The following is a 59,423-nucleotide window of genomic DNA, read 5'->3' as shown; positions in this document are numbered from 1 at the left end:
TTAATATTAAAATATTTTTTGTAATGAGAATTTTATTTTTAATTACAAAAAAATGTAAAAAAAAATATATTAAAGAGTATGGAGTGAATGCTTGAAATGGTTTTTCGCTTTTTGCCGAACATTTTGACTAATTCTCAAGGCAGTTTCCTCAATTCATTCATCACACCGGTGTTCATCCATGAGTTGTATGTTTTATTTTATTATAATCCCCAAGACATTCCCCCTTTGAGACATTAGACATATTATATATATACATAGTACTAAATCTATGGCTTATTTTACATAATCTTCCATCTAAAATTTATGGCAATCAAAGTAATCACAGGAGTTAGGAGTACGTACAGGTTTTCCAATACCAGGTCTTCTAATTTCTCCCTAAAAACGCATTAATTTGCTGCAAATATTTTGATTGTCTTATAAAACCTAACATAAAACAAATTATGAAACTCAAACTTTTGTTGCTCCTTTTTAATTGATTTTTCTAACTGCAATAATTTTCCGCCAAAAAATTCTATATACATATCAAATATAGATTTTGGCAAATGTAGTATGATTGTTTAGCGTCTGTTTAAAATGTTGACAATTTACATACATAATATATGCATGCTTACAATTTTTTCTTTTTCAATTTATCCCTAATGGGAAAGGCAAAAAACTTTAGTCCATACAGCCGGCATGCTTACAATTTAATTGTGACATACGAAGAAATTATCTACACTATTACGGCCATCTTTAATTGTCACTTGCATATTGCGTTATAATTTTGGTCGCCGTGCGTAACTAATAGGCATATTATATTGTTTTGTAAGATTATGTTCACTGATTATGCGTTAGGTAAGATTAGACAAAAATGAATGCTCGACCTTCGAAGGTTTTCGAGGTAAATATAAATTAGCTTGATCGTTATTTATTATGTATATATATATTATATGGACGTTTTGACATTGACAGCTGAAATCATCGCCTTTACTCCGACATATATATATATATATATGAGGATTCTGGTATTATCAGTACTACCTGAAAGATTCACTGTAGTAATAATACATTCATAAAAAATTATATTATATATTTTTTTGTTTATATATACGTCCCTTAAGTTTAAAAACTATACAGAGAGACTAACTATAAGAACACTAATACAGAGTGCATCACAAAATTAAAATGCAATAGTTATAAATCAACGCTCAGCAAACTAGATTTAGTCCAAATTATCCAGTTTTAGGGAAGTTCGAACCTACACTTCTATTTGTCAATTGTATAAAGGATTTTGACATTTGGGAAAGTTCAGACTTATCCCGTATCTTAACCTAAATCCCAAACAGCACTTATAGTCGAAGCCCTTCGTGGTGAAGCTTTAGCGTAAGTTGGTGTAACGAGAAAACTCTGTAAAACTCAGTATTTCCCTGATTTAAACTCCGAAACAGTAAAAATAGGATAGAATAATGTACTTCCTCATATCTCGTTTCTCATATACCTTGATTAGACGCTCTTAATTAACCTCATGCAAAAGTTTTGTAGTACATATAAGTAGCTATCCGATACCTTCCGACCTACACGAGTTTATAATAATTTGCATAAGAATTTACTATAATGAATATAATAATGGCATTTCTTTGGTCACTTTAATTATACATGTACAACAGTATAAGATGGTATTTAGAAAGTCAATTGGTGCACAGTCGAAGCTTGAACCTCAGAGGTTTAAAATTAAAGCCAACATTTAAATATTTCCGTATAATTCCGCTACGGAGTATAATTTGTCACATTCTAAATTTAAAAGACATTGCTGTACAGTGTACACCCTTTACGCTTTATTACACTTTATTTTTAGATCAAGGTTAGTATTATAAATTAGTTTGTCGCGTAACTCGCCCTTCTTAGTAAGTCTAGCATGACAACAATTAAATTGCGCTCAAACCGCAATTTTTTTATCTACAGATAATTCTGTTAATATATATTTACATAATTATACAGTAATTAAAATTTTCTTAACCTACAAAGTAGTAATAAATTATTTAAAAGACGCCGCGCTCAACGACAATATACGCCGCCCTCTTGCCTCCGTCAATGTTCCAATTTTGGAGCCAACAGGCATCGCAAGTGACAATGGCAAGCAGCCGGATGAGATGTTGCTGATCCCTTGGAAACTGGGACGAAGTATGGGATGCTAATTGTGTGGACACGTTTTCCCCGTCTCTCATCCTTCGTACAATAAATGGGGCGGCCGCAGAGAAGACGGAAAATCATAAATCTTTCCTCGAACTTCGATTTTGTTCCCTTTGAGTAGAGGCTCCTGGGGTTCAAGTGCACAAAGGCTTATTAAAAAAAAAATATGAGCTGTCACGGGACGCCTGGCAGATGTGAAACATCGACATTATTTTGTAAAAGTAATATGCAGAAAATAATAGATTGTGATAGGAACTAAATATGTCATAATGATAAAACAAAATATGACGATTTTTTTTTCCAGATAACGATGACTATTTGTTGAATAAACATTATTTTCATTAAATACTTTTTAATGTGAAATTTACTACTGCATTTAGACTGTATATCATATAGTGAAGGGAAATATCGCAAAAGACCCGACTACGTGTCAGGAATAGTAAGCTAATCACTATTCTTTTATAGAAACAATTTCTTCATCTGTTTTATTATTTACTCTTTATAGAGACTTTTCTTTCCCTACTACAAAATCACACAATGAATGTTACTTCCGCATAAGTAAACAAAACATAGTTATATTTTATTTCAATTACTCATGCTTATAAATTAGTGTTGATCCGGCAACGTTTGCCGGATCAGTTTTGCCATGTAAGAGTGTATTATTTCCAGGAAACATTTTTTAGTTCAATAAAAATAAAGGGTTGTGTAATCTTGTATGCTGTATCATATTTTTTTTTGTTTAAAAAATGATAAAAGTTAGGGTTGGAATCGTTAATATTTAGGGGAATGAAAAGTAGATGTTGTCCGATTCGCAGACCTAGCCGAATTTCACGAAAATCGGTCGAGCCATTTCGGAGGAGTATAATTACAAACACCGTGACACGAGAATTTTATATAGTAGATTCATCACACAAGTGTCCAGTTTGTGTTTCCACCACATCAATTCCTTTTTTATTTAAGATTGTGTATACAATAAATATATGTATATATTTGAAAAAATGATAGCTAGTATACTATGTTTGTTCTAACGTGGCGCATTTATTATAAATAATAGCTTAGTTACGAGTCAAGGGCTTATTTCCATGACTCCTGAAACTTTGAGGGCTTGGGAAAGCTTTTTACTTATAACTTCCGATATTGGAATATCCCTAATAAGGGTCCCTCGTAACGGAAGGTCAAAATATATTGCCACAAAAGGATTTCATAACATCTACCTAAATGACGTTTGTATATTTAGAATTTAAGATTATTTGTATTGATTATTTAAGTAATACCCCTCGTTCAATCTGCAATTTGAGAAAACAATGTTCTCGACAAAATGTTCAATAATATTTAGTAAAAACTATGGAATATAAGGCATTATAAAACTTTCTTATCGGCAATAAGTATGTTTAAATAATGGTAGATAGTACCGGTGACCCAACTGGCGCTTACCTAGTTCAACGAATAAATATCGCAACAGCGAGAAAATGCTGCCAGCGTTAAAGGTACTTACACAAAAAAGGTACAACAGGAAACAAACATTTTAATTTTTTTATTATTGTATTATCTGGGTTAAGAAAACTGTAAACACTGTATATTTGATTAATAATAAAATATAATCTAAATATATATAGTATAATCATTATATTATTTAATAAAAACATAACAATAATTTGTTTACTAGTTGAAAGATTTATTTGTTGAACATTAAAACCTTCTTGTACATAATTATATCGAACAATTTATGCATTTATTAACAATATAATTCCCTCTTACGGCCTAATATCGAATAACTTGTTCAATACGATTATTATATACAATCTAGGTCAGAGAAGTCATTGTTTAAAGTGAATTGAACTTAGTATATGTTCCTGTTATTCTTACGATGTTAGTTGTCTCTGTGGATCAGTTATATAATTAATACGTAATATATATATATATATATATATATAAATTCTAAGATTTTTCTTAATTACAACATAGGTGTTGACTTTGTATTAAGGTTTAAGTATCATTAGTAAGTAGATTTACTGCAATTTATCATTCTCTTCTTGTCAGCAAAAGTAAGCAAACGTCTCAAAAATTAACGTATTATTTTTTTGTAGGAATCCTTGAAAATGCATTTCGTTTCAAGCAAGTTATATGTGGGATAATATGTGTAAATAATTACTGTTGACGTAATCACCAAAATGAGAAAATCAAAGAAAGTATTATAACCCCCGATAGTGCTAATGTGATACTTGAACGACCCCTTTTAAATAACATTGCGTAAAAGGAAGGTGGCATTCCAATTCGTTAGGGTCAATGCAAAGATCACTTTCATTTGTCGCGCAAGACCTTTAGTAAATTCATAAGAAATACATAAATGAGATTTTAATGACAACACTGATTTCAACCATGTTGTTATGAGCAAGTAAGGCAACAATAATATAGTTTTAACCACTTTAAGATGGAAGAAGAACGCAACTAGGCGAGTAAAAGCTGCCAGTATTTAATACTGTGCCTCAAGCCGTTAATGTTATCTTATATATAAAATTCTTGTGTCAGGGGGTTAGTAACCGAACTCCTTCGAAACGGCTCGACCGATTCTGATGAAAATTTGTGAGCGTATTGGGTAGGTCATCCCCCTAAATGTTAAGGGTGGTCCACCCCTAAATTTTTTTATTTATTTTTTAGACAAAATTTTTCGTTTTTATTTTTTTACGATACACCATACAAAAATACATGCAACCCTATATGAACCCTATGTGTTCTATAAAATTGTATTACATCACTTCTCTGTATTCTCAATAGTTTCTGCAGCGAATTAAATTGAGGGGTTTTTATCAGTCTTTTTCACACCTTGGGCAGTGGTGTTATGATAGTATATCATACCTGGCTGACTATATGCCCCGCAAAATTCGTACTAAGTTGCTAAGCTGCGCCGGGGTCTGTTCAGTTTTTCGGAATGAAAACTATATAGGTATTTGTGAATTTTCCTGTATATTGGACCTCAGAAGTCATATTTTTTAAGACACTAATAAAAAAAGAGATTTTAGAGGAGTGAAAAAAAGGGTTGTGTGTATTATTGTGAACGATATGCCCACAAAAGTGACAGTGACACTGAAATCAGACGAGTAATTTCAAAGGAATTTAATTGCAAACACCGTGACACGAGAATTTTATATGTCAGATTTCATACATAACTATTACTTATTTGAAATTTTCAACAGCTTAACCTTATCAAGGATAATGGAGGGTTCTAATGGTGAATGACTTTCGCAAATCGTTCCAGTAGTTTGCGAGCTATTCGACACAAAATAACCTTTCGGGTTGGATCTTATATTCAATACCTTGATTGTGATTAAACTGAGTGTGTAGGAGTCTCGGGGGACCTTGATTCGAAAACCTCCGTGAGATTTGGAGTAATTTTTGCTGCTTAAGTTGTAGTTTAAAATAAATTAAATATTTAAAATTTTTTTCGAAATTTTGTGCAATATTAGAAATTTGTAAACAATCCGCCATTGTAAACTTTTCTATTTACCTTGAATTTGCTTATTCAGACCCCTAGATAGGGTCTCGGGGGCCTTGATTTGAACACTTCCGTGACATTTGGAGTCATTTATGGTATCTGAGTTGTAATTTACACTAATTAAATATTTAAAAACACTTTTTGATGTTTTGTGCAACAGTACAAATTTGTAAACAATCCGCCATTTTAACTTTCGAACTTTTCTATTGGTTATCCAATTAATACTTTTCTATTGGTTACTCTATTTGGTTATCTATTGGTTTTCTAGATTTACTAGAGATGTGACATTTTGCATAAAATTAATCGATTGTTTTTAGTATGAAAAATCGATGATAATAAAGAATTGTTTTTTTTTATTCCTACTACACTAAAGCTAATTACTAAAAATCGATGATAATAAAGAATTATTTTTTTATTCCTACAGCTTATAAAGCTAATTTTTACTACAATAAAGTGTTTACTTTATTTTCTAAATTTTATATTCAAAAATCAGAGCACCCCACTATCCACGTGGTCCGGTCTTGTCTGTTGGCTTTTACCGGCAGCTTTTGTTGGCTTTTTTTAAGAACAGGCATTTCATGCCTGTCCTTTGGCACGTAGCGGGTGGGGGCTGCTCTTCCTTCGCGCCGGAGCCGTTCAAAAGCCGAATTGTTATATAGTTCGGCTAGGTTAGGTTGGTATATTAATATTTAATTTAAATAACTGTTCAAAAAATGAATTATTATCTGGTTCAGTTAGGTTAAGTTAGTATATTAATATTTAATTTAAATAATAATGGAAAGTGGAAGATTTTCATCGAATATTTAAATCGCGCTCTAAATTCGACTTTTTAAAAATCGATATTTTTTACATCCCTATTCATTTTTTAAACGCAATCGGCCATTTCGAATTTGGATTTTGCCAGAAGAGTGTGTTAGTGTTACAGTACGGATTAGCCGTTAAAAATCCGCTACTTTTTACATTTCTTTTGTTTTTTTGTGAATGTGCGTTATTTTATTTGCATTTTTTTGAAACTTGGTGAACTATGCTTGGTAAACGACCGGCTTATGTGGATGACTTTGAGGACGATGGGTCCGGTTAATGTTAGGTATATATGTTTTGGTTTTTTTTATTTTTTTATTGAAATAACTGTTTCTGGTGCTTGAAATTGGTTGGGGGTGATAAGTAGACCCTCCACCCTCCCTCCCCCCCTCTCCCCTCCCCCTCTGACCTCAAAATCGAGGTACTGAATTGTAAACTTTACCCAACCTTTCCTCTTTATATTATTAGTATAGATAACGTATTACATAGTTATGTTATAAAAAGTGTCTGACGTCATTTGACGATACACTTTTGTTTATAGTATAAAAATAAATATAAAATATATGGTGATAATAATGGAATGAACAAATGAATTTTCAGAACAAACTTTAACATTAAATGATAATATAACACTAAATAAATATAAATGCAACAATAAAGATATTATCAATACCAATTACACAAAACATTTCGCGGTTGATATAATTTGAATTGTAAACGTCTCGAATTCTCGAAATAAATTTACAATTTTGTTTAAGGTAGTAAATATGAGTTCAAGGTTAATGCTATATATATACAATATACGGCTATATTAAGCTGAAGAATTTGTTTGGTTGTTGGATGCGCTAATATCGGATAAAAAGCTCACGCTAAAACCTAATTAAAGCGAGTGAAAGCATAGTATGTAATAATTAGAAACTTAACTGTTTTTTCATCAAATCGTAAATATCCCCCTGAAAACTTATTCACAGTTATTAATCAATGCTCGACTTATTCAAAACTTATTTAACTATGACTTTTAAATAATAATAATATTTAAAGAAGGTGCACACAACTTTTACACGCACAAACAAAACACTATAGCGAATTTACCGGCCAACTTGACTTTATAACCTTTCATTTTATAAGTCAACTACATACAGGCCAATAATGTGGCCTTGTTTACAGTACCATGTGAGAGAAAGAGCCTTAGGCCACAATCCATAGCCTTTAAAACAGCAAATCTGGGTTATGCTTACACAATATTTTAAGAAAACAGATCGGTATTTATTATGGGTGGAAAAATAATGAGACCTTTTATGTCTGAACTTCAGAGTTCAGAATCTGTTTTGACATGATAACTTCTCATTCTAATGGGTGACCAGTCTTCTGTGCCTTACACACGCCGTCATTTTTGAGTCGTAGATTAAAAAGATTGTTGGGAAGTCTTGCCCGCTCGACGCCTATTCCTTGCAACTTGTTGGAAATGTAAATTTATAATCTTTTGTGTTGACGTTTATAATTACTTGTTTACATAGATGAATAAAGTTAGTTTGAGATTGAGTTTACTCACGATGTTTTTTTTCACCATCCGAGTGTCAAATAAGCAAATATACAGAGAGGCCATTGGTTTGCTGGGGTTGGATAAGAGTCGCATGCTCAAACTAGGCGAGCACTGCTCTCATCCCATGAATGAATAAGCAACTCTTTAACTGACGACGTCTTTTTGGCTTAAGACGTGCCGATTTACTCTCTCTCTCTCTTTATTCTCTTTCTTTCTAGCATGAGATGGTAAACAGTCTTGTACTATCAGTGTTCGAAGGCACAGGCTTTACTTAATTATATTGAGCAGTGTTGGCCTAGCCCTAAGTCCTAAAGTCGAAGGTTCGATCCCTGGCTGCGCTCCAATGGATTCACATTTTATGTGTGCATTTAACATTCGCTCGAACGGTGAAGGAAAATATCGTGATGAAACCAGATTGACTTAGACCCAAAAAGTCGAAGGCCTGCGTCTGGCACAGGAAGCTGATCACCTAATTTTCTATAAGTTTGACAAATGATCATGAAAAAAGATTCAGAAATCTGAGGCCCAGACCTAAAACGGTTGTAGCGACATTGATTTTTATTTTTCTTGACTATATGTTTATTGCCAGTTTTTCTCTTCCATTCTACGCACTTGTTTTGAGAACTGGCAGTAAATGTAAAATTAGAAGCATTTAATGAATATTTCTTTTTTGACGTTCAGAAGTGTACATTATTTTACTTACATGACTAAATGATTTTTTATTTGAAATTGTATAATAATGTAATTGAATACCTTCGCTACAACAAGAACGGGTATCGGTATGTTCTGTCATAAGAGGGCTTATAAACACTGCTTCATAATTCTATACCTAAATGTCAGCAGGCCGAGGCGGTTTACATGGTGTGGTTAGGTGAGTAACCAATTGGAGCAATTCTTTGAACGCCATACTAATACCTGTACATAATATATACATAAAAAATAATAGTGTCTACCCTACATAATAATGATTTCATAAGTGTAAACTTCTCACCATAGAAACACTATTCCCTATACACTATTGCTCAAAGATCCTCAAATATCATTTTGTCACGTTTTCCATTTCTTATCATACGTCCAGAGATTCAATGCCATTACAGTTTTAAATATTCAAATATTTTTACGAAAACAGGATCTGTGTGAATCTTTTTATACGTATTTTGACAATCAAAACATTTCTTTGAAATGCTTGTTTTAATTACTTAATAAATGTGTGATGATATTTATTTTATAATTTTTTTTATTTTTTATAATTGATTTTTTTTTTTAATTAAGTATCCGACACTTTTCATAACATAATATATAAACGTTATCTATATTCATATTATAAAGAGGAAAGATTTGACTGTTTGTAATCAATGGGCTCCTAAACTATTAGACTCATTTGAAAAAATCTTTCACTATTAGACCCCTCCCGGATGAACTTAATCTATAGAATTTAGAATATTTCAAGAAACAAAATAAAATCGTTATGTCTCACCGTGAAATTACGACAGTGCAGCCCATAAGGCCAATGAAAAATGTTTAATTGTGTCTGCGACGGAAACTATTAAAAATAAAGTGATGTATACATACATTATTAGAAGCCATAAATATTTTCAAGTCTGATGTATTAAAATACCTATATATTTACCATGGACTGAAAGTGAATATCAAGGATTAATTTAATTACTAAAGTAAATGAATATCTTAGTTAAATGAAACAATGTTTATCTATGGAACCGGAAACAAAATTTTCGTTCTATTAACCGCGTAAATTGAATTTCTAATAGACAATAGAACGCCATATCCTTACGCTACTTTGAAACGGAAATTACAGGTGACATTGGTAAATACTGTTTACACTTTGTATAGTCTACGTAATAATTAATGTATATGTTTTCTATATAGTTTAGAATTGAGTTTACGAAATGGGCGCTCATGAAACATAACAATTACAGAATTATAATTTTTTTTTGTATTTTTTCTGAGCAAGTGTTAATTATGTCGCGAAAAAGGTTCAACGACCTCAGGTTTGGGTGTCACGCACATAAGCCACACACACACACACACACAACATTGCATGGCACATAGTTTGCGATACTTAAATAAATATATCGTACATTTATAACGATATATTACACCAAGCAGATATTTTTCGAATATGCAATTTTTTGTAAATTTAAGAAAAATATTATAAAGAAATTGATTAGTAAGAAATAGATTATTATTAATGTAACTTGCAAAAAATCTCTTTTTTTAGAATTCGATATTTTAGAATTTGTTAATTTGGCTAAAGTAAGCTAGTAAAGTAAAGCTAAACTATTTAATTGTTTTTTTTTTGTGTTTTTATTCTTGTCGATGAGGGTTGCGGGGTCGGGGATTAAGAAAAGATTATGTTTTGTGTAAATAAATATAAGTATAAGGGGAGTTTATATAGTATGTTTATTTAATAAAATACAATAATATAAAGATTTTAATTAATATATAAATTCAGTTGACATTTTCCTAAGTCTCCTTTACGTTCAAATTCCTAAAAACCTTAACTCGCATATAACACAAACTTATATAATAGTATTCGTTGGTCATTAGATTATTTCTAGATAAGTTTTCATAAACCGCTTCCATAAACCTTTTATTACAACGATGTACGCACAAAATTATTTAACCATGATACAATTTTCTCCACTGTCGTATAATTTTATTGAACTGTCATTGAATGACGTTAAACAAAGTGGCAATGTAATCTGTGCTAGAACATAAAATTGATTACACAACAGTCAATCACAAAAGGCATAATATTTGAGTGACGATCAATACGTTAAAATGGTATTTCTGTCTTGTTTATGCTTTTTCTAGTGCAACTTTGTTCCATGGATAGATGAAATATAGTTTATGGGATTCTGTGTCAAGCTATACCATTAGACATTGAGTATGTTTTCCGCTTGTCAAAAAATCGGTTGTCTGTAAAGTCGGTTTACTGATGATAGTTGAACGTGACGTCATAGGAAAATACTGATGGAATGGTTATTTTTTTTCAAAAGAAAATTTTAATTTTATTTCTTGGATAGATATTTTGTATCGGTATAGAGAAGGAGGTAAATGAAAATCATAATTTAATTTTCAATTCAAATGTGAATCCATCCAGGTGCCATCAACACTTTAAAGTTCTTTTTAAAAATAACTAGCGGATCCGACAGACGTTGTCCTGTCTACACGTCTTTAATTTCAAAATTTCAATTTTTAATAAGCCATTTTGATGAAAATTATTATTCAAATGTTATGACAATATCTAACGATCCAGCACATGGTCACACACGATATAACACAATGATAACAAATTTTTTTTTAAGTTTCGGGACAGACTAAAATTAAAATTCGAATTATATTTAAAATTTGACACTGCGATGGTAGCGCCGTCTGTCGGATCCAATGTAAAACATTCCAAAATCAACAACAACTAATAAATTGAAAATTAATTAAAAAAACATTGTCCAGCGGACAAAATTGTGAAAAAAACACTGAAAATGAATTTTAATTTTATAATTATTTTTAAAAAATTTAATGTCCACAACATAACAGATCATATTTAATAATGTCTTCGCCCTTTTGCAAACGTAACTCTCCGTACTGTGCGTGCAGTACTCCATGTTTCCTATGCTTACGATGCCATGCCACTCGAGCGTGATATGAAAACAAAACAAACATAAATTATTTAGATTTAGTAATAACGAACCCTTAACCAATAACTTCACCTAAATATTATGAGAATCAATCCTCCTCAAACTTAATGAATCCGATTAAATTCATATTTTGAAAGGACGCTATTAATGATTGGCGAATAGAATATTAAATTAGTCCGTAGATATATCTGACTAGAGAAGGTTTTTAAGTCGTCTCCTGCGAACTTTTATAATACAGTATTGTATTATTAACAAAGGGTATTTTTAATCCAAGAAGTGTATATTTTAATAATTATAACCAAAATATACCCGCGAAAATGATGTCAAATCTATTAACAATGTCAAGGAAAATGTCAAGCCATCCATTTTTATTTTGTATTTGCTATCAGCAACACCAACGCAACGAGATAAACAAAATAGCGATCAAAGATAACAACTTTACCTTAGACAGTCAGATTTCGGTTGATTACAGTAAAAAAACATGTAAACCTTTAAAATTATTTAACTTGACCATTTACGTAAAGTTAACAATGCACCACGAAGGATCTTGGATCACTCTTTTTAATCGAAAAACTTGGCGATTAAAAAGAGTGGCGGAGAGTTTATTGCCAGTTCTTCTCTTCCGTTCTACGCCCTTGATTTGAGAACTGGCAGTATTTGTGAAATTAGAAGCATTTAATGTATATTTCTTTTTTGACGTTCATAAGTGTACATTATGTTACCTATATGAATAAATGAATGTTGACTTTTGACTTTGATCAAGACTTAAAAAGTAAGTCCTAAAAAGTAGAATTCAAACAAGACTATTTTTGATATACGCAAAAAATTTCGCTTATTTGATGAGATGATCCTATTTATCACATGTTTTAGCCTTCCGTATGTTAAAAAGCTTTCCCTTCTAATTTCACAACTTAACAATATATAGTAGAACGTCAGGCTTTATTGACACGCAGTTAGTACTCAAAGTTCCGTGTTACGTCAGAATATAACGTTCTCTAAGCTTGGCCATAGTTTATATCGATGCTTATAATTCTCTATAAGTCTATTTTATAATTTTCACTACAATGGGATATGCATTTCCGTCATAATCTGGTATCACAAAAGCAGATGCTTATTTCCAACATTAAAAAAAACAACAAGAGTGTGCAAAGTCGGGACAGGCCGTAGTATATAAACAACGTTTCGACTTTCCGTGTTAATGAGAATTTTAAATTTAGTAAAGGTATCCACTTCACTAAATTTTTTTTAAATGTTATCCATATTTATTGTTAGTGACTATCAATTATACTATTTAAGTGGTTTTAAATTTAATTAATTTAGTTATATGTTTAAAAGAACGACATTCTTTAGACACAAAAGATTTGGCAGACATATAAATACTTAAAATTATGTTTATTAGACATAATCTGCCATAAGAATATTTGATTCTTTTAGTTATAGCATTTGTTATATTTAATAACACGAGATTACTCCGAGAATAAGTGTTTATATAAAAATGATAAGCATTTATTACATGGCAACATTATGACGTAATAAATGTAATAATTTCGGCGAGACAAAATCTTTTCTCCGACAGTGTTAAAATTACACATTTTTGTCGCATATTGGAAGCAAAAATATCTTTATTGTGTCTAATATAGCAGCTTTCGTGTCTGCATTTTAAGTATCATGTGAAAATATCGTTCTCAATTTGTTTTGTGTACGAGACAACGGTGTTTGAAGGCCGATAGTAATCGGAAAATATTCCACTCTCGCACGAGAAAAAAGCTCGATACGCAGACGATAAGTGAGTTGGATAATCGTTACCGAGGACCTAACTCAAACGTCAAACTAAATAAAGTATATCATACACAACTTTAAATCGCTCATAGGCTATTAAGAGTAAAAAGGTTCCATGCTACAAATTCAGACAGGACATGTTTCGCACATTTTGCCAACTGCAATTGCAGCTCATCAAAAAGTCTTTCGCAGATAAACGTGATAAATGTAATTTTTAGATGTGTAGGGAATCATTTTATGACAAAGAAATTTTTTTTATCAAACAATTAAGAAAATATTCATGTAAAGACAAACTTACTACTGAGCAAACAAAATATGGTCACTGTGTGCATAGTACCTACTCCCTTTTGATATACCATATTATTAATGCCACATATGTATTTAGTTATCAGTTTCTTTTTTTAATGGCATAGTAAAGATGTTATTAATTAAGATTACCTTTTGTTTCTTATTGTATTGGGATATAACGAAACTAATAAAACATATATTATTATTGTAATCAATCAGTTTTATTTTCATCTCTGAATATCGCGGCAGCAAATTATTATCACATCAAAAAATGAAAAATTTTGCAACTACCCTACATCAAACCCTGTTTTATAAAATTATATAACGGTATTTTACGGCTTCGACTAAATGAAGCATTACTACACTCAAGCGCGCAGTTTCTTTCGCACATATTGAAAGTATCGCCTTTCTATTATACTGCACTTATCATAAGTACAAGTAGAATTTTCATGCAATTACTAAGGCAAAAAGAAAAAAAAGGGCGTTCTATTTAGTAGAATGTTGATGAAAAATATTGTTACGTATGAACATGAACCCCCTTACGATGTGAAAACGTGAAAATGGAAAATATGTCCATTACTGCAATTATAATTAGAAGGGCAGTTTTATGAACCAATTTTCATATAAACAAGTTCTATGATTTATAGCGTATAGAATATGAAATATCTGTATCCTCTTAATGACAAGTTTTTGCGACATAGAAATATGTTTCCAATAATGAAATATGTTCACGATTTGCAATTAAGTGCAAAATGTAATCATAGTTTAATATATTCATTTAGCAGATTCAAAATATTGTAGAAGCTTTTAGTCAAGTTTTGAACTAAGTACTCGCTATTGTGGCAATCCTTGAATCCTCTAGGAATTCCCATAATTTCATTTATGAGCATATTATCATACATACACAACAGTAAAGGTAATCTTACACGCCACAGATACGGATCTTTCGGATCCTCACAATCCCTCAGAGTAGCAGAATAGGGGCTTAGACAAGATGCTTTAACAGCCTAACATATCATGCATTGTGCAAGGAAAAAGAAGGTATCAAATAGCCACTTCTTCCTTGCATCTCCACCCTTTTGTGAATAACTTTTGTAATAGCTTTAAAAAAGCACATACATAATCAAAAAAATAATAATTACAACTTGCGAACAAAAAAAAAATCATGCATTTTATTATGTATATTATTCTGTAAAATATATGGAAAGTAATTGCAAAAATTATCAATCTGAAATGGAAGCCGAAAGTTTTACGAAACCGCTTTTGCCACGAGGCTTTTAATATATAAAATATGTTATTAGCTTGTCAGTAAATTCAAATCATATATAAAGCTACTCGCTAAGGGCAATTACAGATAAGTTACGTCACATCTCACTTCAACGAAGTCTATAAACATATGTGATAAATATCCCCGGTTGAGTTTCATGGGTTATTTGTTATTCATATTAATCTCGACGCAACCCAAAGGCCCCGTAAATGGAAACCTCTATAGAATAAAAGTCCGCCTGATAATGACCTATAAGATGGATCGACCGCATCACAAATTCTTATGGGAAAGGTACGCATATTTGTGAGGTGTGTTGAGTTCCTTAGAATAAAATGTGCGCGAAACTCGGTTCATAGGCTGTAAATTAAAAAACTGAGTAAACGCAAAGAGCTGCAATTTTTCAATCTTGATATTGAAATTTCAATTTTCGGAATTTTCAACCCTTCACAATCGAAACGAAGTTCGTGGGTGCAGCTAGTTACTATATAAAAGTTTGAAGATGGGTGTTTTTAGTATAAAGTTTATAATTAAAATCTTAAAAAAATCATTACAATACATGTAGGCTGTAAATGGATGCATTACGCAACGCCAATCAAATTTTAAGTAGATTGCAAGAAGCCAACTATGGAGCCAAAAGGATGACTGATGATGATGATCATATATAAATAGCACTATCACATCTTCAGAATACTGTTCACGTTTTGTATGGTTTTGTACCTGAACTTCGTTTTCAATTTAAAAGGTGCCTTAATATTATTGAAACTGTATTACACATTCTAATTTGGTTTTAAGGGCTAGATCGACAAGGTGTTAGCTAATGTTTTGAGTAATTGTGCCTGCGGCACATTGTCTAATAGTATGGAAATATACGTTTCATTTTTACACAACCGAAACAAATATTTGTATTTAACGACACTGATATTTAAATACACATACATGATATATTTAATAGTTAAATGAATTAGAACTATTCAAAAAATATTTTCCTAAATAATTTGATACGCTGCGCTGTGTATCAATGTTTGCCGGGCGTTTTTATTTTTTTTATAAACATCTGTAATCCTAAAATTGTAATAAATTATTAGGTAATACATTTCTTTCTTCAAAAAAGAAAGCACGCAGAAGATGAAAATTCTAAAAATACGAGTATATCTACAAGAAAAAAGTAAGCTGTCAATATTTTTTCTGTCAGAAGTCTGACATATCTGACAGCCCTCACGACGAGATTGTGACTTAAGATACGAATTAGAATATGTACTTGAGGCACAGATAATTAGTGATATTCTGATTTAAATTTTAATACATATAAAATTACAATACAGACATACACATTTCATTTTCATACACATTTTCTAAAAGTACAATTTTACTTACACTAACTGTTACATATTTTGTCATGTAGTTATCTGTTAATCAAATATAAATAATATGACGGAATTTTGCGTGTGATAAGGTAATTTGATCTCTGTTAGAGGTTGATCTTTCACAACATTTGGTATCACCTGTATTCGTGTCGAGGAAAAAACGTGCGAACATTGTATAATAATAGCTATTGTGCTTTACTTCATTTGATTATTCGTTACAATATCGCAAATCAATTAAAACAATACGTATAGCATTGCTTTGAGGCCGAAACCTGCGTTATTGACTGTTAATTATCACTTGATTAGTGTCATTGATTTGACAGATGTTATCCAAAAAAAAAAAAATTTAGTTTTTATCTGCGGACACATGGGGATTATCACCAATATTGATAGTTTTAATAAAGCAAGGAAATGTCGGATTGTCTCTATTATATTTATCGAGAATATACATTTAATATAGAGGTTTCATAATAAAGACATACAAATTATTATAGACAAAAAATAATATATATATAATGTATATATGTTTGTTTTGGTGTATATAAAAAGTGTCCTAATTATGTCAATGATAATGAATACATGACCTTCAAATAACGCCATAAAACTAATTTATAAAAATATAGAATCGATTTGAGTCCAAAATAATAAAAGACCTTGAATGATAACAGTCAATCAGAAATTTAAAGTGTTTCAAATTTCTTTGTTCGTTAATATATTTTTATTTAATTTTGTTTTTTTTTATATTTGATTAAAATAAATAAGAAAATATTTGGTGTTTGTACATATGTTTGTTGTTTTATGCCAATTCTTACACCTGAACTATACTGAAAAATAAAAGTATTTTGTTTCATGTAATATCAGTTTCCTACAAAAACCTATATCTTCTATGTAGCTAGTATCTAGTTTATGAGACATTGGCCTCGGTAAGTGAGATCGCCTCGTAGAAACTACCCTAGGTGGTTTTAGATTGAATAGCTTACTTAGTCTATACCCCACATACCCCTCAAATGCATTTTTATCTCAATATCTGATTAAGCCGGACTTCCGGATGTAATGAGCATATAAGGCTTACGTAAAATTTAGCATCTAGTAATATGATAAAAAGTATTACTGAACCAATAAATGTATTACATAGATAAATAAGATATTTCTCACATGCGTGAAGCCGACTACGTCACTTGACATGATATTTATGATTTTATCTATTAAGTATGTGGAATGTCAAACGCAAAATGTCCATGTTAAGCTTAAATAACACGCAAATAATTAGAACTTCATAAGTGACATTTATGACAGTGGTATTTCTTAAGTTGACACGAATGCTTCAAATTTTGACGCACAAAACCTTGTTTTATTCAAAACTGGATCCTGGGTCGCTGGGTTAAGATTTTAAGTTCTTTCGATGATTTCCGAAAGCCTTTCATATAAAAACCTTGAAACGCAACATATGGTATGGTATTTTGAAAATATTTAAAACAAATCATGAAATCTTAAATCTTCAAAAGTAATACTAAGAACCAATAAATGTATTACATAGTAAAATAAATAATAAAATGTAAAATTTGAATCATTTCATGTATAATTCTTTTTTTTTTGACGTTGATAAGTGTACATTATGTTACCTATATGAATAAATGATTTTTTATTTGATTTGAAAAAGGAACGTATTATTCAGAAATTCACGGTTAGTAATGTCGTCAGATTCGTAAATTAATTTTCGCTAACCTTTCGCTTTTGTTTCTAAATTATATACATATTTTTAACTTATCTGTGGTAGCATCCGCTTTAGCTTCATGAGAATAATTTTCTACCACAATAATTTGTAGCATGATATATTATTTTTTTTGGAAAAACGATATCAGGTATGTAGGTAAAAAAACAATAATATAAAAATTTCCATCAATTCGATGTGACAAGACTCATTGTGATTGCTACAATTCACGTTTTTATCCGTTAAATAGTTTAAATATATCCCTAACTAACAAGTAACAAATAGATCGTAAAATAGTATATATATTAATATTTAAATTATTATAGTAAACGAAGATTAATGAATTTGCCTCTAACAACGATGAGCTGCCAATTTAAAAAGAAAACTACTTTCAAAGACGCTACAAGATTAAGGAAATAATATTATTTTTTCAAAACTATGACAGGATAATTTTAAACTAAGATAAATGATTATGATTAATTTTCACTTAAGAAAAATAGAGGCGAAATTAAATAAAGTTTAACATAGGTTTACCTCGAGAAAATTTAGTTACCATGGGAAGATGAGATAACCACACGAAGTCTCCAAAACTATATATTTTTTTAACTAACATGTTTTTCGGTATCATATTATAGGACTTGTGCTGGGCCGGCTACTTCTAATTAATTTGCTACATTTGTTTTAAATATTTTAGTATTGTTTTATGATTTGTTTTTTTAAAAGAGTACCGAGAGTTATTTACGCCAGCCTTTTCTCTCGGGCAACACCCTCTGTCTTCTTTGCCGATGAGTAGGGATGCCTACGGGTTCAAATTTGGTGGTGGAATAAGTGATACCTGTATGTATATCTTATGTTCCAAATTAAACGTATTTTTTTTATTTTATACAGAAATTATTGTATATAAAAAGAACAGTGGCTAATTGCCATTGCAAGAGCTCCCGAATCCGGCTTCCGGTGCAACTTTAATAGTTAAAGATCCAAGTCGTTAAAAGTGATGATATTAAATGTAAATAACTCACCGTTATTTTTAATCACTTAGCACCTTTAACTACGCCACTATCAGTGTTGTTTCACACAAGAACTAAACCTCGCGAAAGGAAGTAATTCAGTTTTATACTAACGGGGGGGATAAACTAAAGGACGTGTACATGGTGTCTTTTATACAGTCGTTCAATAATAAACAATGTGACGGCATTTGTTTAACAACAGACCAATATCAAGGACTAGTCACAATATTCAAATGAACAAACACATTTAGTTAATAAAAAATATAATTTTTGCTTATGATTCCTATTAGAATTTTTTTTTATAATATTTTAAAGAAAACACTTTTTAACTGATTAAAGTTATGTAAACTTATATACAAAACGTCGGGTAAATTTAAATTATGTTTAAATAATTATATACATAACTTTAATCCGTTAAAAAAGTGTTTTCTTTAAATGTGTAAAAGTTATGTTAATAAAAGACATTTATAATAGTTTTTGTGGCAATCACTTATCTATAAGAAAGGATCTGGCATTTCGGAATTATATAATCAGGCACAAAACTTACCTTACTCATAAAAAAGCACCGTTTAATATCTGTCTCCTTTCATCACAGCGTAATCACAATTCGCTAAAGAGGTAGTTAAAAGGGTGCAATTTGCTGATTGATTTATCTGCTCTCCAAGACGAAGCCCACAATCTTTATTTAGACTCACCCTGAAGATATAACCTTCACTATATTTCGCCACAAGAGTGCTGGTATAGTCTCCCAAAATATTAAAGCAGCAGGCGCAATAATTCAAATACGCTTACAATAGCATATGTAAATAGATAATACGATACGATAATGAATTTCGAATGAACATTACAATTTCATTGCGGAAATACAACTAAAATTATTCACAGATAACTTTCTACTAAAATATAGTTAAAATTTTGTACCTGAAAATAATTGAGTTTTTTAGAAACACTTTATTGTATGTTTTTGTAATTTACATAAACAAGGCATTAAGATAAGTGTCTGAAGTGTGATACCTACTTATTTATTACCTTTTCATTTGATATTTTTAACATATTCTTTAAATAAACTTCAGATAAGGATGGAAAATTTTTATTTTTATACGTGTCATACTAATACGTTTTTCACATACAGGAGTGCTTCTCAGACTCTTCTCGAGAATGTGATTTTCACGGAATTACCTCCGCACAGCAGTTGTCATATATCACGGAACGTTTATTGTAGATTTTTTTATTTTAATTAAAAATGTATGGCAACTTTACTCCAAATACCAATAATTATACTAAAGAATGTTTTATATTAAAACTTCTACCATTTCTACTATTACTCAATTTCGTGTACAATCATTGAATCACCCTTATAGTGAATAAACATCTAACAATTAAACACACAAAACAGATGTTAAAATTGAATAATATATTGAGGATAACTTAATATAAAAGGCTTGATATAATTTTAAGTATTTGCTGATAAATAAAATATAAACTTATAATTTTAGTTATCTGATCCATTTTTGTATCCATGTTTTTTTAAGTTAATAAAACTAGTAAGATAAGACGTTTACTTAAATTAAAAATTAAACAAAAGCTAAATAGTATTACATCCAACTGTTTAAACATTAATTAATACGTACCATGAGTGTGTTAGTAAATTTAATTAAATTTATCACTAATTAAAAGAATGTTGGCAAAATATTCTCGATAAAACTTTTATATGAAGGAAATAGTAGTAACTTCTTAAGAATCTAATTGTAGAACTTTAATAGAAAATATTAGCCTCCTATGAGCGACGCTCTTGGATTTTGGGTTTAAGAAAAATTTCCCGGGAATTTTTCGATATCAGTAATTGTAATTTCGCAAATAGGAAAAGTTTTTCGTGTACGTACATAACCGTTTTGTACAAAGAAAATTAATTAATCAGAAAATCTCGACAAATCCACAAGCAGCTTACCCAGCTAAATAAGACTTGTTCAGAATTTATTTCGTAAGTTTAGCTCAGAGATTGCGGTGACTGGGAGCGTGTGATACGACTCAGGTATAACAAAGAATTAATAAACGCTGTTTCGTACAGTTAATTGGAATATTATAATAAATAAAAAATAATAATTTACCTACCTATATGAATAAAGATATTTATTTCTTTATTTATTTATTTACACTTCGTTGCTAAAGAAACACGACTAACACAATATATATAAATTACAAGGGATGCAACGGGCGGCCTTATCGCTAACAAGAGATCTATGTTTATGTTTAAAGAACTTTATTTCTCATTACAAAACAGAAATATTTTATTTACATGAGAAACATATTAATATGTATATATTATATACGTCGCCATTAGCCGTAACAATTTTAGTCAGCTATGTTCATTCTAACATGCATCTTTAATGCCTTTTTGAATTTGTCAAACACTCCAATATTGCGAATTTGAGATGGTAATTGATTAAATAATTGCACACCCTCATACTTAATAGATTTCTTCAAATAATTTGTACGCGGCTTCGGCAAGATAAGCAAACTCGCTCGACGAGTATTGCGTGTCGTTGTGTATTTGATTTTTTTAAACGACAAGCAACTATGGATAGAGTTATTTAAAATTTTTTTTATCAAGATACAGGTGCTATATACATACAGTTGTTTAATTGTCATAATTTTGGTTTCTTGGTAGATTTTATTAGTCGGTGTTAAAAAATTGTATCTAAATAATGATTTTATTAATTTATTTTGTAGTGTTTGTAAGTTAGAAATTATGTTTTTACATGCCGTACCCCATATTTCAATTAGATATATGAAATGTGGCTTGACTAAGCAATTATAAATTAAATGACGTACGGATTGAGGAATACATTTTGATATTGACCAAAATCTGCCTATAAGTGATTTTAGTTTGGTAATTATGTGTGATATATGAAAGTTCCACTTTAAATATGTATCTATTCTAAGACCCAGATATTTTTCCCATTTTTTGTTAGTGATTTCAACGTCTTGAACTTTTAACGGTTGAAAGATAGGAATGATTTTATTTTTTGCTCTGAATATTACATAAGATGTTTTTGAGATATTTATGGTTAGCAGATTTTGTTGAAACCAAGAATATAGAGAATTTAGGTCTGACTGAGCTCGAGCAACCATAGTCTGGATATTTATACCGAAATAAAATAAGCAGGTGTCATCAGCGTAGAGAGTGATTTGGCCATGTAAACCGAGCTCGTGAATGTTATTAATATATATTAAAAATAACATCTAAGATCTATTCCAGGCAACCCTAGTAAGAAAAAGAGATATTTTTGAGTTTGAGTATTGAATTATATAGTTTTACTGCTAATTATTGCCTTCGAAACGGATCAGATCTCTTCGGGAGCCCCACCACATCTCCGAACACTAGATTGGATTTCCCGAGGAAAATGAAAACGTGGCGACACGTGGTTATTGGGTTGACGTGGTCTGAAGTTAAGTGGCTGAAGAAATATTCTCGACGCCACTAAGAATGGTAAAATCGTAAATTCACGCCTTTTGAGGTAGTGATGCTTCCAGCATTTGTGAAGTGCAAAGTTAACCTTAGTAGACAAATAATAAATCAGTGGCACTACAACCTCTTTAGATCTTGGCCTCAGATTTTTGAATCATAGGCGGTGTAGGTGATCAGTCTCCAGTGCCTGATACACGTCGTCGACTTTTTGGGTCTAAGACATGTCGGTTTCCTCACGATGTTTTCCTTCACCGTTCGAGCAAATGTTAAATGTGCACATAGAAAGAAAGTCCATTGGTGCACAGCCGGGGATCGAACCTACGACCTCAGGTATGAGAGTCGCAAGCTGAATCCACTAGGCCAACACTGCTCCTCTCGCCTTTGATAGGTTGACTTATAACTTTGAAATCGTGAAAGTAAGATAGATTCATTGGCTCAAATTATGCATCACATATAAGTGTTAATAACTCTTAGCTTAGGCTAGATAAGGACCTACATTTTAACTTAGGTACTAATCTAGACTAACTAAAAATTAATTACGAAGAATAAACTCGCATTGACGATAAACCAAGTTGGTATTATTTATACATATGTTTGTGTATTTACACACACGAAATTTGCATTAATATCTATTTCCGAATGGTTTTTAAATAAATAAGCATGTAAATTGAGTAATTTAATCTTTAATTATAATTAAAGAAAATACTTTTAAAACGGGTATTTAGGTTAAAAAATTGTGTACTAGAATTACCGGTGTCTTTTCGTTTTGAAATATTTATTTCTACATAACACTTAAATTTGATGATTAATTTGCAATTGTTGCACAAAATTCTAAAATAACATTTGATAATCAAAAGTACACACATTTTATCTTACTTCGTGGATAAAGTCCCTGGACACGATGGCAGGGGAGTAGAGTAAAAATTAAAAAAAAAAGTATTAACACGTTCACTGAGTCATGGGGTCTAAAACGCCACATGCGTTACTTTTCCCTGACGCGGCAGTCAAAATAGCGCGCTTTCACTCTGTGCGGGGGTGATTTTATGCATATTTCTCAAGATATGACAAAGACAAATATATATTATCACTTCCCTTATCAAGTATATATCAAAGGCCTACGTAATATGAAATGAGGTTGATTGGGCCGTACACGCACTGTATATAAATTAATCCCGAACAATATGATTGCTTATTGCCTAAGTTCTTCTCTTCGTCTGCGAGAATTGGAGAGACTAAGATGAGGTCTCACGCTGGTAAAAACTGCTGAAAATTCTTGAAACATCGTTAAAATTTGATATGAATAATGTGTAAGAGTTTTATTTATTAAACAGAACGATCCCGTGTAGAACAATAATTAATTTTATTTATATAAAAATTAATTCAATAAATTACGTATACTCAAACATGCTAACTTATATTTCAAAGTTAATAGACAGCATATAGTAAAGCCATAGCTAATCATAAAGTTGCAAGACTTGATTAAACTCGCCTCAAAAAAGTACAACTTTTCCTGGTTCTCGTGTAATATAAATGAGTATTTTATGTATGAAGCTATAAGGCAAAGATTATTTTCCTTTACGAGCGGCCATACATGTCTCGTACTTTTGTACTGCGTCAAAAATTATGAGTTATTATGAACAAGGAGGCGCCCTCTGATGTAGGTATTTGTTTTATTACACATAATTGCAAGTCCTTTGGAAAAGTAAATATTAATAAATTGGTAATTATGTGATCCAATTAAGGAAAGCATCCTGAAGAAACTGGTATACCTTCGACTCGAAGAGCCGACGGCGTGTGTCCACTGCGCCAATGGTATTTTACTGTATAGTAAGTATAGTAAGTTCACCTTGGAATTCGAGATAACCAGCTGTAAGTCTGTAAATACTTGTATATTGACACCCTAAAATTTGTCTCGAAACCTACATATCAGAAAAATCTGTTTTTGCGCTTTTTTGTTAATATCTCATTTCCTATGGTTTTTTTTGCTATTAGTATTTATCATCAATATTGTAGAATACAAAATTCTCTTTTTTTCAAACAATTTTTTCGTACGGTGAACCGTTTTCGACATAGAGGCATTAATAGTGTAAGCATATATGGGGGTGTGGATCGGCAGGAACAATTTAATATTATTTCAAAGTGGGTGGATATTGTTATTGCAACGCCTGGTAGATTGATTGATTTGATCAAAGCAAAGCATATTATAGATGATTCCCACATCTACTTTATCGTATTAGACGAGGCAGATCGAATGCTAGACATGGGCTTTAAACCTCAGATCAATATTTGTTTCTTGAATGTGAGACCTGAACACCAATGTGTCATCTCTGACACCTGGCCTTTTGCTGTCCACCGACTAGCTGACAAGTATAATATGCACAATCTGATATTTGTAAATATTGGGTCCCTGGACTTAGTAGCCGTGCACACAGTGACCCAAAAAGTAAGAGATGTTCACTGAGAAGAAAAGATAGTTGCATGTAAGGGATTTTATTATTATTCACAATAATATCGGCTACTAAGTCCAGGGACCCAATATTTACATATATCAGATTGTGCATATTATACTTGTCAGCTAGTCTTATGTAATACCACGAAACCATGTTAAACCTTATACTATAAGAAACGACACAACGATAGCGCGATGTAGAAAACCCACAACGCCATCCGTTGGTGAATTTCACAACCAAAACACAATCTTAATATCTTAATATATATATTTCTTGTGTGCGTGTGTATGTGACTGAACTCCTCCTAACCGACTGGACCAATTTTGATGAAATTTTTTGTGTGTGTTCGTGGAGATTCGAGAATGGTTTAGATTCACAATTTTGTCCGCTGGACAATGTTTTTTTAATTAATTAGTAGTTGTTGATTTTGGAATGTTTTACATTGGATCCGACAGACATCGCACTGTCAAATTTTAAATAATATTCGAATTTTAATTTTAGTCTGTCCCGACAGTTAGCGCTGCGATCAAATTAAAAAAAAGTTTTGTTATCATTGTGTTATTGTAGACCATGTGCTGGATCGTTAGATATTGTCATAACATTTGAATAATAATTTTCATCAAAATGGTCCAGAATGTTTTAGCTTATTAAAAAAAGTTTGAAATTTTCAAATTAAAGACGTATAGACAGGACAACGTCTGTCGGATCCGCTAGTAATATATAAAATATAAATCTCGTGTCACAATGTTTGTCCTCAATGGACTCCTAAACCACTTAACCGATTATAATAAAATTCGCACACCATGTGCAGTTCGATCCAAATTGAGAGATAGGATAGTTTAAATCTCAAATTATAGTCGCAATTTTATTTTATTGCAAATTATTTGTTTATTATTTGATACAATTCTAACAGATGGCGCTGTGTTAAAAGTACCAACGTTTCACAGACACAGACAGCTATCTAACTTTAACATTACAAGTTCTCCTACCGTTTCCCTTGAATAGTTTACTGCCATGTGATTACAATAACCTTTGCCACAGCAACGCTTGGCCGAGTCTGCTAGTTTTATTATAATATTACGTAACGAGAGTTCTTTACGCCGGCTTTTTCTCTCGGCCCTGTGTCTTCTTTGGCGATGAGGATGCCTACAGATTTAAATTTAATGACGTGGAATAAGTGATACCTGTATTTTATGTTCCGTAATAAACATTATTTTTCTTATATACAGTTCATTTATGTACGGAGTAAATACGTCTTTAACGAACAGTGTTGTCCCAGTGGCTTATGCTTGCGAATCTCATCCCTAAAGTCGTGCGTTTGAATTACGGCTTTGTTTAATTTTTCTTCCTATGTATAGAAACCGGCATGTCGAAAACAGATGCAATTTGACCCATATAGGGCTTAAGAACACTGGACACTTTTTAAACAATAACTAATGATAATATTTAGTTAGTTTGGCAGTCATAAAATATATTTTCTGCAACATTGTATAGTTACGTAAAGAAATGATAAAATGTGTACAAATGCATTTAATGACATCCTCTTTACCGACATTTTATCTTGGAAAGGAAATTAATTTAGTGTTAAGTGTCATAGAAACCAGACAACTTTTCATAACAGCTTGTACAGAAAAGAAATAGGTATTTTTTTGTAAGATGTTTTAACTTTTATTAAAACTGTAGTTAACATTGAAAAGTTAAATGAACTAGTCGTGTTAACGGTTTTAAACTAATTTGACTTTGATTTCATTAAATGACAGTTGCAGCTGACACTAACACCATTGCTGTAACATAAATAATAAAGACTATGAAATCACTACAGACTATTATAATATAAAATTGAATCTTAAACATTATTAATATTTTTGTAAAAATATATAAACTTGCGCCATTCGGCCATACTGAATCCAGTGCGTCGCTTGCGCTGTTTTAGATTGCAACAACTACACAAGGCATCACACATCCTGGGTTCAGCCAATAAGACCAGGGTCAAGGATACCTACACAAGGTGGCCAGCCAGCGTTTTAGGAAGGATATTGAATAGGAAAAACATTTTTTTTATCATAAACATATCAATGCATATACACAAAATGATTATTAACTTTAATTAGATCAGTTATAGTGATTCAATGCAAGTTACCTAGATCCAATAACGTCAGTAGAAGAGGTAGAGGCCTTCTCACATGAAACGGTCTCCGACGAATCTTCCGACCATACGGTCAATTCGACTGAAATATTAACTCTTATCATGGCGTTCAAAGAATTGCTCCAATTGGTTACTCAGCCAACCACAACATGTAAACCGCCTCGGCCTGCTGACATAAAGGTTAAGAATTAAGAAGCAGTTCTTATAAGCCGTCTTATGACAGAACATACCGATACCCCTTCTTGTTGTAGCGTACCTTTAAATTTGCCGTGAACTGTGGAATTCGTTTCATTTAAATTTTAACTAATAATATTTCGAATTTGCGCAAGCTAGTTGTGAATTTGGCGTCCCAACTGATCTGGATTCATCAGGTTAAACAAATTAATTGCCCACTTGTTAAATACAAGATTCTTGTCATGCTTGTCCTTTCGAAGCTTTCGAAGGATAATTGAACTATGTTGCTTTGACCAAACCTTTGCCAAAGATTCTTTCTTTCTCGTATTTTTGGTATTACGTAAAACGTGTCTGAAATATTCAAGCTTCGTTTTCTAAATCATCATAAGCTGGGTATTTCGACACTTGGCACGGCCGTCAATAACAGGCTGCTACAGTCGCATTGTATCTAATAATTTCTATATAAACTTTACTTTTTTCTTTTATTCCGTGTGAAACAATTGACGATTCAAAATTTGTATAGTTGCTTTGAATTTATTTGTTTGTACCAAATATTGTACCTACAATCGATTTATAATAACCACAAAACGTTGATGTAAAAATACTAAAAGGCAGTATCCGTCTAATAAAATAAAACTTTACGATGAGCATCCACCTTTTACGGCATCTGTCTGTTTTATTTTTTCATAAAATATAATTTATGATTTTTTGGCTAGGCTTAAATATAAGATTTATTAAATACTAGGGATGCGATATTTATGTTCTAACGTATAGTTATTTTAAACTATCTTCTAACAGTGGTACAAATAAACGTGGAATAAAATTTTATACCAAGAATAACCTAAGAATAAGGAAAATGTCTACTAATAAACCTGGAATAACCTACACCTAGTATAACGTCGGCATAACTGTTCATACTAGCGTTATTCTAGCCGCACACCTAGCATAAGTCTGACATGACCTAAACTATGACTCACGGAAATTTAATAACATGGCGTTTTTGAGAGGGAACAAGTTCATGGTAGATGACATGGCGATTCTTGCTTTGCTTACTCGTTATTTATTTACATAGTAATAAATGAGACCACTCATAGAGAAGAAGCATAAAAAAAAATTATGACCACATTAGAAGTCACAATAGTGTAGAGAAATGTTTTGGTGTTTGGAACAATCGATTTAGGTATTTTTTGTCAGGGTATTCTAGCAAACACCAAGATGTATATAGTAAGTACCTTTGGCAGTCTCGCACAATATAGCCATTGAATTGAAAAAGGAACCTATTATGTAGCATCTAATTTTTTTCAATATAGCAAAAGTATGAAGGTGAATATAATTCAGAATTACTCATAAAAGCCACACTCCAAGTGCGTCTATAGATTGGCATTACCCTTAAGTATCAACCCAATATGAGTTTTCCTGAAAAACTTGCAAAGATACGTGATTGCAAACCTTTTTTATAGCAAAATCGAAGTGCCAGGGAGTGTTGTTTCCATGGCTATATTTTTCTTTTGAATTGAAATATTGCGAGTTAAATTGAAAGGAAACGATAAAGGGTCACGTCCAACTATTCAGTTTCGTGTTCGAAAATGATATCGTTTTCCGAATGCTTTTCATGAAAATATTTCGGGCCTTTGTAGCAGTTTTATTTATGAAACACAACTCAAAGGTCTAAATTATTGGGGGAATATTACCAAAGCTGTAATATATTTGACTTTAACGAAGGTGTTTCGCAATCTGAGAGAAACAACGCTATTGAGAATGGTTAAATCTCTCTTAGACAATTTAAATTTTTCATATAATTTAAGACAAATATTGTCATAAATCAATTACAAATTCAATTTACTTTTTGTCAAATTATCCTTAAAGCCATTGTATATTTACACTAAAAATCTATGTGTTCGTTAAAAAAGTGTAAGTCAGTTTTTTTTATGTTACAGAAGGCTCGCAAGCGCGCTGCCGACCTTTTAAGAATCGGTACGCTCTTTTGTTGAAGGACCCTAAGTCGAATCGGTTCGGAAATACTACGATGTTATAGCGACTTATGCAAATGTATGCGTAAGGGCATGCCTCAATTCTATGGCAAGAGAAAAGGAAAACATTCCTGAACCCTTTGAATAGTATGTTGTAAAGATAGTTCATGTCATTAGTAATTAATATATATATATTTTTTTGTCATTCATTTTAATATGAGTACGTTGTTTGGTTGATGTTTAGTGTAAAATGCTGTGTACAGATATAATTGGATATCAGATTTTCAAATGTTGTTTAGTTTGTAATAACTGTATGTATGTTAACAATCTGTTTCCTGTTTTTGTACCTAAATGTAAAAATAAATAAAATAAATAAATAAATGTTTCGAAGTTTTCATATCAAATTCTCTATTTGAACCAAGAACTAGCCTTTACCATAACATACTTTCGTATAATACAACCATAAACATTGTTAGAAGTAACAACATCTCTAAAATGCCGTAAACAACATCGTAGTTGCGCAAAAGTGCTATTAAATTGAAAAAGTGCAGAATTTGAGACTCCATTTCTATATTAAACCGAAAGTTAGGGATTGTATCGTATTGTTATATTTCGAGATTATTTCAGGAAATGAAATGAAATTATCTTTCTTGGTTATTCATTCGAAATAAATCGACATTAAGAATAGAATTTGTGTGAGATCGTCTTATGTTGAAATATGTTATATGACGTACTGGGAGTCAGATTTAGATTTAGTGCTGGTATGACTCGGAAGGTTAAAAACTTTTAAGATTTTCACATAAACGACATGATTAATTGACTTTCATTCTATGTTTAATTTTGTAAAATTCAAGAGTAAAATAACTAAATTAAAAATAAGAATAAAAAATAAATTAAATCAGTAATAACATTTGCTTTGATAAATGCACTAGGTACTTTCAAATATTGACTTTTCATGCATTTTATGATGATATAATTCATTTATAGATCTACTAAACAAACTGTAAACTTTGAGCGTTTGCCAAAATCCTATCTTATGATACCACGGCTCATAACATTCAAAGTTTTGGAATCGAAGATCTAGTTGATGCAAATTAGTTTTGTTTTGTTTATCTAGTATATATAAGCGAACTATTTCGCCAACAAATATACGCTGATCACTGACAAACTGATCGCTGATACGCTGATCGTCAGCGCCCATAAATCAGCATCTGCTTAATTTACAGAGTTATTCTAAAAACACATATTCACTCATAAGCACTGTGTACAACCAATGCATGGGCATAAGGTAAATCAATTATTAATTTAACATAGAGCCCCTTTTTCAATAGAATTTTAATTATCTGCCTCATGTATTTGAACAACTAGATCAATATATTATTGAAATCTGTTTAAATAAAAAATTGAAGAAAGATTACGTGATGTTGAAAGTAGGATTTTTTATTTATTATAAATAATTGTATAATTTATTCTAGATTCTGGCACCGAAATACCAATGACCTAGGCGTTTACTGCCTGAAGAGACAACGCATACTTCTGGAACTTTTACCATTGAATACTACTTGTGTAAGTTAACGAAGGCGAACATTAATGTTAGCTTGGCTATAACACGAAAACAAAAACAAGTACAAAACTTGGAAATGTTTATCAATTTACTTGACCTTGAAAGTGAAACAAAACAATTGTTTTAAAATCTTAACAATTTAGTTGTATTGCAGCAGGCATTCAATTAGCACAAGAAATTGTTTATGATAGACTTCGATATAAACGTCTAATAAGTTTTTTACAAATCGCTATGGGAATGTTATATTGACTACTATTATGTACTGTATTGAGGACCCCAGCGAAAAGAAACAAAAACCTTTTAAAAATCGACAAATGCAAAAACTTACTTGTACGATAAAGAAAAATTTTGTATGTGCGGCTATCTTTTAGCCTTAAAAAGGCCAATGCGATAAGTTAAGCACAAAGCTAAACCCTTAGATGTCCAAAATCAATATGGGCTTGGACAAATACCGTGATACCGCCGCCCATGGACACTCTCGATGCTATAGGGCTCGCGAGTGCGTTGACGGCCTTTTAAGCCTTTTAAGTTACGTAATAAAACAGCATGAGACAATTAATACTTTATTAATGGCGCGTTTACATATTCACGAGCTAATCTACAAAGGAAACACCATATTGTATTTGGTTTCAACAGTAAAACTCGTTTAGGAATGTAATTATTTAGCGTTGGGGGGAATAATAAATATATTTCTAACATCGTATTTACATAATTTTCACACTGTCAATAAATATTTCCATTGTGGTATGTACAGTGTACTTGTAATTCTAGATAACAATAACAATTAATATCTTTTTCTTAAGATTTAGCTCCAACCGCAGTACCACCGGTCTGCTTGTCAATCTGTTCTTTCTCCAATTGCTTGCCAAGGTATTCCCTGTGAAAATTATTCATTCATATTATAAAGTATATTAGCTGATTATATAAAGTACTAGCGACCCGCCCCGGCTTCGCACGGGTGCAATGCTGATACTAAATACACTACAGAAAATCTGTGAACGTTGTAATAAAAATGTGGGTTATCCATAAGAGATAGACATATACCATCACGGACTTTTCTGTAGACCTTTACAATGTGTACAATACTTAGTACATTATTTTGATAAAACTCGTAGGGTTCAGCCTGCGTTTGCAATGTAAGCGGAAAAAATGTAATTATTTACGACATCACATTAGAAACCTCAAAAATAACAGTACTTCTCCACTATTTAATGGATGTTATTATACATATAAACCTTCCTCTTGAATCACTCTATCTATTAAAAAAACCGCATCAAAATCCGTTGCGTAGTTTCAAAGATTTAAGCATACAAAGGCACATAGGGACAGAGAAAGCGACTTTGTTTTATACTATGTAGTGAAGACACGAGTTATTTTTGTAACAGAAAATATTGCAAATACCAACATTTAGCAATAGATGGCGCTATCGCAAGTTTAGACAAACTAAATCGTTAAAGTTTGCTAAAAATTCCAAAAGATGGCGCTATTACACGTTTACTTTTAGCCTAATTACTTTTATAAAAAAAAACATTACAAATACCAATGTTATAGATCGTGTTTCATTATATTGTAATATCAATTAACCAGGCAGTAAAATCTAATTTAAATATTTTATTTGTTTACTAACCAGTTGTGCACCATCAGTTTCTGTACAGCGAGCAGAGCTTCGTAGCGGACATTGGGATCTTCGTGACTCAGGAGATACATCACACGCTGTTTGCCTCCAAGCTGTTCCAAGACGCTAAATAAAAAAAACACTCTGTATAGTATGCTTTAAAAAAAGTGTGTATATTATGTACACGGTTTAGAAATTATACTTATTTGGCGTAACGAAATAAAAATCTCCAAAAATTTTATCTTTCGCCTTATTTGTAGAAAATCGACACTAAAAATAGAAAAAAACCAAACAGCATCGTAAAACTTTACTGTCATTTTTTCCCAACGCGCCCAAAAGAAGTATAACTTCCAGCGGAAAATCTATTTCTGACCAATTTGTAATTCACCATCTTATGTGACGTATTTTTTTTAATAAATAATTTGCGAGGTATTTTCAAACGTTGTGCTTAGTGAAAGCCTTAAAACGGCGTTTCATCTATCTGACCACTGATAGGAATAATAGCTGAATATCTTCAAGAAACTACTAAATCTTATCCTATATACTAATATATATATATGTTTCCATACTTAAACTAGCAGTATGGAATATTTTTATTAAAGCCGGTTGTTCAAAAAAACATGAATTAACTCAGTCAGAGATTCAAGACTCCGAAAGTAAAGTTAATAGAAAAATTTCTTTTGCGCTATAATTCAGATTAAAACAAGAATAAAATTTTAAGCTATTGCATAGATTACATCGCGGGCTTTGAGCGCGGTGGTCGAATATAGAAATTCCGTAACGAAAAAAACCTAACACACGATGACGTATACGTGCTTAGGCGTGTTAGTATGAGTCAGAGCGGTAAATTGAATTAATATAGAAGAAACTAAAATACTGCATAAATAGACAAATAAAAAGTGATTATAACTGCATAAGTTGATAAAAAATGCTATGTGTTTTTTTAATACAGTTAATCAAAAAGTGTCATATCAAATTTAATGATTTGATTCAATGAGTTAGTTCCTTTGCCTACCCAGAATGGGTGCAGAAAACAAAAATATAAATCAGTAATTAGTCGAGTTAGTCGAGTTTATTGTGTTTTTATTATTTATTAAGTTTCTTAATTTTTTCGCAAGTGTATTAAAAAATAGTTGTTCAATTTGTCGGAACTCTGCAATGACAGGCTTTTCGCACTCATAATGAAATATACTATACTCTAGGAATAAAATATAGTATACGCACTGTTTTCCCCTGGGATAGTGTCGCACGTATTCTCCCACATCGTAACAGGCCACGGCCAGGACAACTGGATCCCGGCTCTTCTCCAGAAGATGCACCAGGGTTCGGAGCAGTTCTTGACCGCGCTCGTTCAGCCGAGCTGCGTTCTCGCGCCAGAACTTGGCGGACTTGTGCACCGGAGACCATTCCAGACTGTAATTAGAATATTAATATGTATAAATCTGTTTTTATTAAAATAAATTAACTAGCCACCTATGTCGGCTTCACACAACTTATTATAGTATTTTGAAAATAATATTTATTTTTATTGATTACTAACTAATATTTCTTTTTTATTATATTAATATAGCAAAACACAGTAAAATAATTCCTTATTTGTAATAATTAAAAGTATTCTATAATATTAATAGCTTAAACAAACTTAATTCTTAAGTATTTAAAATAAATACATTATTTAACCTTATTTTATTTATCTTTTTTCAAACGTTATCAACACACCCGAGTGCATGAGTTAGTGTGTGATTGAGTGAATGAGTGAGTCAGTGAGTGAATGAGTAGTGTATTTTTACATATTAGGTCTCAGAAGCAGCTCTAACACTGCCTAGGGCGTGTTCATAAGCCAGTCCTTAAGTCGTGTTTTTGGGTTGTAGATGGTGAGCAGGTAGGTATTAAGCAGCCTATTTAATGTATATAATAAATATTGTTTGCTTACATATTGCGTCGTCGTCGTAATAAATATATAAATTATTCTAAATAAGCTATATGATGTTGATGCAAATTGTGTAATCTTAGATAATTAACAAATGATATGTTAAAAGTCTCACCGGCCACTCTTAACTTCCGTAGCATACTGATCAAAGGAGCTAAGGTCCTGAACGGAGGCCTGGAGTCGCTCATTGAGGAACTCTACATCGTTCATGATGTCTTCATCGTCAGACCTCTTCTGCTCCAGAATAAACAGCTGCTTAAGCACCTTGCATTGCACCATTGCGATGCAGTGCTCTTTAGCCACCTAAATTATTATATAACAATTTAATTCTTGACAACACAGGCTAGTAAGTAAAAAGACCAACAGCAAATTGATAATGGACTGTCATTGCACTAGGGGCAATAAACCATACGAACAGAGATACACTACAGTGGATAAAGGGACACAGTAAATCTCTTTTTCAATGACACTGCCGAGAAGCTTAGGAGAAGAGGCTCTGAAATGATGCCTTCGAGCCCCTTGCCCCTCTCGGAAGGGCAAACCTGGATTTGACAAAGATCTGGAGAACTCCAACATGGCTCAACAAAATGGCTCTGCCAACAGTTAAACCGCTAATGACAAAGCGACTAATCTCAAAACAATGACAGGGATAACTACGGGATATTGTCTGCTTAGTAAACATTTTAGTCCTAGGCATAACAGACAGCATGCAGAGGCTGTTTCAGCGCAGAGGAATCAGTCACCCACGCACTCCTGGAAGTGCCGAGGAGGTTTCTGTGTCTTTGGAAGGAGTTAGCCAGAACTTTACTAACAACGGACCTAGTGAGACAGATGAATGATATTTACTTGTATATTATATTACGAAACAAAGGCTGTTTAAAGAAACAAAAGATACAATATAACTATTAATTAGTTCTTAAATATTTTTAGGAATAATTTTAAATAGTTTTAATAGGACACATCTCAAGTTTTGTATTCAAATCAATATTTGTTTCAAATGCCTAGTTTTTTTTCTCCACGGCACAATGGACTTATTTTTTGCAGTTAAGAAATGGCTTACCTGATGATCTTCGGGCTTCTCAATCAGGTTTCTGAAGACGGCCAGAACGATGCGTGTGACCTTCTCCTTCACGGAGTCGCTCAAGATATCGGCCAAGATCGGAATGGCATTGAACTTGTTCATCTTCTCAGCAAGAAGTGGGTTGAATGTCAAAACCCAGAGGCAGAACACAAGTTGGTATTGTACCTAGGATGCAAAATAATTCTATTACTTACATAACATTGGCAAATTTAAGTAGCATTTCTTATGTCAATTTAATGAATATTTTTAAATAAATAAAATTGGCATTTAAGCTATATGGCGCTATTTGCAAAAGAAATTATTTTTAATTTCTATTATATATACTCTGTGGCGTATTACTTATAAGCCATACAAACACTACATTATTAGTACTAATCTGTCAGAAAGACGGGTATGAAACTTATAACAAAAATTAACTATATATTAAAGTCATTATTCTTATTGTACAAGTTGCATCTAATTGTTATACCATAATTAACCAAAATTTCTTAAATACAATTGTCTAATTTCTGGCATACCATATGTTATCTGGAAGGACTTTTGACATCTGTTTCCGTTTCTGGTTCCGCTAAGACACTTCCGTTGCATCACTAATTTTTAGTAGATGGACGTACCTGGAAGTTAACGCGGGAAGCCAAAATGGAGAGCAAAGTAGAGATGCCATCTACCGAGAGGAAAGCGAAACGGTATTCGTCCACACGAAGCATCATTTGGAGGCAGCGCGCCACCGATTGAATGTAGTCGTTGTTCTGAAAATATTATAATTAATAATTAATTTTTATTTAATTATTGTTTAATTATTTAGTGGAAGATGTTATTAAAACTTATGAGAGATTTGGTGTTACATGACAGTCAATTGAGTAATTATAAATATAACAGAATTGTAGCGCATTTCACACAAGCATTATTTGATATACACAAAAAGCTAAGCCTGACAATTGACTAATTTACTTAAAAATACATTATGAGTAGAAAATGACAAAGAACAACATTTCATTTACATATATGTCGGAGCTTCACAATATAAAATATTTTATTTCATACAAAATTTACATATGTACAATATTAAGACATATTTATATATCTTAGATAATTATTATGCAAAATTAGCGTTTATTAGTATGACAGTTAAAATTGATAATGCAAGCCTACTAGAGGTTGTTATAACAAATATTAGTTACACAGTTTTCAGGTCAATCTTCGTGTTAGTGACTCATCTTTGTAGTTACTGTACATTCACTTCCGGCGTCAACACAGAATACCTTGTGGAGGCCATGGAGCAAATCCTCATGCGGTTTCAGAACATCAAAAGAGCTGTATAGGCTCGAATACTTTTCACTGTCGGCCTTGTCAATCTTCTCCTTGTGCTTATTGTGTTTATCGGAGAAATTTTGCTTTTCGTGCTCCAACATAACCTGCTCAGCATGCGCTAACTCGGCAGACATATTCTCCGCCTTGCCAGAAAACAAACCTCACGGTGATATAATGCAAACCTATGCCTTATTATCCCAATGATGAATGATGCTTTTCAGATGCCAAGTATGGTGTGAATGGGCTGTTACATGACTTAGGAAGGGCCAAGCTTGTTAAAAATTAGTTACATTTATAATAGTATACAAATTATATTGTACAATTTATATAAAATATAAGTCAACTCATAATTTATTAACAAATTTCTAGCATGCATGATATTATAACCATAAATTTTTTTAAACATATTTTGGTGTTGGTGATACAAAGATAAAAAATATTATAAATACTTATCACTTTTCACTGTCAAGATTTAATCATTGAATGAACTTGTGAAGAACATATCTTGCCAAAAGCAAATTATATTAATAAAAAAACCATGCTATAATAAATCATAATACATAAAAAGTATAGATGAAAATATGTCAAGCCAGTATGCATGCATTTTAAAACAACACGAATAAAAATATTCAATTACCAAACACTTATAACTTTCATTAATCATTAAGATACATAAGATACTAGAAAGAGTTGGTTGTTTACATAACATGGGTAGGACATTCTTAATAACCATATTTTACGGCATAATTTCCTCTTTCTAATAACTCCATTAATAAAAAAGACCAGTGTAAACTCCATGTAAAGTGAAACACAACTTAACTTCGGTTGGTTGCAATCCCATCAGTGCCGCTATATAGAGTTTACACTGTATAAATATCATCAATAACAGAGATGCAATTTATTTTGAAAGTCACTTACATTAGACTTCAGTTGGTCCTTCAACCAGGAAAGGTAGAAGTGCAGGTCACTTTTCTCCATGAGCTGAGGGTGCCAGCATGCTAACTTTGCAATGATACGTGCCGTCATGTGCTGCACAAACTCATCTTGACGATTCAGCAGGTTCAAGAATGGTTGCCAGACATTACCATGTCTTGATTGACGGAAAATCTTCACTCTAGACTTGTCTTCCTAAAAATAAGATACGTTTATAAATTAAAATATATATAAACACAAAAAAACAATAAAGTAGTACTTAAGATGCATTGCAAAATTAACATTTCTCTATAATAAGTGTTAATTTTAATGTAATATTTATGTTTAGTTAGTTAATATGTACAAGAAGTATAAGCTTGTAAGATCTTGGGTTCAAGAGCAGGTCTTGGTAAAGACTCTTAACTTTATAAAACAAAATTTGAATTTGTTTAAAAGGTAAAATGCCAGATCATGCAACAAATCCAGAAATGTTAATTCCAATTACTAATTAAGTAATTAACATAAAGCATAATTGAACTTACAGATAAAATGTCATCAATCAGTACAAGCACATACTGAATGGTGTTATCTTTGCTGATGTGAGTTATTAGGTTTAAGAAGACATCAGCACAGGTTTCTGGGTTCTTGTCTGGCAAATCCTTTTGCCCACGTTGATCCAAGTTAACAATGAAGTCATGATCACGCTGTGTAATCATCTGTGACCTAGAAACAAGTAAACCATTATTTTAACATATATATTTGAATATTAGGACTGGGTAAAATTGTCTTTAAATACTTACTGCAGATAAGATTGCCAATTAATTTGGCTTTGTCTTATCTCACTAGCCCTAATTTGTAGAACGCTGGTAGCAGCAATCATATCTGAAAATAATTCGTATCTTCTATAATAAACTAAAAAACTACTTATTTTTACTAACAAAAATACGAAGTAGGAAATATACTACATAACTTACCAATTTTATCATCCCCAAGTGTGGGGATAAGTTTGCTAACATTTTCATCATTAATGTTAGCCATTTTGGCTATTTTATTTTAAAAAGGAAAAGCCACCCACGGGAGAATTAAAATTTTACGAAGAACAGTTTTCCGAAAACACAAAAATGGAAAATCGAAAGCTCAGCTGAGAAGTCTTGTGACTTTTGTAAGGGAATTTGTCTCTGATTTATTTGTCTATGATTACGCTAAAATATCGCTTACCTTCTCTTATGTATACTTTTCGAGCTGAAAAAAAGAGACAGAAATATATGATATTATGTTGTCACTACTGATTGCTATAATGTTTATTTGAATGTTGTTGTACGTTTAAAAGAAGACATATTGTAGTGACATAAGAAAAGTGACACAAAAACAAAATTTTTACTTTATTTCTAAAAAAAAAGAGCCATCTAGTGAGAAAAATATTAATAATGTACAACATAATAAAAAAATTAAAGTAATCGAGAGTTGAGATTCGACAGAACTTCAACAACCAGAATTGTATACTATTGTTACTAACGTAAACAGAGATGGATTTCCTAACAGATAAATAAAACACATGAAAAAATATCTAAATAGTGTTTACACCTAACAGATTACCTATTTTAAAGTGTGTTCATCGACACTGAGTGTATACTACGTTGATTTATGTTGAAAATAAAACAGCTAATATTGGAAAGTTTATCCAATCTTGGCGCAGCCAGCAGCAGGTAGTTTTGGAAATACATAAAAATCTTACTTACGATCGTACTTTCCTTCATCTTTTTTTGCTATTTTTGTTTCCATTTTTTTACTTTAACAATTTTGGGAACTAAACAAATGCTATAATTTAGTGTCGTAATTCATAATAATAAATGTTTAATATTTTTACAAATTGACTTTAGTTACAGATTCACATCCATTTGGACCAGTGACACATTGTGCTAAAAATAAAATTTGGGTACTGGCCAGTTTCTTTGTCATGAATAGTTTACAAACAGATAATCATTGTCAAATTTTTGACCCAAATGGACAATTTCCCCTAGAAATTGAGTCATCACTACGATTACCTTTAGACAGTTCAATGAGAATAATTTTTACTGGTCATTACAATGGGTTTGGAGTTGAAGTAAGGGGTATAGAGGAAATGTCAATGTTGTATCATATGGGTTGTTTTGGTAAGGGAACTAAGTCTCGATCAAAGCCAAAATCAATCAAAAATGATAGTAGCCCATCTATTATTAGGAAGAGGCAATATTTAAAAAGAATTTACTGGAATAAAAAGTTTGAATCTTTTAATAAATATCCAGAAACTGATAGTTATTTTAAACATATTGAAGATTTAAGAAAAAAGATAAGAAATGATACTAAACATCTCAAAAGGAATGTTATAGATTTGGTGTCCAGTGAAGATGAAGTTTGTGAAGATAACCAATATGATGAATTACGCCCTCAATGTGTTTTCAGCAACAAGCATGATATTGTAGTTATTGTTCCTAATAGTGACTCTGAGGATGATGATTATTTTGCTAACATGAAGCCTAAATGCTGTATTAACAAAATTAAACTAGAGGAAAAGTTAGTACTTACTAAACAAGAAGCTTTCTTTCTTGTGTATGGCTTAGGATGCTTACAAGTATTCAATGCAAATAAATTACTAACTGTCAAAGAATGCTGGAATCTCTTCATTGAGGGTGATATTAACTTTATTTCCAAGTACATTGTGTATCATTATTATAGAGCCAAAGGTTATATTGTCAAGCCAGGCTTAAAATTTGGAGGGGATTTTTGTAAGTATTCCACGACATTAACAAAAAACAGTTGCCTTATAATTTATAAAAGAGAATAATAAAATAATATTTTAAATGTACTGTTTTAGTAATCTATAAAGAGGGTCCAGGAATCAATCACTCAGATTATATTGTAGTTATAAAACACAACAATGTGGATTACAATAGCTGGCTTACTATTTTAGGTCATGTTAGAATGTCTGCTACTACTGTCAAGGTAATTTATTTTACATTTTTATAATTGACTACTGTAATATACATTAGAATATAATTTTATCGATTAATTGTAATAATTTTCCAGGAAATTCTGATAATAGAAGTGATTGAACCAAAAACAGAGAATCTTAACCTACCTAAAGAGTTAAATGCATATAGTGTCAAGGAATTACTTCTATCACGAAATATTCCCGTAACAATAAATGATGACATAGACTAATAAATTTTATTTTCTTATTTTAACAATGTACACAAATTTTATGCCCTCTTTATTGGTTTTTTACTTCCTGTTCTTCTATATTCACTACGTTCTTTTAGATATTCTTCTGTACACATTTTTTTGAACTCTTCATTTTGATACCAATTTCCTAAGCATGTTTTCATTGCACTGTTTTCATTTTGACACTTATAAACCATAAATATTGAAGAATTTTTGCAACATTCATTAAATTGTGAGACTTCTTCTACACACTTTTCAGCTTTTGCTTTTTCCCTCATAAGTTTTGGTATTAAGACTTCAGTTTCCACTTTCCTTAAACTTTTATCATTAGGATCACCTGCAGAAAGTGGACTTTATAGTAGTATTTATAGTTTAAATATAAAATATTATTGCTATGTTTGGGTCTACTTACCTAAACCTTTAGGTCCTGCTGAAAACTTAGGTGGTAACACAGAATGATCTGCTGTAGTTTGCATAGCGGATACTTTTTATAATATTTATTCGAAACAAAAGCCTCTCATTCAATTATAATTAATATAGAATGTCTTTCCTGCCTTTTGAATAGTTAATCATTTTTAAAAAATACGGAAATAATACCCACACCTATTGCAATAATCAGCTGTGAGATTTATAGTTCACTGTTTTTTTTTTTTTTTGAGTTTTTGGCCTGGTATCTAGTATACCTTTAGGCCAAGTCTTGAGTATTTTTATTTGGTTTATTATAATTTTCCCACTGTATTTTTGATAAATTTATATAGAGGCACGTAATAAGCTCTATTTTTTAACTTATCACTCAGGCAGCGATAAAAAGTGGCGAGGTTTTAGTGAGTGCGTCGCGCATTTACGCGATGGGCCTGTCGTTTATTCAGCCGTCTTGGTGACTTTAGTCCCAAGGCTCCCTGGACCTTTCAGCCTCTTCTTTATTTTTCCATGACCGCCTAGCAGAAATTGTAGAACATTTTCCGCGGGCCGTCAGTTTCCGCGCTCAATAAAGCTCAACGTATACAGAGAGTCGGCCCGGATGTCTTCGACACAGTGGTGCATCCTCGCGCTCTACTAATGTGTGCAAATTAGTCAGCGCCTCTTCACTCAATTACCGTTAAGTATAGTAACTTACCTTGCCTGACGCACTCAAGTCTTTATTACGATCGAATTTTATTACATACTAATCTGATTGCCTCCACTAGAAGTTTTACCCTATCTCCAGTTCGTAGCTTAGATACGGTTGGGAGTACTTCCCCTTAATGTTATTGTGCTGCGCTCCAGTAAATCTGGAAATCCCCGTTTGGGCTCCCCAACTATTTTACTACGTGTTACTCGATACACTTGATCTTTTTTAACTCAATATTATACGGAACTAAACATGACGAAAATCTAAAATGAATACTATAATACAAATGAAGCGATATAAAAAACGAAAAATAAAACGAGACAGTTACTTCGGCCTAATATAATATACAACTTCTCAACATGGGCTCTTCCTTTAAGTCGGAGTAAAAGCAGCACTTTTCTTCCTTGACATAATCAAATGCTAAAAATTTTAAAATATCATCAACTCAAGACACTAACAATAAGATATTATATTACGAAACATTATTTATAAAGGAATAATACTATAACTATTAAGCTAAAAGTCGCTCATTGTTTTATCTCCTATGCATGATCATGGTCTTAAAAAAATAAAGGAACATGAAGTTAGTTCTTGTTCCTATGTGCTATTCCTCTGTGGAAAACATACTTTCACAGACTTACGAAGTTTTACTTTATTCTGAATGAATTTAACTGTTGCAGTAATATGTTATTCCTTGTCTGTATAACTATCAAGTCAACTGTCATTAGACATGTTAAATTTTTAATTCATCATCCTTTCAAATCTCAATAGCATAAGTTGAAATAACTTTAAACATTCGTGTGTAAACTGCAAATTCATATCATTTAATTTATTTTACGACATCAATTCAAGAAGTTTACAGAAAAGTACGCTTTACCAATTAAATATGACAATTTATAAGGCATTCCATTACTATATGTGCGGCTTTTAAAATGACAACGCTGTGACTTGCAATTTTTATTTATTTTGATGTTATTGCAGTATATATATTGAAACATGGATCGCTTGTTACGTCTCGGTGGTGGTATGGCGGGTCTGTCTCAAGCACCGCCTCCTACTGATGCTCCCGTGGTAGACACCGCTGAGCAGGTGTATATTTCCTCGCTGGCTCTCTTAAAAATGCTTAAACATGGCCGAGCTGGAGTGCCCATGGAAGTTATGGGTTTGATGCTAGGTAAATAGATATTTTAATTTATATTTACTGTGTGTGTAACACATGCTTTGAATAGACATGTGTGATTACTTTTCAGGCGAGTTCGTCGATGACTATACAGTACGCGTTATCGATGTGTTTGCCATGCCTCAAACTGGAACAGGTGTTTCTGTAGAAGCAGTAGATCCAGTTTTTCAAGCAAAAATGTTGGATATGTTGAAACAGACTGGGCGACCTGAGATGGTTGTTGGATGGTAAGTTTTCAATGTATAATATTATGGGTATAAAAATATTATACATAGGCTAATAAGTCTTTGTTTATTGTATACAATAAATTATGAATTTAATCAAAAATCGGTTCTATATTGCATATTAAGTATTTACTAAAAAAAAACTCTTTAGGGGTGTTGGTTTTATTGAAGCTGAAAACCACAATATAAGTTTTAAAGTTCTATTTCATTGTGAATCTTTAAATTACTAACCAAAAAATAATTAGGTATTTAGATGTTACATCCTACATAATGTGAAAGTTTTTCACTAGTAATATAAATTATTAATATGTACAAGTATTGATTGCCTTGTATCTTTGTTCTAAAGCTGTGTTTTTGTTTTAATGATTTATATTTAAATGTTATAAAAAATTATGACTGATCTTCACTCCTGTAAATCAGTGATGAAACTATTCTAAAACAATTCACTGAATGCAGTTATACAACTTAAGTCATTTATTTTTTTAGGTACCATTCTCATCCTGGATTTGGTTGTTGGTTGTCTGGTGTTGATATAAACACACAACAATCATTTGAAGCCTTATCTGAGAGAGCTGTCGCTGTTGTTGTTGATCCTATACAATCCGTAAAGGGAAAAGTAGTCATTGATGCATTCCGTCTCATTAACCCTAATATGATGGTCCTTGGACAGGAGCCCAGGCAAACAACCTCCAACCTTGGGCACTTACAAAAGCCCTCTGTGCAGGCTCTGATCCATGGACTTAACAGACATTATTACTCAATCAGCATAAACTACAGAAAGAATGAGTTGGAACAAAAAATGCTTTTAAACCTTCATAAAAAGTCTTGGATGGATGGTCTTACACTTTCAGACTATAAAGAGCACTGTAAAATCAATGAAACAACAGTAACAGACATGCTGGAACTTGCTAAGAACTACAACAAAGCTCTGGAGGACGAAGAAAAGATGACTCCAGAACAGTTGGCAATCAAGAATGTTGGCAAACAAGACCCTAAGAGACATTTAGAAGAGAAAGTTGATGTATTAATGGCAAACAACATTGTTCAATGCTTAGGCGCCATGCTTGATACAATGGTGTTCAAATGATTATTATAAGATATTTTGTATTTAAGTTCTAAAGGCAAATAATGCATTGGCACAGTAAGAAAAACAGCCTCATTTATTTTTATTTCTTGAATTTTTTTCACAGAATATTTACTTATGTATTAAAACTAAAGTCCTTACAGAAGTAAAATAAATTCAATTTTAAAATGGATTTTATTAATAGAAAAGCCTTTGAGGTGCTATTTGTCTAGAAATTGCAGTCAATTTTTCTTCCATATTTGGATAGTTAGTCAAGTTAGTAAAATCTATATCAAAAAGTGGCCTTAAGTGATTCTGAGACTTCACAATATCTTTAATAATCCTTTTGGTTTTTGCAAATGCTACTTCATTGTTGTCCATGTTCACCTATGAAAAATTAAAAGTAATACTTAATTTTGTTCATTTTTATATATTTATAGTAACTGCACATTTGGTAGGATCATTTAGTTTTATGGAATGCTTGGGTAATTTGGTATTAGGCCTAAATTAGTTAAATCTGCATACTGATTGAGAGAATTTAATTTTAGAATTATGTATTACAATTTACACCAAACAAATGATTAGACCCCTGATTACTTACAGTATCCCAAAAAAGTCCAGGGCATGTCCGATTTATCTCATCATAATCATCTTTAAGAGTTGTTGTAAATGTTTCTATTGGTATCTAAAAAGAGTAACCGGGATGAAAGCTTTAGTTAATGTAAAGTTCAGGACAGCAGTATTGATGCTCATTCAGACCTGATTATTCTTAAATGACCATGCTAGAAATCAGTAACCTAGGCTAGGTAACGGAGATGAAAGGTTCCATCTGGCTGCAATGTTTTTGTGCTAAGAGCTGTTTTCAATTGGCTTTCTTACAAAAAAATATGTATTGTTCTTATGTACTCTAATATATGCTTGTTAATTGAAGTTGTATGGCTAGGGCTGGTTGTCTCACATAATCAGCCTGTACCAACAAAAAAAGATTTTTTCGCCAAAAATTTTACCCAGAGCTCGTTATATGAGATATAGGCAGTAAAGTTATATTATTACCTCCTTATAATTATCCAGTTGAATTTTGAAGAAATCGCCTTCATCTAACCTACTCTCACGTTTCCTTGCATTATCTGAAATAATTAGATGAATTTTAAAATAACATAAACATGATATGGCAAAGGGAGCATCCCAAGGGAGAACCCATCCCTTTCGTTAAAAAAAATCAAGATTGGCAAAGATACTTGGTAATACGTTTCAATTTGTCTTACCTACATTCTCAGCAAATATTGGGTGATGATACTTATGGACTTTAACAGTATAATTATGAATATAGGTGCCATACCATAAACAATATCAAACATGTAGAAATGCCGTACGTTTAATAAAATAATAGGTACAAAACCCACATGCTTCTGAAAATATTTCGCTCGCCTGTGCCAAACCGTTTTCGGCAAGGAATGCAAACCATAAATCCGAATCCTGTGAATCGTTTTCGCCATGGGATCGTACTACTCTAGCGCTTATAGAATTCGTTAGTAAAACGTTTTCCACTGAAAATATGTAAAAAATATAGTTTAATTGCGCTGTTCTAATTGAAATACTTATCCATCTCTTTCAAATTGCAACGTCATCACTATTTATTTTATTTATTTAAGTATTCCTACAGCTAATCATTAAACAATATCCAAATAATTATATTACACACAAAAGCCAAAACGGAATACACATATAAACATAAATATAAAGCACAGTTAAAAGATTGATTGATTGGTAGATCAAAACATATATTCAACATATAATAACAAACAAAGCCATTATTAGTAAAAGTTACCTGAGTTTTTTAAATATTTTTAAAATATTTTTTTATTAATTTGACAAAAATAGTACTAAGAAGGTGCAATTAGTTAATAGATTTAGTTTTTAAGCTTTTGCAAAGATATTACGCGGGCTTCAGAAATTCCGTAACGAAAATAAACCTAACACACAATGCTGTAATGTGATAGGTGCGGCCAATACGTGTTAGAGTGAGACAGAGTATATAAGAGTGTTGGCCTGAGTCTGATAGAGTGGTAAATTGAATGAATAATAACAATATAGCCTTTTATTCAGATCGATTTAGGTTCATAGGTACATAAACAAAGATCATTATATTAAATTAAATATTAGAAGGTTGAAAAAAAAACTATTTCAATATTGGGATCTTGCTTGATTTCTGCTGATCTGTTCTAATATCAAAGAAAATAATACTGCATAAATAAATAAAACTAATTGCGTAAATTGATAAAAATGGTATGCAATAACTTTACCGCGGCAGTCCCGAGAGCCACACGTTTTTTAATAAAAGGGATATTTATATATTTTTAAAATACTCTCGAAAATAGACTAGTGCTATGAGTAATATATTGAGTACATATATTATATCACTATTCTAATTTTATTTCCAAAATGTGAGGTTTATAAAAATAATTAACTTCCTATTGTGATTTCATTTTAAAATACTTTTCTATAGTAATTCTTGTACAAGGATGTACCGAAGTTGTTATAAAATGTTATGGCTAAATTCGTACTTTCCTTTTGGGCCACAGGTTCGACAAACAATCCCGATGGGTCCGATTCTTCCGTTGTGAAATCTGTGTTCTCCGGTGACGTAAATGCAACTGATTTTGAAGACTTCCTACTACCACCTGAAAGTAATCATTATTGAGAAGTATTCATTAAGAAAAGGTAACGAATAAATATAAAATGTAAATGTGTTTTCTTATGCTTTAGTGTGCCATGGGTGGGGATCAAGTATTACGTACCTAATTTGAGGGGGGGGGATAAAACGTTACGATGCAGGGCGGGATTGAATTATGCGTTATTATATTATTTTCGACATATTTCAGATATATATTTTTTTATTATTAATACACACACACACATATATATGTTACAGTCACAGTGATTAAATAGATATTATACATAATGACTGGTCATTATATATAATAACAAAATTGACTAGACAATATGATAAATTAATCATTTCATCCGGATATTATTCATAATAGCGGGTCAAAGTTAGCCAAAGTAATAAATACGGTCTAACTGACTTGTTACTCCTCCCTTTTTAATTTTTTTTAATGACTAGTGAGCTTTTCTAATTTGTAAAGTTAAATAACTTTAAAACAATTTTATTTAATGTAGAATTATTATATATGGCAATGTTATTTTAATTCTTAATATTAAAAGTCAAACCTCTTGTGTAACTCAAAATGTCACTTGAGCCTTACTTGTAACAATAAATAATACTTATGACTCACTTAATGAATGTCAGTTCATTTTAAATATTTTATTAGACATAGACATAGACATATTATTACATTATTACATACAAACAAAACACACACACATAAATACACAACCAGCAGTAATCAAAGAGAAAAAATTAAATAAAAGATATAAAGAGAGGTATATTATTTTTTTCCTTTTCCCCTTCGGTCCGTCTCAAGCATATATTGCGTGTGTGCTGTGGCTGTAAATGGCCCTGGCTCAGCATTATGCTGAGGAGCAGAGTGTTCCACAGCGCTGGTCATTCTGCCAGAGACCACATCAGCTAGTTTGCGCCTCAATCGCAAAGAAAAAAAGAAGAATATATTAATACTCAGTAGGAAATGATAATAATAGTATTATTGAGAATTAGCAATATCGGTAACAAGTCTTGTGTAATATGGTGTGAAGTATATAGGGAAATTTGAAAGTTAAAATAAGAATAATTGTTAAGTTTTATTATTACAATTTTTTTTTGGCGGATTAAAAACTAGATTTCGTGGGATTTTTGTTGAGTTAATAGATAAGTTTTATAGCTGCGACTAAAATTAGACTTTAATTTAAGACTCTTCAGCGGAGGAGGGATATCATTCCAACACTTCGTCGCACTATATTTAAAACTCCCACGAAATGAAGCTGTCCGATGCTGGGGAATGGCGAACTCCGGAGTACAACTCCTTATTTGTTGCTTGTTGACATTACTACGCCAGAGGAGCTTTTTGTACAAATACTCAGGTTGTTCAGTATTTACCACATCAAACAATAAACATGCCAAATACAATTTTTGTCGACCTTTCATTGTGAGAAAATTTAAGTTATTCAAATATGGGGTGACATGTGAGCGAGGTGGTATGGTAACACAAAACCGGGCGTGCATTTTGTACCCTCTGGATCAACCGTTGTGCTTTAGCAGTTAGACAAGGCCCGTACACCGCAAGAGCGTAGGTAATGTATTTACCTAAAATATCTAAATAGAACAATAAACTAAAAATAAATAGTCTTATATATATATAATATATATAATATATATAATATAATATAGTATAGCATAATATAATAAAATATAATGTATAAATATGATATAACAATATAATATAATAAATAATGTATAAACATAAAAAGTAATTAATGTAAACCTGTTGTGTCGGTAACAATTGCAAGCAATTGCAGCAAAGCAATTACGCACACACATAGTCTTCAAACCTCAAATGACTATCAAATTCAACACCCAGATTTCTAGCCATTTGAACCTGAACTATAGGTGAAGAATTAACTAGAAGAGTGGGACTTAGCCTCGAAAGATCAGACACTTGCTTTCTGGTGCCGACTATTAGAAATTTGGACTTAGTTGGATTTAAGAGGAGTGCGTTTCTACGGGACCAGGCAGCAATGCGCTCCAGGTCCTCATTCATTTTTCGAGTGCAGTCATTATTGTAGTCTTCAACGATAGATACCAAATACTTGTATTAATCTGTTCTTTTTGTTGTTTTTAACGGCTAGTAAGCTTTAAGTTTACTTTATAAAGTTTAATTAGGTACATTATAACAATGTTAATTAATGTAGAATTATTATCTATGGCAATGTCATTTTAATTCTTAATATAAACCTTAACAGTACCTACTTGTTTTATTACATTATCCAAGTCTTTGAAGATAAAATAAATACAAGACTGTGACCCGGGCTTGAAACAAAATCACTTTTTGATAGGCGTGACCCACTATCGCGAAAGGAATTTGAATCTGAATGACATAAGCTAATACTTATGGCCATTTTCATAAAAAAATAGTTTGGTACGTCACGTTTTCGTTAGAAAGCCTGTTGAAAATGGTTTTGTCTCCAGCCTTAATCCAACATGCAATTATCACTAATCATTTATCTAACCTTTCCAATTTCTACGATATCTTGTGTTCTCAAAACTTTTTGGTCTGCTACTAGGTATCTTAGGTTTTCTAAAACAAGAAAATTTTAAAATTATTTATTTAAATTTTTTTACCATTAAAACAACTTGACAGTGTTTGATAAATACGTTTTCTGAATTACAAGGTTTAAAAATGACTGTTTATGATAAGTCATCATATTTAAAGTATCTATTATAGAAACATTTTTAACAAATTATTTTGGTATATGAACTTCAATAATTCCAAATGTATGCCAGAAGTCAGTCAGTTTCTGAACGAAAAGGCGTTTCAACGGGTTATTATTGAGGCAGACACTCCTAATTTAACTGTGAACCTTTGACCGTATGAAATTAATTCGGGGCCATACGTTTTGGAAGGTCCACGTTCCGCCAATTGTGTGCCATAGACATCGCTCGTGTACTCATCAATGGGCTGGGATTCCTTATACAAAGAGTAAATGCTGGAGCCCACAATACTGTTTTTATCTTGTTCACTCTTACAGGAATTTCCTATAGTTGAGCTACTCTAAAATAAAAAAATATAAATTCTAAATACTTTTCATTTTCTTTATTGAATCGCTTTAATATTTAAAAAATTGTAGCCCAACAAAGACTTAGGGCCTGTTTCACAATGTATGGATAAACTGCCAAATAGCTATGCAACATATAAATTATTCGAAAGATAAATGTTCCAAATAAGATACTTCGAATTTCATCACGTATAGCGCTATCTGACAGTCGTGAAACGCAAAAATACTATTTATCATACCAATAAGTAACAAATAGCTTATTTGGAACTTATCCGGACATTGTGAAACAGGCCCTTAGTATATTAAGAATAATTATTTTTCAATATTTAAAATCTGTTATTATAATAACTCTTTGGTTCATATATTGTGGTGATTGTTGTGTGAGAATTGACATGTGATAAAAAAAACTTAGTTAATAGATACGAATAACGATGTTGTTCGTCTAGATTCTAGAATGTCTCGATAGGTATAGAAAACATATAATAATGTCCGTGATCATTATAATATATTAAAAAAAACCTAAATATCGATATCTTTGTAATGCACTTCATACCCATCTCGGATAGAGAGATTTATAATCGGTCGGATTTCTGAGCTACATTAACAAGTTAAGTTTTTTCTTATAAACGAACATTCGCGATAGTGGTCACACTTTCCGTGCTCTCACATAATGAGGTATACTCACTGGCGTCAACACAGTCAGTCTATTGACATTCTTGTTATATTTACGGGCGTGTCTGGACTCGCTTTCCATCAAGAGGGAACACTCTGATTCGATTATGAATTCACTTTGGCTTTTGTCCTCGGGTATCGCCTAAATTGGGGAAATTTAATAGAAAAATTACATAATACTGTTGATGGCATGACATGAGACAGACAAACAACTTTGTGTGACGTCTTATTTTAAATGTTTCAACATCAGTTTTACAATTAAGACTACAACACGAAAGGAGAACATTGTAAAAATGTCTTAGAGTCAAAAATTTGTTTGTCAAGCACAAAAATACACAAGTCAATACACAGTCAAAATCTTTTATAACTACATCATAGGGACTACTCATTATTTTATTTATTTATTTATAGCCTTATATCAGAATCAATATAATATACATTATAGTTATTGTTTTTTGTTGATATTCTATGATAACTGATTCTGTGTGCATACTGGCAAAGGTCTCCCCTATTTTTACATTTAAGGTTCATTTGGGGGGTTGTGGTCTAATTCCCCACGGGGACCAGCCGTGTTGGGGGTAAAAAAAAGGGACTAGTACTCATATTTATTCATAAAAACTGATGACGTTATTATTAAGTTCCTGATACAATTCAGCCGGGACCTTTTGTTCAATAAAACCGGTATGTTGTTCTAAAGTCTAAACGATCTTGTAACGGTTTTGACTGTAATTTCAATTGTAAAATTACTGATTGAGTTTTGAGGAATAAAGTAGACCATCAGGTATTAAAACCACAGGCGCTACAGATTGCTCAGGCCTCAGATTTCTGTATCTGTTTCGTGATTATTATTATTTAGCTTTTGCGATAATAATCAAGTTAATTCATCTAGTCCCGCCGCTACTCCTCCATTTTAACGGTTAGCAAACGGTAGGTCCGTTTGCTAAGCCACAAACAAACACTGCTAGGTTGTACAATGATAACCGTTTAAATTGTTCAGATATGTCAGTGATCACAACTTAGATTTTTTATAGGCATTTCATACACCAAACCTGTAAATGTATTTATATTTACCTGTAATATTTCATTGATGACTCCATTAATAATTATTCGTCCAGAAAGTAAAACTTGTAGAGTTGATATCTCCATCATAGTACTTGATATAATGTCTTCGTTTGCTAAATCTCTCGCGCTAAAATTTTTCATACGATATTATCACGAAGCGGATAAACATTCAAGCATTTTAAGTGTTTCTCATTATTTAAGAATAATTTACAACATTGCAACAGATTTCTTAAGAAAAATTAAAGTAAAAGTAAATTAGCCCTGTTACAGAGTTTACTCTGTAAGTTTCAGAAGCGAAAACGACGTGTTTGTATGCAAGTTCGATTTAGTTCTCTCTATTAGTGCTCATGTCGTAACCTTCGGTTCGCGTGGAAAAAAAATCATTATTGAGTTTGGATATTATGACTGTGAGACAAATGGTGGCAAAATTACTCTAAGATTTACTAGTTTTCTCGTCCTAAGTGCTGGCGATTCCGTCATACTTCATACAGAAATCAGCTTTTGAAACGGGCCAGACGTTTATTATAGGGCAAAAGTTTAAAAACCAATAATTTTCTTTAGCAGTTCTGCAAATGTAGAAAAATAAAATGTTACATACATTTTCCGTTCGAGTTGCCTTGCAGCTAGCGACCGTTTATCCGAACAAGTCGTTAATATCAAGTAGGGTTGCCAGCCTCGCAATTTCAGCATTAAAGCGCCTAGAAGGTCCATTGTGACAACCCTAACCTTGCCGTCTCTTACAAATGCCTCCTCGCGACCTGTACAGGACGTTGTCCCACAATTTTGTGCTTAGTTAAACAATAAGTACCCTACTATAAGCGAGATTCTACCTCGTTTGGAGCAGTTTCGTAACGTTTTTAAGGTATTATTATGTGTATCAGTCAATAGCCCGACCCTTTATTAAACGTTAATTCTTAAAATATTGTAATTAAAAAAAAACTCTTAAATTTTTTGTTTAAGGGATTGAAGTTCTGTATTATTGTAAACTTATATTATACGATAAATTTAAAATTAGGTTTAAATAATTATAAGTTTACAATAATACAACTTCAATCCGTTAAAAAAGTGTTTAAAGAAAAACACTTTTTTAACGGATTAAATTATTTTTTAAATGTGTAAAAGTTACGTTAATAAAAGACAATACTATGTGCAACAGTGTTGCCACTATTTTCCAAATATCTTTTTCTTTTTCTTTGTGTAAAAACATTTATTCCGCACTATCTCTCGAATCATATCGCAAACTGTAGAAAAAGGTAGCAACGATAAAAAGCGGGACTGAATACTCTAGAGCCGAAGAATTAAGTTATTTGATTAGCTATCAACTCGAAGTTTAACAAACGGACCTTAAACTCGATTACGGAAGTCGTATTAATTCAGCGACGATAGTGCACTATTTCAGCTCAATTTAAGTTTTTACAGTTCGTTGGGTTCTCTTAACTTTTAAATAATGGTAAAATTTCCGTAACTTCGGGAAGTTGAATTATATTTTTAAATTAATATTTATTTGACTAATATCATTAATTTTGGCTTTTATTAGCAAAATTCAATATCCATTGTCTAAGTGAAAATGTCTTCTTATGTAATAGGAGGCACCTGATGTTAAGTGATACCGCTGCCCATGGACACTCAGTGCCAGAAGGCTCGCGAGTGCGTTGAAGCTCCTGCCCGTTTGACCCTGTTCTATAATAAAATATTTATATTTTGTAGTGTTTGTAATTTAGAAACTTTTTTTTTGCATGCTGTACCCCATATTTCAATTAAATATATGAGATGTGGCTTGACTAAACAATTATGAATTAAATGACGTACAGATTGCATAATCCATTTCGATATTGACCAAATATCTGCCTAAAAGTGATTTTAGTTTGGTAGTTATGTACATTATTAAATTCATAAAACTCTTAACTTACTTAGACCATATGACTCTCCATCCATCTCACTGTACGTTAGAAATTGGCCATCCAACAACATATCATCAAACTGTTTTCTCGTAACTTGCTTATAATGCCCCTGGGAATGATAGAACGCTGTTGTATGCTTCACAGATAATTCTACATGCGAACTGCATTCTGCTGCTATGCGACGAGCCAACGAGCCTACGAAACAAACTTCTGGTAATTGGAATCTAACAAGCGTGAACCTGTCCTAGACAGATGGATATTACTTAACTTACGGGGAAAATTTTTCCCTTATACCATTTCGTCTATCATTTAATTATCTTTAAGTTTTGGTGTGCAAGGAAATTGTATGGAACCAGTGCCATGCTACACTTGAAAAATTTAAACAAAATATTTGGAGATCCATATTATATACTTTTGTAATAGTTTTTTATCTTGTAGATTTTAGTATAGGCGGATGTAAACTAAGTTCTAGTTTAGATTTTCAAAACGCACACAGAACAGCATGCTCAAAGTTTACTTTATATACTTTCAATTGACCTTGAGGCTTAGTTCAGATGTTGGAGAAAATTTGTCGACGAAAGAGTTATCTTCATAGTACTCAATTTGTACCAAGTACGAACTTAACCACGAAGACAGCTGTCAAACGCTTACATACAAACGTACTACTCTACTAAAAAACAATTCTAATGAAATACTTATAGAAGTATGTAATGAATGTTATTTAAAATGCTATACATAGACCATAAAAATTTAGTAGTGAATTTGAAATAACGCCACAGTATCCAGTTACTACATTGTTTATTGAGTTATCAAGCGATAAATTATAGTTACGGGTCACTGTTCGGCGTGATGCCAAACACTATCTTAAAGCTGCATCAGAACCCCGGGTCTTGGACAGTCTGTCTTTGAAAGGTTATAAAGCTAGATTGCTTCTGGAATTCAATTCTAAATTCAAATATATTTTAAATGAATAAATTGGAATCTAATCTGTGGTTTTGCTGGAAGTATAAGATAGATAAGTTCTGTCATTTCATTCATTGTCAATTTCAGTGAAGTTTCTTTTTTGTACTTTACTCATCATTTTTCTTGCTTAGATTTTCTCTTACTAGGTTAGCCTGGAAGAGATCGCTTGTTAGAGATTAGGCTGCCCGTTGCATCCATTATAATTTTTATGGACTATGAATTCATTAGATTAAGACGATTTCAAACATTTCCTTTTCTCTTTATATTATTACGTGTTTTATGTGTTAAGGTTTGTAATAAAAATTAAAAGGTTTTAAAAATAAACACTTTTTTTATGTTTATGTTTGTTTTTGTTATGCTTACCTTTACCAACAGCTTCGTATCCGACCAAAACTACCAAGGGAACATCGGTGGTGTCGGCTGGAGGGTTGTAAGGTGACACACGAGACCGTGAGAGCTGTTCTATGTACAACAGCCGCATCAGGCGACGAGAGGCGAACATAAACACATTGGGATTCATGTTCATTTTCCGTGTCCTCTGCAAATCAGATTGTCCATACATTATCTTTTACCACCTGTGCCTAGCGATTCCGCGTTAATAAATACACGCATACGCTAGCATTTTATTTAAAATGAATTAAATAATGAGTCGTTTTCCAAGACTTGCCTGAGATGGTCGTTTAATTATATTTCTCCTTTACATATTGTTATGTGCCTATATATACGATACCCCACAGGATAATCGAACATTATTTTATTGCTAGGTTTTTTTAAATTAAATGATATGAGAGGCAATTTTATTCAAACTTAAACTTTGAGAAACAGTAGAAAAAGCCTCTACGCGAGAAGGGGTTCCGATCCATAAAGGAAGTTGCGACATCGATTAAATACAGTTAAAATATTATTAAGTGCTCTTTTCTCGGATGCGAGTGGAGCGGGTGCATAGTAGCGGTACCTCTCACTCGTATCCGTGCGAGCGTCCCGTTCATTTTTTAAACCATTGCCATCGATCCCTCGGATCCGAGTATTCGGCACCCAATGTGCTGTATGCCGACCATTTAGATCCGAATTTTTTTTTTTTAGTAAAAATTATAAATACATATTTGTAAAAAACTTTCGCAAATAGTGGCCACTACTCAATTAATAGTAGTCTGTTTCTATAAACTTATGTTTAAGTTAAAAATAACTGTAATAATCTTTTGGTCTTGGATTGTTGTGTCTTTTTCGTGATAAAATATTTCTTGTAATAGGCAAGTAGACGGTCAGCCTTGACCAAGGGTCAAAATTTACGCTAAGCCTTCGCTATATCTTACCCTAAACTTAACAGAATCCACCTTCAGACAAAATGATTAATCTATAACTTATTTAACGACTGAATTAAAAGTGTATACGTATGATATATAAGTTGTGAGTACCTGTTCAATAGGATCGAGTTCTGTGTCATCTAAGCAAATCAAAAGGGGAAATGTATTGATGACGACATCTTTATACCCAGGTACAGAGCAGATGGGGTTGGACCGGAGGTCAAGGAGGGTCAGGCGGCGCAACTTGTTCATGTATACTGCCAGTTCCAATAAGGAACTTAGTCGGTTATTTCTAGCGTAAATTTCCCGGAGTCTATGGACAAGATTTAGGAGCAATATCTAAAAATATTGAATTATCAAAATGATTTTGGAGTTTGCTGACCTGTTACATCCCGAGAACAATTTCATAGATGTTAGACTGTTTTCATTAATATTCAAGAATTCCAGGTGAAGTAACGTCCAGAGTCCAGATTTATCATCGAATTCAAAATCAGAAATGTTATTATAAGAAAGATCGAGCCAAAGTAAGCGGAGATTATTTAAGTTTTCGATTTTGTGTATATGGTTGAAGGATAGGTCTAGTCGGCGAAGATATCTATATAAAAAATTAAAATAGTTTCATATAGCATATTCTAGGAACAAAAATAATAATTTCATTAAATTACTAAGACTAGATAAGTCACGTAGTTTCGACCTCTAAATGGTAACGGTTAATATCTTGCTTACTAATGTCAAAAGTAAAACTAAACTACACTTAAAACAAAGACTTAAAGTTTATACACTGTATAATGTTTCCTATCTCATTTCTTCCTTCGTTAAATCTCGTGAAACTATATGTCTGTCTTTTTTTATTGTCGCTGTTTCGTTTCATCGACTTTAAAAGCATAAGGATGCTTAAGAAGTCCCTTCAAGAATAATATAAAGTTTCCTAAATGAAATCGCTTGTTAGCAATAAGGCCGTACGTTGCCTATAACTTAAGTAACGTGCTTTTTATATATATGCTTAGGTGCGAAGTGTAATCAAATAAATACATAATCCATATACAAGTTACACTTATATTACCTAAGTGTTTCCAATCCAGTTATAGCTTTAATATTGTTATGTGATAGGTCAAGGACCGTTATTGACCAGAAAGCTTGTAAGTCACGTATTTTCATAATAGAATTATATCTATAATGCACTTCAGTTAAAAACCATTGGGCTGAAAATATATAGAATATTATTATAATTTTTTTCCGCCCAATTAACAAGGGTAGGTTAATCAATTATATTTTTTAATTTTAAAAATTTAATTAATAAATAAATTCAATTTTCATACGTGTTTCATAATCCAATACGGCTTGAAATTTATTGAAGGATACATTAAGGTATTGTATATATGGAAGAAAAGAGAGAACGCCAAGATCTTCTAAATGATTGGACGATAAATCCAAATAAACCAAATATTTGTAATGTTTCAACACATCGATATTAGTAAGAAACTGCAAAACAAAGGGAGTTAATGCGTAAATCATTTTAACTACAAAATAAAACATATTTTGTGTTTCCCCTCAAATTTAAGTACTTTAATATATATAGAACAAATTGTAATACGTAAAACTGATGATGTACTTAAATACCATTTTGTACTATAACTGATAACTTAATAATATCAATATTTAAAAAAAAAGAGTGTGTGTGAAAGAAGTATAAGTAATGTACACGTGTTAAAAGTTATACTCCTGCAATTATTTAAATAAAGTAAGAAGAGAGAGTTAAAAAGTAAGTAAATAGTTTCAAAACTCACCTTGGACGACAAATCCAATTTAATACATACGTAGTCGCCCAAAATAGGTGATCGTTTTAAATAGCTTAAGCAGGTGCAAACGAGGTCCCTTGTAAGCATGCCACCTTCAATTTTGGGAATATCATCTACATTCCTCACACGTACAAGAGGCGAATAGATTTCGTCATATAACTCCGGAAAGTTGTAGAAACAACCCCACAGCTTGTCCTCGTTCATGAGCGACGTCACGTTTATCGGAAACTGTGGATTTTATTAAAAGATCTACTACTTAGATTATTAGGTTTCTAATTGGTTAAATAAACTCGTTTGTTACAAAAAAACAAAAAATAACACAAAACAAGACTTATCAATCAATTAAAATTCGTTTATTCAGTATAGATGCGTCTTAGGGCATGCTTATGAATGTCAAAAACGTTTACAAAATTCGCCAAGAGCAAGACTACGCTATCCGTTCACAAACTACCAGGAGGCCTTGTTCTGAGAAGAAGTGGCTTATATGTTAAGTATCAGGGTTTTTTACCCGTCATAAAATCCTAAGCATTCACAGACAAATATGTGGAAACAACTATCTATGCTTGTTATACTACTTAGACCATGAAAAAAAAATACCGACTGAAACAAATATAATTTGTATTATAAAAGGCAAAAAATAATATGGCACGCAAAACTGTTAAAATGAGGCTCATATTTGATATCGATGCGACGTAATTTTACAAATCATTATTTCGACTAATTAAATAAGACGAAAAAGTTTCAAATTCGGCAAATGTCCAAAAATAACATCAAGTAATAGAAGAGCGCTGAACTAATAAAAGAAATAATTTCTTTATATTCAATAAAGTTTTAGTAAAGTTAACAAATTAAAATTTTAAATTAAAGCGTCTATCCCAGATGTTGGAAAAATTATTTAATGACATAAAATACAGCCAACATTTTCTTGCTAACCGAAATTATTGAGTTACATAAATATTCTACTTCTTATTTTATATAAGTCTTTTGTCCCTACAATAACTCGGAAAACAATGGCATATTATCCAAACAAGGTCTTAATTAAAATATTTTAACGAAAAAACTTTTGGGAATTTTTCTTACCTGTTCAATTAGTTCGCTTTCCTCATCTTTATTCTGAAACTTGGACGGATCAAATACGGGCACCGATATTTTCTTTAATGGTAAAGAAAAACTTTTGAATCTTTGATCTAAAGTAAAACATTTCATTAGTTCATGGTCCTCCGGAGCCAGAGATAATCGTTGCGTAGTCTGTAGTAGCTTACAAATGCGCCAAAAAATTAATTGGTGTCAGTTGTCAAACTCTGACAAGATAGCTAAAATATAATCTATATCAAATGTTCTCTTTGATTGCTTTTTAAATCGGTAAAATACTATTAGTAAATTAGTAAAATATGAGAATGTTAATATAAACTATATAGCAAGGAGAGCTCTGGTACAAAATTATTTTAACCAGGATGAATGAAATGTATTGACTTCATTTTCATTTTCATTGTCAACAAATTAAATTCTG

At 31.8% G+C, this 59,423-nt stretch overlaps 5 protein-coding genes and 1 long non-coding RNA gene across 10 annotated transcripts; 2 read left to right on the top strand and 4 right to left on the bottom strand.

Annotated features, from left to right (window-relative positions):
* Positions 1-5,460: 5,460 nt before the first annotated feature.
* LOC123690113 lies at positions 5,461-5,895 on the bottom strand. Its single transcript, XR_006750918.1, has 2 exons — positions 5,675-5,895; positions 5,461-5,565 (listed from the first exon to the last, which is right to left on the bottom strand). It is a non-coding gene; the product is annotated as an uncharacterized LOC123690113 (long non-coding RNA).
* Positions 5,896-31,404: 25,509 nt separating this feature from the next.
* LOC111003503 (V-type proton ATPase subunit H) lies at positions 31,405-39,546 on the bottom strand. Of its 4 annotated transcripts, XM_022274033.2 has the most exons (12): positions 39,443-39,546; positions 38,922-38,945; positions 38,504-38,585; positions 38,246-38,426; positions 37,710-37,919; positions 36,743-36,934; positions 36,095-36,229; positions 35,460-35,645; positions 34,515-34,702; positions 33,694-33,882; positions 32,482-32,595; positions 31,405-31,731 (listed from the first exon to the last, which is right to left on the bottom strand). In XM_022274033.2, the coding sequence occupies exons 1-12, from the start codon at positions 39,483-39,485 to the stop codon at positions 31,653-31,655; spliced, it is 1,623 nt and encodes a 540-aa protein (XP_022129725.1). In that variant the 5' UTR covers positions 39,486-39,546; the 3' UTR covers positions 31,405-31,652. The 4 variants fall into 4 exon arrangements, with proteins under 4 accessions (XP_022129725.1, XP_022129727.1, XP_022129726.2 ...); XM_022274035.2 differs by lacking the exon at positions 36,743-36,934 and having other exon boundaries at positions 39,443-39,532; XM_022274034.2 differs by lacking the exons at positions 38,922-38,945; positions 39,443-39,546 and adding an exon at positions 38,678-38,869.
* Positions 39,115-40,908, top strand: LOC111003504 (tRNA-splicing endonuclease subunit Sen2). 2 transcript variants are annotated; one of them, XM_022274038.2, is made up of 4 exons: positions 39,115-39,409; positions 39,590-40,468; positions 40,558-40,685; positions 40,770-40,908. In XM_022274038.2, exons 2-4 carry the CDS (start codon positions 39,661-39,663, stop codon positions 40,902-40,904), a joined length of 1,071 nt encoding a protein of 356 aa, XP_022129730.1. In that variant the 5' UTR covers positions 39,115-39,409; positions 39,590-39,660; the 3' UTR covers positions 40,905-40,908. The 2 variants fall into 2 exon arrangements, with proteins under 2 accessions (XP_022129730.1, XP_022129729.1); XM_022274037.2 differs by having other exon boundaries at positions 39,116-39,409; positions 39,584-40,468.
* LOC111003505 (COX assembly mitochondrial protein homolog) lies at positions 40,897-41,556 on the bottom strand. The gene is made up of 2 exons (XM_022274039.2): positions 41,317-41,556; positions 40,897-41,241 (listed from the first exon to the last, which is right to left on the bottom strand). Exons 1-2 carry the CDS (start codon positions 41,378-41,380, stop codon positions 40,943-40,945), a joined length of 363 nt encoding a protein of 120 aa, XP_022129731.1. The 5' UTR covers positions 41,381-41,556; the 3' UTR covers positions 40,897-40,942.
* A 1,167-nt stretch (positions 41,557-42,723) lies between these two features.
* Positions 42,724-44,901, top strand: LOC111003501 (26S proteasome non-ATPase regulatory subunit 14). The gene is made up of 4 exons (XM_022274030.2): positions 42,724-42,881; positions 42,997-43,189; positions 43,266-43,422; positions 43,906-44,901. The coding sequence occupies exons 2-4, from the start codon at positions 43,012-43,014 to the stop codon at positions 44,504-44,506; spliced, it is 936 nt and encodes a 311-aa protein (XP_022129722.1). The 5' UTR covers positions 42,724-42,881; positions 42,997-43,011; the 3' UTR covers positions 44,507-44,901.
* LOC111003500 (leucine-rich repeat and guanylate kinase domain-containing protein) lies at positions 44,681-59,119 on the bottom strand. Its single transcript, XM_022274029.2, has 18 exons — positions 58,994-59,119; positions 57,902-58,141; positions 57,434-57,596; positions 57,178-57,316; positions 56,497-56,709; positions 56,226-56,427; positions 55,174-55,348; positions 53,857-54,042; positions 52,545-52,704; positions 51,956-52,073; positions 50,898-51,026; positions 50,051-50,208; positions 49,667-49,734; positions 47,047-47,163; positions 45,886-46,029; positions 45,536-45,609; positions 45,084-45,167; positions 44,681-44,869 (listed from the first exon to the last, which is right to left on the bottom strand). Exons 1-18 carry the CDS (start codon positions 59,117-59,119, stop codon positions 44,681-44,683), a joined length of 2,685 nt encoding a protein of 894 aa, XP_022129721.2.
* Between the last annotated feature and the right edge of the window lie 304 nt (positions 59,120-59,423).

The sequence above is a fragment of the Pieris rapae genome, chromosome 21 (assembly GCF_905147795.1).
Source record: "Pieris rapae chromosome 21, ilPieRapa1.1, whole genome shotgun sequence".
NCBI classification, from domain to species: Eukaryota; Metazoa; Arthropoda; class Insecta; order Lepidoptera; family Pieridae; genus Pieris; species Pieris rapae.
The sequence above is the reverse complement of the archived record's forward strand: the minus strand, read 5'-3'. Positions and strand labels throughout refer to the sequence as shown.

What these genes read in the sequence shown, in the direction of transcription:
- LOC111003501 (XM_022274030.2), top strand. Translation starts at nt 43,012, where the DNA reads ATGGATCGCTTGTTACGTCTCGGTGGTGGTATGGCGGGTCTGTCTCAA. An exon ending in AGTTATGGGTTTGATGCTAG is followed by an intron (nt 43,190 to 43,265) that starts GTAAATAGATAT and finishes ATTACTTTTCAG; the next exon opens with GCGAGTTCGTCGATGACTAT. An exon ending in CCTGAGATGGTTGTTGGATG is followed by an intron (nt 43,423 to 43,905) that starts GTAAGTTTTCAA and finishes TTATTTTTTTAG; the next exon opens with GTACCATTCTCATCCTGGAT.
- LOC111003504 (XM_022274038.2), top strand. Translation starts at nt 39,661, where the DNA reads ATGAATAGTTTACAAACAGATAATCATTGTCAAATTTTTGACCCAAAT. An exon ending in AAAATTTGGAGGGGATTTTT is followed by an intron (nt 40,469 to 40,557) that starts GTAAGTATTCCA and finishes GTACTGTTTTAG; the next exon opens with TAATCTATAAAGAGGGTCCA. An exon ending in TGTCTGCTACTACTGTCAAG is followed by an intron (nt 40,686 to 40,769) that starts GTAATTTATTTT and finishes ATAATTTTCCAG; the next exon opens with GAAATTCTGATAATAGAAGT.
- LOC111003503 (XM_022274033.2), bottom strand. Translation starts at nt 39,485, where the DNA reads ATGGAAACAAAAATAGCAAAAAAAGATGAAGGAAAGTACGATC. An exon ending in CTTCCCGCGTTAACTTCCAG is followed by an intron (nt 35,646 to 36,094) that starts GTACGTCCATCT and finishes TTTGCATCCTAG; the next exon opens with GTACAATACCAACTTGTGTT. An exon ending in AAACTGATGGTGCACAACTG is followed by an intron (nt 31,732 to 32,481) that starts GTTAGTAAACAA and finishes TAATTTTCACAG; the next exon opens with GGAATACCTTGGCAAGCAAT.
- LOC111003500 (XM_022274029.2), bottom strand. Translation starts at nt 59,119, where the DNA reads ATGAAATGTTTTACTTTAGATCAAAGATTCAAAAGTTTTTCTTTACCA. An exon ending in ATATCGTAGAAATTGGAAAG is followed by an intron (nt 47,164 to 49,666) that starts GTTAGATAAATG and finishes GATTACTTTCAG; the next exon opens with GTGGTAGTAGGAAGTCTTCA. An exon ending in CTGGACTTTTTTGGGATACT is followed by an intron (nt 44,870 to 45,083) that starts GTAAGTAATCAG and finishes AATTTTTCATAG; the next exon opens with GTGAACATGGACAACAATGA.
- LOC111003505 (XM_022274039.2), bottom strand. Translation starts at nt 41,380, where the DNA reads ATGCAAACTACAGCAGATCATTCTGTGTTACCACCTAAGTTTTCAGCA. An exon ending in AGCAGGACCTAAAGGTTTAG is followed by an intron (nt 41,242 to 41,316) that starts GTAAGTAGACCC and finishes CACTTTCTGCAG; the next exon opens with GTGATCCTAATGATAAAAGT.